Source organism: Staurois parvus, unplaced genomic scaffold (assembly GCF_062004578.1).
Source record: "Staurois parvus isolate SC_StPar_1 unplaced genomic scaffold, SC_StPar_1.0 ptg000151l, whole genome shotgun sequence".
Lineage (NCBI taxonomy): Eukaryota > Metazoa > Chordata > Amphibia > Anura > Ranidae > Staurois > Staurois parvus.
In genome coordinates this window covers 5,304,327-5,376,415 of record NW_028317947.1, presented here as the reverse complement: position 1 = coordinate 5,376,415, position 72,089 = coordinate 5,304,327, and the positions used below count along the sequence as shown (strand labels likewise).

The following is a 72,089-nucleotide window of genomic DNA, read 5'->3' as shown; positions in this document are numbered from 1 at the left end:
AGCAGCATGAGGAGGCGGTATATAGGGGCCCATGGCAGATTAGGGGCCTGGCAGCAGCTATGTGAGGCCCGTAATCTGCCTGCACCCTATGTCAAAAAATTAAACACACCAGCAGTGTGAAGAGACCTGAAAGTGGCACATGGCAGCAGAGTGTGGCGATGGAGACAGCAGCAATGGGAGGCCGTACAGGGACCCATGACAGACTCTAGACTTGGCAGCAGCATGAGGAGGCGGTATATAGGGGCCCATGGCAGATTAGGGGCCTGGCAGCAGCTATGTGAGGCCCGTAATCTGCCTGCACCCTATGTCAAAAAATTTAACACACCAGCAGTGTGAAGAGACCTGAAAGTGGCACATGGCAGCAGAGTGTGGCGATGGAGACAGCAGCAATGGGAGGCCGTACAGGGACCCATGAGAGACTCTGGACTTGGCAGCAGCATGAGGAGGCGGTATATAGGGGCCCATGGCAGATTAGGGGCCTGGCAGCAGCTATGTGAGGCCCGTAATCTGCCTGCACCCTATGTCAAAAAATTTAACACACCAGCAGTGTGAAGAGACCTGAAAGTGGCACATGGCAGCAGAGTGTGGCGATGGAGACAGCAGCAATGGGAGGCCGTACAGGGACCCATGAGAGACTCTGGACTTGGCAGCAGCATGAGGAGGCGGTATATAGGGGCCCATGGCAGATTAGGGGCCTGGCAGCAGCTATGTGAGGCCCGTAATCTGCCTGCACCCTATGTCAAAAAATTAAACACACCAGCAGTGTGAAGAGACCTGAAAGTGGCACATGGCAGCAGAGTGTGGCGATGGAGACAGCAGCAATGGGAGGCCGTACAGGGACCCATGACAGACTCTAGACTTGGCAGCAGCATGAGGAGGCGGTATATAGGGGCCCATGGCAGATTAGGGGCCTGGCAGCAGCTATGTGAGGCCCGTAATCTGCCTGCACCCTATGTCAAAAAATTTAACACACCAGCAGTGTGAAGAGACCTGAAAGTGGCACATGGCAGCAGAGTGTGGCGATGGAGACAGCAGCAATGGGAGGCCGTACAGGGACCCATGAGAGACTCTGGACTTGGCAGCAGCATGAGGAGGCGGTATATAGGGGCCCATGGCAGATTAGGGGCCTGGCAGCAGCTATGTGAGGCCCGTAATCTGCCTGCACCCTATGTCAAAAAATTTAACACACCAGCAGTGTGAAGAGACCTGAAAGTGGCACATGGCAGCAGAGTGTGGCGATGGAGACAGCAGCAATGGGAGGCCGTACAGGGACCCATGACAGACTCTAGACTTGGCAGCAGCATGAGGAGGCGGTATATAGGGGCCCATGGCAGATTAGGGGCCTGGCAGCAGCTATGTGAGGCCCGTAATCTGCCTGCACCCTATGTCAAAAAATTTAACACACCAGCAGTGTGAAGAGACCTGAAAGTGGCACATGGCAGCAGAGTGTGGCGATGGAGACAGCAGCAATGGGAGGCCGTACAGGGACCCATGAGAGACTCTGGACTTGGCAGCAGCATGAGGAGGCGGTATATAGGGGCCCATGGCAGATTAGGGGCCTGGCAGCAGCTATGTGAGGCCCGTAATCTGCCTGCACCCTATGTCAAAAAATTTAACACACCAGCAGTGTGAAGAGACCTGAAAGTGGCACATGGCAGCAGAGTGTGGCGATGGAGACAGCAGCAATGGGAGGCCGTACAGGGACCCATGACAGACTCTAGACTTGGCAGCAGCATGAGGAGGCGGTATATAGGGGCCCATGGCAGATTAGGGGCCTGGCAGCAGCTATGTGAGGCCCGTAATCTGCCTGCACCCTATGTCAAAAAATTTAACACACCAGCAGTGTGAAGAGACCTGAAAGTGGCACATGGCAGCAGAGTGTGGCGATGGAGACAGCAGCAATGGGAGGCCGTACAGGGACCCATGACAGACTCTAGACTTGGCAGCAGCATGAGGAGGCGGTATATAGGGGCCCATGGCAGATTAGGGGCCTGGCAGCAGCTATGTGAGGCCCGTAATCTGCCTGCACCCTATGTCAAAAAATTTAACACACCAGCAGTGTGAAGAGACCTGAAAGTGGCACATGGCAGCAGAGTGTGGCGATGGAGACAGCAGCAATGGGAGGCCGTACAGGGACCCATGAGAGACTCTGGACTTGGCAGCAGCATGAGGAGGCGGTATATAGGGGCCCATGGCAGATTAGGGGCCTGGCAGCAGCTATGTGAGGCCCGTAATCTGCCTGCACCCTATGTCAAAAAATTAAACACACCAGCAGTGTGAAGAGACCTGAAAGTGGCACATGGCAGCAGAGTGTGGCGATGGAGACAGCAGCAATGGGAGGCCGTACAGGGACCCATGAGAGACTCTGGACCTAGCAGCAGCATGAGGAGGCGGTATATAGGGGCCTATGGCAGATTAGGGGCCTGGCAGCAGCTATAGGAGGCCCGTAATCTGCCAGCACCCTATGTCAAAAAATTAAACACACCAGCAGTGTGAGGAGACCTGAAAGTGGCACATGTTTGAGGCATGATTCATGGCGGATTTAGTCAGTTGTGTCAGGAACTGGTGGTTTGAAATCCAGACTAATCCACGCCTGATTCATTTTCACAAACGTGAGTCTCTCCACACTTTGGGTGGACAGTCGTGTCCTCCGCGGAGTTACAATACCTCCTGCCGCACTAAACACGCGCTCCGATGCCACGCTACTGGCCGGGCATGACAGCCTTTCAAGGGCAAATTCAGCTAGTTGGGGCCAAAGGTCAAGTTTCGTTGCCCAGTAGTCAAGGGGATTGTCTACCTCGGTTGGCAGGGTGCTGTCCAAGTAGGCCCAAGCCTGTTGTTTGAGCTCCTGCTCCAGGTCCACCTGATGCTGCTGCTGCTGCTGCGGCTGGTTAGTAGTTTCCTCACTGCGCTGGTGAAGAAAGCTACTCATCATCGACTGCAGACTGAGGCAGCCACTGCTGGTGGAGCTGCCACTGCTCCTACCACCCCACCCCTCCCCTGCTGCCATGCCAGCGGAACGCGAGCGCACAGGGCCCACAGTGTCTGAGGATGGACGTTGGCGCACAAAGGCAGAGACCAACTGACTACATAGGTGGTTTTTATAGTACGTAATTTTGGCCTCCCTCTCAGCAGGTGTGAAAAAGGCCACCATTTTGGACCGGTAGCGAGGGTCCAACAAGGTGGACAGCCAAAAGTCATCCCTCTGTCTGATGGTTATTATTCGGCTGTCGCTACGCAAGCAACCGAGCATGCTATGGGCCATTTGTGCCAAGGAATGCGAGGGACTCCCTGCCTCCATCTCCACAGCATACTGCCACGGTGCGTCTGGGTCCTCTGTCTCCTCCTCCTCCTCCTCTACCAGATGCTCCTGCTCCTCCACTCCTGTCCGCTGAGTGGAAAAACCACCCATTTCACTCAATAATTCCTGAGCACAAATGTCCTCCTCTACCTCCTCCTCTTCTTCCTGTCCTGCCCCCACAGGGGTCATGTGGCGTTGAGATCTGTGCGCCACGTCTACCGCACCCTGACCAGCCATTGTTAACAGCATTTGTTCCAGGACGTGCAACAGAGGAATGACGTCGTTCATCCCATAGTCCTGCCGACTCACGAATAGCGTGGCCTCCTCAAAGGGCCTGAGCAAGCGGCAGGTGTCACGCATGAGCTGCCAATGGCTGACATCTAAGTTACACAGGGGAGTACCTTTATCCGCTTGTAACATCAGGAAATCGGTGATGGCCTTTCGCTGCTCGTAAAGGCGGTCTAACATGTGTAGGGTTGAATTCCACCTTGTTGCAACGTCGCAGATCAGGCGATGCTGTGGAATTCCGTTCTGCCGCTGCAGCTCAATGAGGGTGTTCTTTGCGGTGTAGGAATGGCTGAAATGCATGCACAGTTTACGTGACATTTTAAGGATGTCTTGCAGTGGGATGGTGGATTTTAGGAACCGCTTGACAACCAGATTGAACACGTGAGCCATGCATGGCGCATGGCACAACCTTCCTTGACGCAGAGCAGACACCATGTTCTTTCCGTTGTCAGTCAACATGGTTCCGATTTTTAGTTTGCGCGGAGACAGCCATCTGTCGATTTCTCTGTTCATTACACTCAGCAGTTCCTCCCCTGTGTGACTACGTTCGCCAAGGCATACCAGGTGCAGCACAGCGTGACACCGTTGCGCCCTGCACATGTGATATGCCGGTCGGGTAATGGGACTTGGCACGGGGGTGGCGGCTGAGGACACGGCGGAAAAAGAGGTGGTAGAGGCGGACATGCTTGCTGGACCAAGGACGTGCAAACGTGGAGGCAAAAGCGTCGTGACCTGTCCAAGTTGCTGGTGCGGCTGTGCCGGCACCACGTTCACCCAGTGGGCCGTAAATGACATGTACTGTCCCTGACCGTAGTTACAGCTCCACACGTCGGCGCTGCCGTGCACTTTGGCAGAGACCGACATGCTCAAAGACTGGCCCACCATCTCTTCTACATGTGAATGCAGGGCTGGCACTGCCTTTTGGGCAAAGAAATGACGGCTTGGCACTCTCCACCGCGGCGCGGCACAAGCCATCATTTCTCGGAAAGGTGCTGAGTCCACCAGTTGGAAAGGGAGGGACTGCAGCACCAGCAACTTGGACAGGAGGACGTTCAGCTTTTGCACCGTCGGGTGCGTGCTCGCAAACTGTTGTCTCTTGGATACGGATTCCAAGAAAGACTGTTGACGGAATCCGAGAAGAGGAGTAGCAGGAGAAGGAGCATCTGAACGAGCGGAAGATGCCAATGAGCGACAACTCCCCTCAGCAGAGGTGTTGGAGCCTTGACTGGCTGATAGAGGGCGATTGACGACGTCGGGTGACGGAGCAAGTAACGGAGCGGGTGATGGAGCGGGGGCTGGGGCAGGCAGAACCGCCGTATGTTTATCACGGTTTTCCCAGGCCACCGAATGGTGACGCTGCATATGCTGACGCAACGCTGTAGTCCCAACATGGGCCCCCTGGCCACGCTTGCATTTCTGGCCACATAGTCGACATACGGCTACGTTTACTTCCTCGGGCGGCTTGAGGAAAAATTGCCACACCGCCGAGTAGGAAACTTTGCCCCCGCTACTCTTCACTGGCTGACTGCTACTTCCTCCGTGCGCACCGGCACCACTACTGGCCGTGGTGGTAGGCTGCAGTGGAGCTGGTGCTCTACTCCGTGGACGTTTGGCTCCACTGACACTGATGCGACCCTGCTGCTGTCTCCTGGGCAACCCACCGACTGTTTTGCTCGCTGCCAAGCTGCCACCCTCTTCTCCTGATGATGCGGAAGAAATTGCCTGATGACGACGAGGCTGCCAAGTGCGATCAACCTCCTCATCATCAAGTAGGGTCTCCGCCTCACTACTAGCCCCCTCGGCTGCGTCTGGGTCAGGAGACAGACCTGTCTCTAGACCGGCTACCGAGCCACTCTCCTCGCCAGTACTTGTTCGCTTGGCTGCTGAAAAGGCCGATGTCTCCCCCCGTTCCTGACCGCCCTCTGTTAGCTCTTCCTCACTGTACAGTGGGGCTGAGCCCACAGCATGCGATACTTCGCTTGGTGAGGGAACAGCAAAGGACAGGGGCAGGTAGAGGACACGTGATTTCAGTGGGCTTGGTCCCGGGCCATGCCAACTAACGGTTGTGTCTGACGTACCCACCGACCGTTGGCTGTAGGTGTCAGAGGTGACCTGGGAAGAGGAAGACGACCGAGCCAACCAATCAATGACGGCAGGGTTGTCGGTGGAGACACGACCGCTGGATGACACCGGGAGCACTGGCCTCTGGCTGCGAATACTGCTGCCTCGACCCCTTCCTCTGCTGCCACGTCTGCTCGCTCCTAAAACATTGCCTCCTCTGCCACTCCTCTGCATGTTGTCTGACATACTATTTAATTCAACGATTAGGTGTCCCTGAGTAACAATTCTCTGGCACTCAGTAACAATTCTGTCTGTCCCTGAGTATGAATTCTGTGGCCCTGAGTAACAATTCTGTGTCTGTGCGAGTAACAATTCTGTGTCTGTGCGAGTAACAATTCTGTGTCTGTGCAAGTAACAATTTTGTGTCTGTGCGAGTAACAATTCTCTGGCACTCAGTAACAATTCTGTCTGTCCCTGAGTAACAATTCTCTGGCACTCAGTAACAATTCTGTCTGTCCCTGAGTAACAATTCTCTGGCACTCAGTAACAATTCTGTCTGTCCCTGAGTATGAATTCTGTGGCCCTGAGTAACAATTCTGTGTCTGTGCGAGTAACAATTCTGTGTCTGTGCAAGTAACAATTTTGTGTCTGTGCGAGTAACAATTCTCTGGCACTCAGTAACAATTCTGTCTGTCCCTGAGTAACAATTCTCTGGCACTCAGTAACAATTCTGTCTGTCCCTAAGTAACAATTCTCTGGCACTCAGTAACAATTCTGTCTGTCCCTGAGTATGAATTCTGTGGCCCTGAGTAACAATTCTGTGTCTGTGCGAGTAACAATTCTGTGTCTGTGCAAGTAACAATTTTGTGTCTGTGCGAGTAACAATTCTCTGGCACTCAGTAACAATTCTGTCTGTCCCTGAGTAACAATTCTCTGGCACTCAGTAACAATTCTGTCTGTCCCTGAGTAACAATTCTCTGGCACTCAGTAACAATTCTGTCTGTCCCTGAGTATGAATTCTGTGGCCCTGAGTAACAATTCTGTGTCTGTGCGAGTAACAATTCTGTGTCTGTGCAAGTAACAATTTTGTGTCTGTGCGAGTAACAATTCTCTGGCACTCAGTAACAATTCTGTCTGTCCCTGAGTAACAATTCTCTGGCACTCAGTAACAATTCTGTCTGTCCCTGAGTAACAATTCTCTGGCACTCAGTAACAATTCTGTCTGTCCCTGAGTATGAATTCTGTGGCCCTGAGTAACAATTCTGTGTCTGTGCGAGTAACAATTCTGTGTCTGTGCAAGTAACAATTTTGTGTCTGTGCGAGTAACAATTCTCTGGCACTCAGTAACAATTCTGTCTGTCCCTGAGTAACAATTCTCTGGCACTCAGTAACAATTCTGTCTGTCCCTGAGTAACAATTCTCTGGCACTCAGTAACAATTCTGTCTGTCCCTGAGTATGAATTCTGTGGCCCTGAGTAACAATTCTGTGTCTGTGCGAGTAACAATTCTGTGTCTGTGCAAGTAACAATTTTGTGTCTGTGCGAGTAACAATTCTCTGGCACTCAGTAACAATTCTGTCTGTCCCTGAGTAACAATTCTCTGGCACTCAGTAACAATTCTGTCTGTCCCTAAGTAACAATTCTCTGGCACTCAGTAACAATTCTGTCTGTCCCTGAGTATGAATTCTGTGGCCCTGAGTAACAATTCTGTGTCTGTGCGAGTAACAATTCTGTGTCTGTGCAAGTAACAATTTTGTGTCTGTGCGAGTAACAATTCTCTGGCACTCAGTAACAATTCTGTCTGTCCCTGAGTAACAATTCTCTGGCACTCAGTAACAATTCTGTCTGTCCCTGAGTAACAATTCTCTGGCACTCAGTAACAATTCTGTCTGTCCCTGAGTATGAATTCTGTGGCCCTGAGTAACAATTCTGTGTCTGTGCGAGTAACAATTCTGTGTCTGTGCAAGTAACAATTTTGTGTCTGTGCGAGTAACAATTCTCTGGCACTCAGTAACAATTCTGTCTGTCCCTGAGTAACAATTCTCTGGCACTCAGTAACAATTCTGTCTGTCCCTAAGTAACAATTCTCTGGCACTCAGTAACAATTCTGTCTGTCCCTGAGTATGAATTCTGTGGCCCTGAGTAACAATTCTGTGTCTGTGCGAGTAACAATTCTGTGTCTGTGCAAGTAACAATTTTGTGTCTGTGCGAGTAACAATTCTCTGGCACTCAGTAACAATTCTGTCTGTCCCTGAGTAACAATTCTCTGGCACTCAGTAACAATTCTGTCTGTCCCTGAGTAACAATTCTCTGGCACTCAGTAACAATTCTGTCTGTCCCTGAGTATGAATTCTGTGGCCCTGAGTAACAATTCTGTGTCTGTGCGAGTAACAATTCTGTGTCTGTGCAAGTAACAATTTTGTGTCTGTGCGAGTAACAATTCTCTGGCACTCAGTAACAATTCTGTCTGTCCCTGAGTAACAATTCTCTGGCACTCAGTAACAATTCTGTCTGTCCCTGAGTAACAATTCTCTGGCACTCAGTAACAATTCTGTCTGTCCCTGAGTAACAATTCTCTGGCACTCAGTAACAATTCTGTCTGTCCCTGAGTAACAATTCTCTGGCACTCAGTAACAATTCTGTCTGTCCCTGAGTAACAATTCTCTGGCACTCAGTAACAATTCTGTCTGTCCCTGAGTAACAATTCTGTCTGTCCCTGAGTATGAATTCTGTGGCCCTGAGTAAGAATTCTCTGGCACTCAGTAACAATTCTGTCTGTCCCTGAGTAACAATTCTCTGGCACTCAGTAACAATTCTGTCTGTCCCTGAGTAAAAATTCTGTGGCCCTAATAACGTTTCTGTGGCCCTAAGTAACAATTCTCTGGCACTGAGTGAAAATTCTGTCTGTCCCTGAGTATGAATTCTGTGGCCCTAACTAGCGTTTCTTTGTCCCTAAATAACGATTCTGTGGCCCTCATTAACAAGTCTGTGTCCCTGAGTAATGGTTCTCTGTCCCTAAGTAACTTCTCTCTGTCCCCAATTCTCGTTTCTGTGGCCCTAACTCTGTCCCTGTCCCTAGTACAGAGCGGTCTGCCTCTGTTCAATGACTGCAGGCAAATGAAGATTTCCAAAATGGCCGCTATATATACCTCGACCATTACACAGTGCTGGCTGGCTGGCTGCTGATTGGCTGATGCGATCACATGTCGTTGAGGAATGCATTATGGGGCAGCGCGCCTTCTCTGCGCGCCTTCCCCGACATCCCCGCTCCGTCGCCGCACATGTCAGCCGCCATTTTCGGAAAAATTTCGATTCGCGCGTCCGAATTAGGCTGTTTTTCGGATTCGGCACGAATCGAAATTTTTCCGATATTCGACTCGAATTCCACTTCGGATACTTCGATTCGCTCATCTCTAGTTATAACTGTCACTTAAACCAATTAATTTACATGTATTGGGATTTTTTTAACCAAAATACATGTTGGCCTACATTTATGACGAAATTTGATTTTTGAAATTTTTTTACTGGATATGTTTTGTAGCAAAAAGTCAAAAATATAGTTTTTGTTTCAAAATTGTCAGCCTTTTTTAGTTTATATCGCAAAAAATAAAAAACGCAGAGGTGATCAAATACCACTGAAGGAAAACTCTATTTGTGGGAAAAAAGGACGTAAATTTCATTTGGGTGCAGCGTTGCATGACCGCGCAATTGTCAGTAACGCAGCGCCGTATTGCAAAAAAATAGTCTGGTCAAGAAGGGGGGTAAATCCTGCGGATGGTAAGCGGTTAATCACTTAATATCCGAATAATGGCTACAGTGCAGTGGTCCAGTCCTGGGAGGGTGTCTTATGATGTATGGAATACCTGTGCTTTCACTAGAAAGGATTCCTTTGTACTTGTTGCCACTGAAAAAATACCACGATGACACAAAGATAAAATGCTGAAGATAATTCCAGTTTCCAGTCGTATTGTTTGAAGCTTCCTGTTGTGCTCTGAACAATATGTTCCCGGTACTCAGACTGCTTATTCAGCTCAATACATGGCGGGCCTGCCTACTCCCAACTGCTGGTACAGAAAACATATCTGCAAACGCAGGGCCGCCTGCTGGAAGCAGGATCTATCTTTAGAGAGGGGAACCCGTCATACTGACATTTCTGTCTAGGCGGCAGGTTTAGTGAAGATGCAAATTTACTGCCTCCCGGACACTGTCTCCCCCTTCCTGTCAGCTTTCAGCGCTGTCGCACCCAAACAAAATTTAGAGACAGAGCTTTCTTTTGAGAGTATTTAATCACCACTGAGGGGTTTATTATTTTTTGCTAAACAAACACAAAAAGAAAAAAAATTAAAAAAATACATTTTTTCCTTAGTTTCTGTTCAAAAATGTTACACATAGGTCATTTTACTCCTTTGCTGATGTGTGCTGATGAGGCTGCACTGATAGGTGGTACTGATAGGTGGTACTGACAAGAAGGCACTGATGAGGCTGCACTGATAGGTGGTACTGACAAGAAGACACTGATGAGGCTGCACTGATAGGTGGTACTGACAAGAAGACACTGATGAGGCTGCACTGATAGGTGGTACTGACAAGAAGACACTGATGAGGCTGCACTGATAGGCAGTACTGATAGGTGGTACTGATAGGTGGTACTGACAAGAAGGCGCTGATGAGGCTGCACTGATAGGCGGTACTGATAGGTGGTACTGACAAAAAGGCGCTGATGAGGCTGCACTGATAGGCGGTACTGATAGGTGGTACTGATAGGTGGTACTGACAAGAAGGCGCTGATGAGGGTGCACTGATAGGCGGTACGGATAGGTGGTTCTGACAAGAAGGCGCTGATGAGGCTGCACTGATAGGCGGTACTGATAGGTGGTACTGACAAAAAGGCGCTGATGAGGCTGCACTGATAGGCGGTACTGATAGGTGGTACTGATAGGTGGTACTGACAAGAAGGCGCTGATGAGGCTGCACTGATAGGCGGTACTGATAGGTGGTTCTGACAAGAAGGCGCTGATGAGGCTGCACTGATAGGCGGTACGGATAGGTGGTTCTGACAAGAAGGCGCTGATGAGGCTGCACTGATAGGCGGTACTGATAGGTGGTACTGACAAGAAGGCACTGATGAGGCTGCACTGATAGGTGGTACTGACAAGAAGGCGCTGATGAGGCTGCACTGATAGGCGGTTCTGATAGGTGGTACTGACAAGAAGGCACTGATGAGGCTGCACTGATAGGTGGTACTGACAAGAAGGTACTGATGAGGCTGCACTGATAGGCGGTACTAATAGGTGGTACTGACAAGAAGGCACTGATGATGCTGCACTGATAGGCGGTACTGACAAGAAGGTACTGATGAGGCTGCACTGATAGGCGGTACTGATAGGTGGTACTGACAAGAAGGCGCTGATGGGGCTGCACTGATAGGTGGTACTGATAGGTGGTACTGACAAGAAGGCGCTGATGAGGCTGCACTGATAGGCGGTTCTGATAGGTGGTACTGACAAGAAGGCACTGATGAGGCTGCACTGATAGGTGGTACTGACAAGAAGGCACTGATGAGGCTGCACTGATATGTGGTACTGACAAGAAGGTACTGATGAGGCTGCACTGATAGGCAGTACTGATAGGTGGTACTGACAAGAAGGCACTGATGATGCTGCACTGATAGGCGGTACTTATAGGTGGTACTGACAAGAAGGTGCTGATGAGGCTGCACTGATAGGCGGTACTGATAGGTGGTACTGACAAGAAGGCGCTGATGAGGCTGCACTGATAGGCGGTACTGATAGGTGGTACTGACAAGAAGGTGCTGATGAGGCTGCACTGATAGGCGGTACTGATAGGTGGTACTGACAAGAAGGCACTGATGAGGCTGCACTGATAGGTGGTACTGACAAGAAGGCACTGATGAGGCTGCACTGATAGGTGGTACTGACAAGAAGGCACTGATGAGGCTGCACTGATAGGTGGTACTGACAAGAAGGCACTGATGAGGCTGCACTGATAGGTGGTACTGACAAGAAGGCACTGATGAGGCTGCACTGATAGGTGGTACTGACAAGAAGGCACTGATGAGGCTGCACTGATAGGCGGTACTTATAGGTGGTACTGACAAGAAGGCACTGATGAGGCTGCACTGATAGGCGGTACTGACAAGAAGGTACAGATGAGGCTGCACTGATAGGCAGTACTGATAAGCAGTACTGATAGGTGATACTGACAAGAAGGCACTGATGAGGCTGCACTGATAGGCAGTAATGATAGGTGGTACTGAAAAGAGGGCACTGATGAGGCTGCACTGATATGTAATTACCCACCACTGCCCGGTGATTACCGAGCATCACCAACGGGGAGGAAGACTGTTTTGTTTACTAACAGTTCTCCTCCCTGTCAGCTCGGGCACATTGCTCTGGATGGCTGTGCACAGTACAGCCACCCAGAGCAGTGTGCTTACAGTGATGCACCCCCCCCGCCCTCTAGTAAAATACTCCCAGCACACAGTTAACCCTTTGATCACATCTCATGTTAACCCCTTCCTGCCCAGTGCCATTAATACAGTCAGTGCTTTTTTTAGCTGTATTATGCCAGCCATACATGGGTTGAAATTCGACCAATTTTTATTCCGGAAATCAGAGTTAAGAATAACCGGCCAATTTTCGCTCTGTTAGTGGATTAATGGCACCGGCCGATTTTCGTGGTTCCTCCCCTTTTTGGTGATCGGGCATGTTGGAAAATTTATGAAAAACAACCGATTTTCGACTCAATGATGGTCAAATCGTACAATAGTTTTTCCAAAAAGAATATGCACATGAGCCGTGATCTGGAAGGAACAGAAGTATCGCCTGTTGTATGGGGTGAACTTTATGACTTGTCGGCGGAGTTTCTAAATCATTGATGGCACCATCGGATTACAGAGCGAACAACGTTTTCGGTTTTCGGATGGAAAATCGTTCAGAATTCGACCCATGTATGGCCTGCATAAGTGTCAGAGAGGATGTCAGTGACACCAAGTCAGTTCCCCCCAGTGTCAGAATATCCGCCGCAGTCCCGCTAAAAGTCACTGATCGCCGCCATTACTAGTAGAAAAAAAAAATCCCATTATATATACCGCCATTTGTAAACGCTAGAACTTTCACATCAACCAATTCATTTACATGTATTGAGATTTTTTTTTTTTTACCAAAGACATGTCGCAGAATACATTTTGGCCGAAAATTATGACATTTGATCTTTAAAAATTTTTTTTACTGGACATGTTTAACCACTTCCCGTCCGGCCGTTGTATATAAACGGCCAGACGGTGGCAGTGCAGGGTTGGGTGGCCGTTTATAAACGGCCTCCCCGCCCCCTGCTTGTGTGCGCTCCCCGGGAGTGCGCAGCACCGCAATCCGGTGCCCGCTGTGTCCTCCGGACACAGTGGAACACCGATTGTCGTATGGTCCTCTGTGCGAGGTCCCGATCATGTGATCACTGATTGGCCAATCAGTGATCACATGAAGAGTGGTAAGCAAGATGTCACTTCTGACATCATTGCTTACTATGTGTGAAATCTGTGAATGATCACAGAGGTCACATGGTACAAGGCTATTCACAACAGCCTTGTACCATGTGACAAGCTGTGACTAATCACAGCTCACTCAGTATTTCTAAATGGCTGCAAGAATGCAGCCAGAGAGAAGGAGAAATGATTGCTTTTACAGCCTTTATGGGTATAAAAGCAATCATTGTACAAAAAAAAAAAAAAAAAAAAAAATCTTCATCACCCCCCACAAATAGTGCAGTGTCACCATGGTGACACAGTACAGCTAGAGTGATAGTATGTAAAAAATAATAATAATAATATAAAAAAATAAAAATGTAACTTTTTTTTAATTATAATTTTTGGTTGTAAACTAATTTGGGTTTTTTTTTTACTAAAAAGATAACTGAATACATTTTGGCCAAGATTTAGGATGAAATATTATTTATTTGCAAAATTGTATAAGAAAAACACTTTTTTTCAACATTTTTGGACATTTTCATTTATACAGCAAAAAAAAAAAAAAAAAATCCCAGTGGTGAATAAATACCACCAAAACAAAGTTTTATCTGTCTCAAAAAAATGCTAAAATATTCATATGAATACAGTGTTGCATGACCGTGCAATTGTCATTCAAAGTGTGATAGAGCTGAAAGCTGAAAATTGGCCTGGACAGGAAGGGGGTGAAAGTGAAAGTGAAATTTAATAGCAAAAAGTCCAAAATATTGTTTTTTTTTCTCAAAATTGTCAGTCTTTTTTTTTTTATAGTGCAAAAAATTAAAAATGCACAGGTGATCAAATACCATCGAAAGAAAGTTCAATTTGTGGGGAAAAAAGGACGTAAATTTAATTTGGGTGCAGCGTTGCAAGACCGCGCAATTGTCAGTTAAAATAACGCAAAAAATAGTCCTGGTCAGGAAGGGGGGTAAATCCTCCGGAGGGTGAGTGGGTAATAAATGTCATTTTATAGCCAATTCATGTTCTGTTTCTTAGCGCAGTGCCTTAAAAGTCCCTATTTTTGGAGGTTATGCAGGCCATAGATGGGGAGAAAACCGGCCGATTTTTCTTTAAAAAAATGAAAAATCGGTCGTTCAAGCGGCCGACGTTACCAGGAACGGTAAAAAAAAAAAAAAACGGCGATTTTCATCCCGTCTACAGCCGGCAAAAAGTGTCCCTGCAGAGAGCTCCGCTATTTCTTTGACAGTTCTTTGACATTTATAGCGGTTGCAACAATGTATCTATTTGTATCCATTTTGGATACAGATGTTTTTATTCAGAAACAGATACATTGTTGCAGCCGCTATAAATGTCAAAGAACTGTCAAAGAAATAGCGGAGCTCTCTGCAGGGACACTTTTTGCCGGACTGGAATTCCTCTTCTTCTTCTTCATCCTCTTCTTCATCTTCTTCATCCTCTTCTTCATCCTCTTCTTCTTCTTCTTCTTCATCCTCCTCTTCTTCTTCATCCTCTTCTTCATCCTCTTCTTCTTCTTCATCCTCCTCTTCTTCTTCATCCTCCTCTTCTTCTTCTTCCTCTTCTTCATCCTCCTCTTCTTCATCATCCTCCTCTTCATCATCCTCCTCTTCATCATCCTCCTCTTCATCATCCTCTTCCTCTTTTTCTTCTTCTTTTTGTCTTCCTCTTGCAGGTCACTGCTCATGCGCAGATTTTTTTATCGGTAAAAAGATCGGCCGATTTGCCCATAATTGGCGCGAAAATCGGCTGATTTTTTTCCAACTTTACCGATAAAAAAAAATCTGCCAAAATACCAAAAAACGGCCGAAGAATTAGCCCACTAACGATCCGAAAATCGGCCGATTTTATTTTCGGCCGAAAAATCGGCCGATTTTCGACCCATCTATGGCCTGCATTACTCCTTTTTTTGGATTTATAAATGCATTGAGTTGTTGCCATGTGATTGGCTGATTAGCGAGTTGTGTGTGGTCAGTCTCTGACCTCATATCGGCCATATCTGGACAAGCAGACACATTTTGTGAAATCAATCCTTCCAAAGAACAAAACATCAGAACTGTTCTGGAAGATAGACGGGTGATGTGCACCAGCCCAGCAGAAGAGTCCCATGAAAGGGTTAATGCTGATGATGAGCAGTTCATTTCTTGAAGCACAGCCCCCTCTACTGGTCACCTCAATGTTAGAAAGAAATCATAAGAGCGAAGACATTGATCAGACCCGAATTCAAACCAGCTGATCTGATTAGCCCCAGATACCCATAGATAAGAAATGGATATAGGCCGGCCATACATGGGTTGATTTTCGAACGATTTTTCATTCGAAAATCGGACCCAAGAATAATCGGCTGATTTTCGCTCTGTTAGTGGGGCAATGGCACCAGCCGATTTTTGTGGTTCCTCCAAATTTTGCTTATCAGGCACGCTGGAAATTTCCTGAAAAATGACTGATTTTCAAAATCATTGGTGACACCATCAGATTACAGAACGAACAATGTTTTCAATTGAAAAATCATTCGGAATTCGACCCATGTATGGCCTGTATGCTCGATGTTTTTGATTTTTGATCAAAAAATCGTTTGGAATTCGACCCATGTATGTCCTGCATAAGTGGCATGCTAAGCCCGGCCATACATGGGTCAATTTCAGAACGATTTTTCTTTCCAAAATCGGACCTAAGAATAATCGGGCGATTTTCGCTCTGTTAGTGGAGGAATGACACCGGCCAATTTTCGTGGTTCCTCCAAATTTTGCTTATCGGGCATGCTGGAAAATTCGTGAAAAACTACCGATTTTCAAAATCATTGGATTACAGAACTAACGATGTTTTCGATCAAAAAATCGTTCAGAATTCGACCCATGTATGGCCTGCTTAAGTGGCATGCTAAGTCCGGCTATACATGGGTCGATTTTCAAACAACTTTTAATTCGAAAATGGGACCTAAGAATAATCGGCCGATTTTTGCGTTCTTAATGGGGATTGCACCGGCAGCTTTTCGTGGTTCCTCTCCATTTCATTTATCGGGCATGCTGGAAGATTTGCGAAATCATTGGTGGCACCATCGGATTACAGAACGAATTATGTTTTTGATTTTCGATCAAAAAATCGTTCAGAATTCGACCCATGTATGTCCTGCTTAAGTGGCATGCTAAGGCCGGCCATACATGGGTCGATTTCAGAACGATTTTTTTTTCTCAAAAATTGGCCCTAAGAATAATCGGGCGATTTTCACTCTGTTAGTGGGGCAATGGCACCGAACGATTTTCATGGTTCATCCCCATTTCATTTATTGGGCATGCTGGAAAATTCGTGAAAAACGATCAGTTTTCAAAATCATTGGTGGCACCATCGGATTACAGAATGAACGATGTTTTCGATCGAAAAATCATTCGGAATTCGACCCATGTATGGCCTGCTTAAGTGGCACGCTAAGGCTAATGGGTCAATTTCCGAACGATTTTTCATTCAAAAACTAAGAATAATCTGCCAATTTTCGCTCTGTTATGCTGGTTATAGACGGTTCGAAAATCGGATGATTTTTGCACTGTTAGTGGGTTAATTGGTCGACCATTTTTAGGGTTTTTTGCACATTTTTTTCGGTCATGTTGGAAAATTCATGGCCGATTTTGACGATCGGCCGATTTTCCCGGCAATGATGGACAAATCGGCCGATGGTTTTACTGATAAAAAATCTGCGCATGAGCCGTGACCTGCAAGGGACAGACGTTATGGGGTGAACTCTATGATTTTGTCAGCTGATTTTTGTTACCGTTGGTGGTAACGTCGGTCGACCGAACGACCGATTTTTTTTCAAAAAATCAACCAATGTTCGACCCGTCTATGGCCTGCATAAGTGGGGACGTTGGTTAGACCCAAATTAAAACCAGATGATCTGATTAGCCCCAGATACCCATAGATACGAAATGTATTAATGCCCCGTACACACTATAAGAAAATCGTACGAAAATCCGATCGTCCGATAATTGGATTGTTAGTACACAGCTTTCGAGAGCCGATCACGACAATTCGTATGACAATATCCGAAGGGACAAGCACAAACATTTTTCTCGTACGATACCAGACCGTATGATTTTTGTTTAATCAGCACAGTAGTCGTCTGAAAATACAATACAAATACAACAAAATACATGACATCACTTTCCAAATTCTGTTCTTTCATAGGAGAATTTTCGTATCTTCAGTAACCTTTTCACTTTCGATGTGAGACTAGCAGGTGAAAAAAAAATGGGCGATCGTTCATCCGATATTCTCATCGTGTGTATGGGGCTTTAGGCCGGCCATACATGGGTCGATTTTCAAACAATTTTTCATTTGAAAATCAGACCTAAGAATAATCGGGCGATGTTCGCTCTGTTAGTGGGGCAATGGCTCCGGACGATTTTCGTGGTTCCTCCCCATTTAGTTTATCAGGCATGCTGGAAGATTTTTGCGAAATCATTGGTGGCACCATTGGATTACAGAACGAATGATGTTTTTGGTTTTTGATCGAAAAAATCATTTGGAATTCGACCCATGTATGGCCTGCTTAAGTGACATGCTAAGGCCGGCCATACATGGGTCAATTTTCAAACAATTTTTTGTTCAAAAATCGGACCTAAGAATAATTGGCCGAATTTCGCTCTGTTAGTGGGGCAATGGCTCCGGCCGATTTTCATGGTTCCTCCCTATTTCATTTATCAGGCATGCTGGAAAATTCTTGAAAAATGACCAAATTTTCAAAATCATTGGTGGCACCATCGGATTACAGAACAAATGATGTTTTTGATTTTTGATCGAAAAATCGCTAGGAATTCAACCCATGTATGGCCTTCTAAAGCTGTTGTTTTACCTTTTAACCACCTCCCGCCCACCATATGGTAATATGACGGACGCAAGGCGGTTCTCTCGTTCTGGGAGGACGTCATATGATGTCCTCCCATTCTCACTGCGCATGCGTGGCTCCCGGAGCACGGCCCTCGTACACAGCGGATCACCGATCCACGGAAAGTGCCGAAGATCTCGGCTCGGTCATGTAATAAGAAGAAGATGATTTTTTTCCAACTTCACCGATAAAAAAAATGTGCCAAAATCCTGAAAAATTAACCCACTAATGGTGCGAAAATCGGCCGATTTTTTTCGGCCGAAAAGTCGGCCGATTTTCGACCCGTCTATGGCCTGCATTAGAGTCAGGTGTATGATTCACCAATTATACCAAGCCAGGTGCTAATGATCATCAATTTCATCTGCAGGTTGAAACACGGCCATTAACTGAAATAGAAACAGCTGTGTAACGGCTACACGGGTCAAATTCCAAACAAATTTTCTTTAGAAAATCGGAAATTTCATGTGTTTTGTAATCCGATGGCGCCACCATTGATTTTGAAATTCGACCAACTAAGCCTTCAATTTATCTTCATGTTGCTACAGAAAAGAATTTTCATGGCCAAGAATTTTCTTTTCTTTCCATGCTCATTTCATTTTCAGTTAAATTTCTCATACAATTTTCCCATCATTGATTAGAAATTTGTTCATTTTTCAAAAAATTTTCAACATTTTTGATCACTCAAATTCGATGGTCACTCGAAAAGCAGCCCACTAATGGTGTGAAATTCAAATGAAAATTCTTAGAACAGATTTTTGAACGAAAACTGTTTTTTTGAAATTCGACCCATGCTTAATGCAGGCCATCTATGGGTCTAATTCTGAACAAATTTTCTTTAGAAAATTAGAAATTTTGTGCATTTTGGTATCTGATGGTGCCAGCATTGATTTTGAAATTCGACCAACCAAGCCTTCAGTTTCACCTCATGTTGTTAAAGGAAAGAATTTTAGTGGCTGGGAATCTTTTCTTTCCAGGTCACATCTCATGCTTTTTTATTTTTCAATTATATTTTTTGCACGATTCTCCCATCATTGATAAGAAATTAGTTGGTTTTTCAAAAAATTTCCAACATGCCCGATCGCTCAAATTCGATGGCCGCATGAAAATTGGCCAATGCTGCGGCCCCACTAATGGTGCAAAATTTGAACGAAAATTCTTAGTTACGATTTTGTAAAGAAAATTCTTTGGGCGTTTGACCCATGTATGGCCTGCATAAGTTCACCCAAAAAAAATAAATAAATAAAAACACATCTTTTTGCAGGTAAAAAAAAAAAACAACCTGCATTTATTTTTTTATTGTGACCCTGTACAGCATTGCACCTGCAATCAGCAGATCGTGGGTGCAATGCAGAGCTCTTGTGGATTGTCAGTGTCAGCCGCTCGTATCTCGTACAGACAGGCAGTTATTCAAGAAGAATCAATGAACTACAGTGGATATGAAAAGTCTACACACCCCTGTTAAAATGTCAGGTTTCTGTGATGTAAAAAAATGAGACAAAGATAAATCATTTTAGAACTTTTTCCACCTTTAACCACTTGCCCTCCAGAGGATTTACCCCCAGGCTATTTGTTGTGTTATGGTGCTGCATTACTTTAACTGACAATTCGGCGGTCATGCAACGCTGCACCCAAAAGGGGTCCAACCCAATACTAGCAAGGAGCACCTAATAAAGTAGCCAGAGAGAGTGTGTGTGTATATATATATAAAATGTTTCTAGCAAAAACAAAATGCTTGTAAAAAAATAATTTTTACATGGATGAGAGAAATGTCAGGATTGCCCTAGGGATCAAGTGACTATTATTATTAATAATAATAATAACAATAATGCTAATAACTACATAATAATAACAATAATGCTATTAATAAATACTTTTTTTATTATTATTAATAATAATAATGCTATTAATAAATACTTTTTTTATTATTAATAATAATAATGCTATTAATAAATACATTGGTTTTTATTATTATTATTATTATTATTATTATGTTACACCTCACTGGTTCTTATTTCTGCATCTAAGTGGAGAAATTCAGTAGGGAGGGGTGATAGAGAAACATGTCTAAAGCATATGTCAGCTAATAAGTCAGCTGCTAAAATGGAATGTGAAGTTGGCAAAGTATGACTTTACTAACTGGTGTCTGAATTCCTGAAGAACCTTAACAGGATTTCTAGTTGGTGAATTATATCTGATTTTCACCTTAATGGGCTTTGGTGGGAGATTAAAAAATGTTGAATTTTTGCCAACATCTGGTTTATTCTTTAGGAGTAAAAATGCTTGTTTGAAAATTTTTTTTCTCTAGCTCCGTCTAACAGAGGTTACACCTAATTTTTCAGTGAAAATATATATATTTTTTTTTCAATAAATAAAGAGAACACACAAAACAACATAATAAAGTGCAGGGGTCAAGATAAGTAACATACAAAACAATATAATAGAGTGCACGGGTCAGGATAAATAACATACAAAACAACATAATAGAGTGCAGGGGTCAGGAAAGGTAACACACAAAACAACATAATAGAGTGCAGGGGTCAGGATAAATAACATACAAAACAACATAATAGAGTGCAGGGGTCAGGAAATGTAACACACAAAACAATATAATAGAGTGCACGGGTCAGGATAAATAACATACAAAACAATATAATAGAGTGCACGGGTCAGGAAAGGTAACACACAAAACAATATAATAGAGTGCACGGGTCAGGAAAGGTAACACACAAAACAATATAATAGAGTGCACGGGTCAGGAAATGTAACACACAAAACAATATAATAGAGTGCACGGGTCAGGATAAATAACATACAAAACAATATAATAGAGTGCACGGGTCAGGAAAGGTAACACACAAAACAATATAATAGAGTGCACGGGTCAGGATAAATAACATACAAAACAACATAATAGAGTGCACGGGTCAGGAAAGGTAACACACAAAACAATATAATAGAGTGCACGGGTCAGGAAAGGTAACACACAAAACAATATAATAGAGTGCACGGGTCAGGAAAGGTAACACACAAAACAATATAATAGAGTGCACGGGTCAGGAAAGGTAACACACAAAACAATATAATAGAGTGCACGGGTCAGGAAAGGTAACACACAAAACAATGTAATAGAGTGCACGGGTCAGGATAAATAACATACAAAACAACATAATAGAGTGCAGGGGTCAGGAAAGGTAACACACAAAACAACATAATAGAGTGCAGGGGTCAGGAAAGGTAACACACAAAACAACATAATAGAGTGCACGGGCCAGGATAACATACAAAACAACATAATGTACAGTATATAGTGCAGGGGTCAGGATACCCTTTAAGGAGCTTACAATCTAAGGTCCCTAACTCACATTCATACACACACTAGGGCCAATTTAGACAGGAGCCAATTAACCTACCAGCATGTCTTTGGAGTGTGGGAGGAAATCGGAGTACCCGGAGGAACCCCACGCAGGCACAGGGAGAACATGGAAACTCCAGGTAGGTAGTGCCGTGGTTGGGATTCCAAACAACGGCCCTAGTACTGCCAAGTGGAATTGCTAACCATTTAACCACTGTGCTGCCCATTAACCCTTTGATTGCCCCAGGTGTTAACCCCTTCCTGCCCAGTGTCATTAGTACAGTGTCAGTGCTTTTTATTAGCACTATTCACTGTATTGGTGTCATTGGGATGTCAGTGACAGTTAGTCAGTTCCCACCCAGTGTCAGAATGCCCGCCGCAGTCCCACAATAAGTTGCTGATCGCCGCCATTACTAGTATAAAAAAATAATCACTGTATAAGTGTCATTGGGTTGTCAGTGACACCAAATCAGTTCCCCCCAGTGTCAGACTGCCCACTGCAGTCCCACTATAAGTCGATGATTGCCGCCATTACTAGTAAAAATTAAAAACAATCCCAGTATCTATACCGCCATTTGTAAACGCTATAACTTTCACGTAAACCAATTAATTTACACGTATTGGGATTTTTTTTTAGCAAAGACATGTCGCAGAAATTTTGGCCTAAATTTATGACGGAATTTGTTTCTTTAAACATTTTTTACTGGACATGTTTAACAGCAAAAAGTCCAAAATACTGTTTTTCTTTTTCAAAATTGTCGGTCTTTTTTTGCTTACAGCGCAAAAATAAAAAATGCAGAGGTGATAAAATATGACTGAAAGAAAGCTCTATTTGTGGGGAAAAAAAGGTCATAAATTTAAATTGTGTACAGTGTTGCATGACTGCGCAACTGTCAGTTAAAGAAACGCAGCGCTGAATCGCAAAAAAAATGGCCTGGTCAGGAAGGGGGGGAAATCCTCTGCAGGGTAACAGAAACTTTCTAGTAGATACGTATGTCAGTATATCACAACAGATCTATTATATCCTGATTAACTCTTTAACCTTTCTGGCGGCAGTATTCATAATAGAAACTAAAGGAACATGATATTATAGGGTGGATATCCAGGGCTGTTCAGCACGTACGGCTCAGTGAATCTTGCTGTTCTGTGCGGGGCCTTTAGGTGTCACTTCCATGACAGTAAAGGGAAGCAGGAAGAGGAAAGGAGTCACATACACGGCCTACGCTGGGCGTGCTGGTGAGTGAAATCCACAAACAAGGCCGTGCAGCATGATTAGAGGAAAGAGCAGACATTGCACTTGATTCGTGTCCTTCCTGAACAATCCCATTGAGGAAGGCTCGGTGGACAAAGACACATTTCAAATGCTGAGTAGGTCTTCCATTCACACCGACTTGCATGGGGAAGATCAGCAAGCATATCCCCTGTACATAAACCCTGGATTGAGCACTTATTATTATTATTCAGGATTTATATAGTGCCAACAGTTTGCTCAGCACTTTACAATATAAAGGGAGACAATACAGCAACAATACAGTTCAATACAAGAGGGTTAGGAGGGCCCTGATCCTTGGAGCTTACAATCTAAAAGGGAGGGGCAAGTGATACAAAAGGTAGTAACTGTGGGGGATGAACTGATAGGAGAAACAAAAGATTTGGTTATTAGCTGAAGGCGGGATAGGCTTCCCTGAAGAGATAGGTTTTCAGAGATCTCCTAAAAATTAGTAGGCTATAGTCAGATAGATTGGAGTAGAGAGTTCCAGAGGATGGGTTAGGCTCCTGGAGAAGTCCTGGAGACAAGTATGGAAGGAGGAGACAAGGGAGGTAGAGAACAGAAGGCCATGGGAGGAGCGGAGAGTACGGTTTGGGTGTTATTTGGAGACAAGATTGGTGATGTAATTTGGAGAAATGTTATAAATGGTTTTATATGTTATTGTTAATGTTTTGAATTTTATCCGTTGGGCAATGGGAAGCCAGTGGAGGGATTGGCAGAGAGGGATGGCGGATACGGAACGGTTAGTAAGGTGGATGAGTCTGGCAGCAGCGTTCATGATAGACTGAAGAATTCCTGGAGACGAGCATGGGAGAAGGAGACAATAAATTACTATTATTATACAGGATTTATATAGCGCCGACAGTTTGCTCAGTGCTTTACAATATAACAGGAGACAATACAGCAACAATACAGTTCAATACAAGAGGGATAGGAGGGTCCTAATCCTTGGAGCTTACAATCTAAAAGGGAGGGGATGGTGGTACAAAAGGTAATAACTGTGGGGGATGGACTGGTAGAAGATTTGGTTATTAGCTGAAAGTGGGATAGGCTTCCCAGAAGAGATAGGTTTTCAGAGATCGCCTAAAAGTAGGCTATAGTCAGATAGATTGGAGTAGAGAGTTCCAGAGGATGGGGGAGGCTCTGGAGAAGTCCTGGAGACAAGCATGGGATGAGGAGACAAGAGAGCTAGAGAACAGGAGGCCATGGGAGGAGCGGAGAGTATGGTTCGGGTGATATTTGGAGACAAGATCAGTGATATAATTTGGAGCAGAGTTATAAATGGCTTTATATGTTATTGTTAATGTTTTGAATTTTATCCGTTGGGCAATCAGAAGCCAGTGGAGGGATTGGCAGAGAGGGGTGGCAGATACAGAACAGTTAGTAAGCGGCAGCATTCATGATAGACTGAAGAGGGGATAGCCTGCGATGAGGTAGGCCAATGAGGAGGGAGTTACAATAGTCAAGGCGGGATATAACAAGGAAGTGGATAAGTTGCTTAGTGGTTTCCGAGGTTAGGAACGGTCGTATCTTGGAGATGTTGCGGAGGTGAAGTCTACACGATTTGGACAGTGATTGGATTTGGGGCTGAAAGGATGGATGGGAGTCTAGGATTACACCTAGTACCCTGGCGTGAGGGGAGGGACTGATGGTTGTGTTATTGATCTTGATGGAGAAGTCAGGGGAGGGGGCACAGGCTGGAGGGAATAGTATGAGCTCCATTTTGGAAAGATTGAGTTTGAGGAAGTGGAGTGACATCCATGCCGATATGTCACTTAGTAGGTTAGTAATGCGAGTGGAGACTGAAGGGGTGAGGTGAGGAGTAGAAAGATAGATTTGTTTACATTGGGTACACAAATATGTGGCTCCTTGGTGCCAAGGCCCAGCCACCAAGAGCCCACATATTTACGTGCACTTGGCGCCACATGGTTAAAATTGCAAGTAGGAACACTCGTTCCTGAAATGTGATTTCTGCATGGGGCCTGATAAGTTACTAGACAAGTTGTACGCATCTAAATGCGAGTACCTAGGTGCGTATTTTACGCATGATCTTCTGCTTTTTCTGCCAGAAAAAAACCTGTGTTCCATGCAGAAAATATGCATACGCCCCATGTGAATAAACCCTCATTACAAACAGTCTACAAACAAAAATGTGCATCGCTTTTACAAAAAAAGTAGGACAACGCTGCATCTAAGGCTGTACATACCTGCAGATTTTACACCTGTACCCACATAAAAGAAAAATATATTTGAAATATATTTTAAAAATATTCTTCCCAAATATATTGACATATATTTGAAATGCTACAATTTTGGCCATATTCAATATATTTCAATAACTATATACATATATTCTGCATGTTGAAATGCGTTTTTATTACAAAATATATGACAAATATTTTTAAAAATACGTTTCAAATACACTGTATGTCTTTAAAAATACAAATCTACATTTTTGTAATGCATTTACAAATATATGTAAAAATATATGTTAAAATTACTTTTTTATATGTAAAAAAAAACTGAATATATTTAAAAAAATATATTTTTAACAATATTTTTCGAATATATTGTAATATATAAAAAACGCATTTCAACATGCAGAGTATATATATATATATATTGATATATATTGAATACGGCCAAAATTGTAGCATTTCAAATATAGGTCAATATATTTGGGAAGAATATTTTTTAAATATATTTTAGATATATTTTTCTTCCATATGGGAAAGCACATATACGCATATGCACTAGAAGGATTTTATGCGACATAATTGTACATACTTTAGATGCATATTTTATGCAGGATCTTCTGTTAGCTCTACAAGCAAAAACCTGCACAAAATATACATAGTTTCGTATGATTGAACGCTCATGCATAGATCTGCGTCTAGAAACAAAAATGTGCGCTATGTTCAGCAGTGTACAAAATAGTAGGACACAGCTAAGTCTGGGGTCATACATATGTGCAGATTTTATGCATGTATGTGTCTAAACACGTATGTGCATACACACATCAAATCTTACAAAGAATTATAGCATTCATACGTGTCTAATAATAAGTACTGTAGGTGTGTATTTTAGGCAGGATCTGTCTACAAAAACTGCATTCCATGTAGAAAATACGCATATGCCCGTGTGATTGAGCCCTCGGTGGGACGTCTACTGACTGAAGTGTGCACCGCATTTTGCACCTTATACATACATTGAATCACTTTCTCATCTGACATTTTGATGTTGTAATTCCCTTTTTTTCCATGAGATGGCACATGGAGTTATGGTACAGTATGTGGTTAACATGCGTTTACTAGATATTATGGTTCATTTTAATTCTAAGGATGTGGTTGTTTAAACTGATATATATATTTGATAACCTGTGCAGAAGATACAGATAGACGTGCTATTATATCTTCATATATTTTGTATATTATCTCTTCGTGTGAATTATTGAATAACCTTTACTAGAGGGCATGCTTCAAAAAAGATTAGCCTTAAATCAGATCTGGGAAAATTGCTGCCCTTTGGCCTCATCCGACCCCTTGGCGGTCCCTATTAGGTCCTTGGGCCACATCCAGCCCCTTGACTGTCCATATCCAACCCTTGGGCAACATCCAGCACCTTGGCTGTCCCTATTAGGTCCTTGGGCCACATCCAGCCCTTTGGCTGTTCCTTTCGGGCCCTTGAGCCACATCCGGCCCCTTGGCTGTCCATATCCAGCCCTTGGGCCACATCCAGCACCTTGGCTGTCCCTATTAAGCCCCTGGGCCACATCCAGCCCTTTGACTGTCCCTATCTAGCCTTTGAGCCACATCCGGCCCCTTCGCTGTCCATATCCAGCCCTTGGGCCTCATCCAGCCCCTTGGCTGTCCCTATTAGGTCCTTGGGTCACATCCAGCCCTTTGACTGTCCCTATCTAGCCCTAGAGCTACATCCGGCCCCTTCGTTGTCCATATCCAGCCCTTAGGCCACATCCAGCACCTTGGCTGTCCCTATTAAGCCCTTGGGCCACATCCAGCCCTTTGACTGTCCCTATCTAGCCTTTGAGCCACATCCGGCCCCTTCGCTGTCCATATCCAGCCCTTGGGCCTCATCCGGCCCCTTGGCTGTCCCTATTAGGTCCTTGGGTCACATCCAGCCCTTTGACTGTCCCTATCTAGCCCTTGAGCCACATCCGGCCCCTTCGTTGTCCATATCCAGCCCTTAGGCCACATCCAGCACCTTGGCTGTCCCTATTAAGCCCTTGGGCCACATCCAGCCTTTTGACTGTCCCTATCTAGCCCTAGAGCCACATCCGGTCCCTATATTGGTCGCCACTGTACCCATGCACTTCTCCACTGATCACCACTTCAGTAGAGACTGCCACTTTTCCAACAAGTTTCTCTAGTGCTTGGCCCTTCATCTGGTTTCTTCACTCTACCCCCACACTTCTTCACTGTCTGGCAGTGTCACGTTGTATGCAGAGTACTCTTCCACTGCCTGTATTGTATACTTCACTAACTGCCACCAGGATTTTGATAGGTCAGATCCTATCCATAAGGACAAAGAAGTGGGCTGGGCAGATGTTTGGACCGATACAGCTCTCCTATGTCACACATTTGTCAGTCTTGTCCTCCAAGTGTGGCCTTTGTTGTACTGGCACATAATTTGTGTGCCTATGTCATAAAACAGGGATATAGGCCAGTCATTCACTTCAATCTGATGCTGACGTATAACTGTGAGAACCCAAATACTATAGGATACCATTGGTAGACAGGCCTTAAGTTCTTCAACTTTTCACCAAAGCATTACGGTAGTGCACCGGCCCTTGGTACCTGTTTCCAGACATGCAACAGCAAACTCACTCTGCTCTATACTTAAAGAGTAACTCCACTTTTGTTGAGAAACGAAAAACATTCCCCTCTAGGTAATCAATGTACATTGTAAGGATATGAACAAATTTGTTGCACATTCCTACCTGTTTCTGCTCTGAAGGAATAGTTGTTTATTTCACCATGTCCTTTTCAGACAGATTCTAAATGGGAGAGTCTGGTTCATTATAATCACCTGGTGCACTCTGTGTACTAATGAGGAAAGTTGCAGTGTCTGCATCCCTTTAGAAGTAGTTAACCCTTAGGGAGTATCTCCCCAAAACTGAAATTTCTGTTGCAGAGGATGCCTAAAATCTGACTTGTATTTTAGTGCAGACTTCTGTGAAAATCAATGAGCCAATCACACAAGGAAATTATATTTTTGGAGGCATTCTTTGCATCAGCAGTGTACAAAACGCTTCCAGGTTGCCATATTGCATTCAATTTTTACAGAAAATTACAATGGCTGCAGATTGAAATGGAATGGTAATTTTTAATAACATAACTATATATGGCTTGAGTACAGGGGCGGACCAGGGGCGGACTGACCATTTGGAAACTCAGGCACTACCCGAGGGCCCGGGGTCAGTAGGGGGTCCCATGAGATGCCCTGGTAGCTTTTTCATAGGCTTTTTTGAGGTCTATTTCCACTGGGGTGGACTGACAACTCATGGGGCCCCCGGGCAATTGGGGATCATGGGGCCCCTGTGTCCTTGCACACTCAAAACACACCCAAAAAAGCCTATAAAAAGGTACCAGGGGCATTTTATGGGGCCTGCTAGTAATCCCTGGCCCTCGAGTAGTGCCCGAGTGCTCGAATGGTCAGTCTGCCCCTGCTTGAGTAGCTATTGTATATGCTATATATTTTTTTTTTTTATACAAAAGTAAAGTTACCCCTTAAGTAACAATATACAATCTGAAAAATGAAAGTGATGCAATAGATGTTTGCAGTTTTTGTGATAATTTGGGAGTGTAACCTACTTACAACTGATTGCACGTTGTATATAATTCTTCTACAGATAATGGAAAAAAATAAACATCAGCAAGGCGAAAGCATCCTGAAGGCTGCTGATTATGGATCAAAAGTTGCAACTAAGGAACAAGAGGATTCCCAAGTCCCTCCAAAGTCTGAAGACAGTGCACCCCAACTACAGATGGGGGAAAAGAAAGTGGACGATATGAGATTCATGATCACATGTACAAACTGGTACTGAGGAACCCCATTCTATAAAGAGTTATTGTGGAATATTATTTGTTTAACGTTCTATGGTGAAGCCTGCTATGAAGACTCAAAAGGATCGAGTGTAAAATTGCCAAATGTATATAAAAAGTACTGAATATCATTCTTGCTGTTTGTCTGCTGTCTAAAGGTTCCAAAGAACAAACCTTTTTTGTTTTCTATAGAGTGGGTAAGAGAACCTCTTTCAGTGTGTAGCGCCCCTCCTGCATAAGGTAGAGAAGTGGCAGGGAGAAGGCTAGCATTTACCTCTTGGTGATCCATGGCCACAGTGGAGAGCATCACGTGACAGAGAAGGGCACCAGTCACTTTAGTATTTGCAAGTTTTATTGCTTCAGTTTAACAGGGAGAGAAGGATAGAGCTAGGTCTCCATTAGCATTGAGGGCTTCCAGAATCCTTTAGCACAAGATAGTACCAGGATCCCCGGAGGGCAGTCACCGATCCATTCTAGCAGACCACCATTGGATTCTTCCACCTTAGAAACACCCTTTTCGACCAGGTATGGCAGCTTAAAGAATTCTGTGCTAGGTTCTATAGGACCACACTGCACAACAATTTGCACACATCCTCCCCAGGCTGAAGCCCAGTGGAAATAGACCTCAACAGGTCAGCAGACATCTATAAGGATCTTCTACAATGGAAACACACCCTCCTTGACCATGCAAGGCAGCTTAAAGACGTCTGTGCTAGGCTTCCTAGCACTCAGATCCACACATCACACCTCACAACAATTTGTACATATCCTCCCCAGGCCGAAGCCTAGAGAAAATAGACCTCACCAGGCCAGCAGACATCTATCAGGCTCTTCCACCTTGGAAGCATACCCTCCTCGACTACACAGGGCAACTTAAAGAATTCTGCTCTAGGCTTCCTAGCACTCAGGTCCACACATCACAACAATTTGTACATATCCTCCCCAGGCCAAAGACTCCCCAGGAAATAGACCATTTGTACATATCCTCCCCAGGCCAAAGACTCCCCAGGAAATAGACCTCAACAGGTCAGCAGGCATCTGTAAGGATCTTCCTACCTCAACAGGTCAGCAGACATCTATAAGGATCTTCTACAATGGAAACACACCCTCCATGACCACGCAGGGCAACTTAAAGACGTCTGTGCTAGGCTTCCTAGCACTCAGATCCACACATCACAACAATTTGTACATATACTCCCCAGGCCGAAGCCTGGAGAAAATGGACCTCACCACGCCAGCAGACATCCATCAGGCTCTTCCACCTTGGAAGCATACCCTCCTCGACCACACAGGGCAACTTAAAGAATTCTGTGCTAGGCTTCATAGCACGCAGGCCCACACAGCATAACAATTTGCATATATCCTCCCAGACCAAAGCCCAGGTTATTCTCAAAGCTTTTATAGCCTATCCCAGCTATAAGCACCACTGCAGGAAACTACTAGTGGTAGTCAGAAAGGACATACAGACTCAATAGCACAAAATTTGCTACCATTCCAGAACTATGGTCCTAAAAGCCTGTGATACCTAGTACTGCAGCAATTCTAGAAATGACTGCCCAGGAAAGGTACATTTCCTAAATACAGATATTTTGTGTTTTGTGCCCTTTATAGGGAGATATCCCTGCACTAGCTATCTTGGTGACAAACGATGGTATATATACTGGAATGTTTATTTTTTTTTTTCAATATTAGTAATGGCAGGGATCAGCAATTCATAGCGGGACTGCGATAGTATGTTGGGCAATCTGACACTAACTGACACTTTGTGGGAACCAGTGACACTATAACAGTGATCAGTGCTAAAAATATACACTAATCACTGTACTAATGACACTGGCTGGGAAGGGGTTAAACATCTAGAGCGAGCAAAGGGTTAAATGTGTGCCTAACCAGTGTTTGTATGTGTACTGTGAGGTGCTTTCACTAAAGGATGTGCTGGTTTTTATTCCCTGCTGACAGGGAAGAGCTCTGATCAGCAGATGCCGGCGGTCAATCATTGGCCGGCATCCGCTGATTGGCTTGTGCTGTGACTAATCACTGCACAATGGCGCGTGCCCTACCCGGAAGTGCTGGATTGTGCACTAGATTGACACAGGAGAGCCACTCTACCGCAGTACTCCTACGGGAGGCAGTCGGCAAGCGGTTAATAATAATAATGGGTATTAACTGATAATTGCGCGGTCATGCAACGCTGCACCCAGAATAAATCTACATCCTTTTTTCCATGAATAGAGCTTTCTTTCAGTGGTATTTGATCTCCCGTGCGTTTTTTGTTTTGTTTTCTTTCAATTTTGAGAAAAAAACTATATTTTTGACTTTTTGCTATTGAACATGTCCAATAAAAAAATTTAAAATTTAAATTTCATCATAAATTTAGGCCAAAATGTATTCTGCTCCATGTCTTTGCTAAAAAAAATCCCAATACATATAAATTAATTGGTTTACGTGAAAGTTATAGTATTTACAAATGGTGGTATATACGCTGGAATTTAAAACAAATTTTTTTTTACTAGTAATGGCGGCGATCAGTGACTTATAGCAGGACTGCAGCGGGCATTCTGACACTGGGGCGGGGGGGGGGGGACTGACTTGGTGTCACTGACATCCCCAGTGACACCAATACAGTGATCAGTGCTAATAAAAGGCACTGACACTCAGGGGCGGACTGACAACTCATGGAGTCCCCGGGCAATAGGGGATCATGGGGCCCCTGTGTCCTTGCCCAAACTCAAAAAAGCCTATGAAAAAGGTACCAGGGGCATCTCATGGGGCCCCCTACTGACCCCGGGCCCTCGGGCAGTGCCCAAGTTTCCAAATGGTCAGTCCGCCCCTGCTGACACTGTACTAATGGCACTGGGCAGGAAGGGGTTGACATCTGGGGCGATCAAAGGGTTAACTGTAAGCACACTGCTTTGTATGGCTCTGCTATACCGAGCCATACAAAGCAGCGTGCTGGAGCTGACAGGGGAGAGAACTGTATTGTTTACATACAGTTATCTCCCCCCCCGTTGGTAATACTCGGCGATCACCAGGTGCCAACGAGTAATCACCATCCGGGACCCGGTGCTTGATAGCCAAGGCCGTGAATGGCGGCGTGGGTAACTCGCGCACAACCCCTACCTGGAACTGCAAAATCACGTATATATACACGTGATTTTGCGTACCCGTGCTGCCCTGTAGCAGTATTTCTGCTATAAGGTGGTCAGCAAGCAGTTAAATAAAAAAAAAAAAAAAAAGAGGTTTTTGGATAAAAGGTCCACTGCACTCAGGGCTTTCCAAGAGCTCTACCTCAATAGGAGCAGGACAGAGGTAAGTGCAATTAATAAAATTTCCAAAGAAATTAGGAGAATATCAGTCAGTCACCCTCATGACCATATAGTATCACAGTTGGTAAGTACCTTTTGTTGTGTCTATATTACATAACTAGCTGGAAAGTATTATCATTTTTCGGAAGGAAGGATAGTTCCCATGGTTCAGTTGTGTATTTATTGGTCTGTCTGTGTCTGTACCTACAGTTTGTTTTCTTCTAAAGTGTTTCTATGCATCTATGTGTCAACTTTCCTGATATCTGAATAACAGCTTCCAAAAATCTGTTTGTGGCCAAGCTGAAGGTTGCCTGTGAATCTCATAGAAGACCTCTTCTTCTCTCTTCATGGTAAATGAAGACATCAACTGCTAGGGTCTATTGACATGTAATGGAAGATAATGGAGAGCTAGAGACAAGAGAGATGGATCAATGCTGCAAATTAACTGACCCATTTTGCATTAAATGCTACAGTGTTGCTGTACACTAAAAAATCATAAACAATAATAAATCAAATAAATACTGCTGCATAAAAAATGTGCATAAATTAATTGAAATGATATAAGTCCACATTCATATATTAAATAATTAAAAGGCCCAAAATCCAATAACACAGTGTTGTGTGCTAAAGAAATCCTCCAACGGAAAGTGCATAGGTGTCCACAAATGCTTGACACAAAAGAAAAAAAATCAGCCTCTTACCAGACACTCTGATCTCCAACCAAGAAATCAAACGAGCAGATGGTGTCCAGATCCCACACTGAAACCCTAGTTAGCCGTATCAAGGAGATGAATAGGAGATGAATGTACAACTGCAGGTTCACTTGAACGATTCCATCACATCAGACAACTCTTCACATCATGCAAGTAAAGGTTTAAAACAGAAGAAGAAAACTTCATAGTGAGACCCAATCAGGGGTGGACTGACAACTCATGGGGCCCCTGGGCAATAGGGGATCATGGGCCAAACTCAAAAAAGCCTATGAAAAAGGTACCAGGGACATCTCATGGAGCCCCCTACAGACCCCAGGCCCTCGGGCAGTGCCCAAGCTTCCAAATGGTCAGTCCGCCCCTGGTTACTATACACAGGTGCACCAGCTTTAGTAAATCTTTCTGTAAGAATATTCTTTTTTTGGGGGGGGGGAATTGAGAAAATCGGGGAGACACTTTGGCACAATTAATTGTAGTTAATGTGGAAGGAAAAATCAAAGACCCCGGGCCCACGGGCAGTGCCCGAGTTTCCAAATGGTCAGTCCGCCCCTGGACCCAATAAACCAGCAAAAAATGTATTAAAGTATTGCACTTACATAGATAAGGTGCATAAAGTAAGTGAAAACATTTAATATTCCCGTGGTGTCAGACCACCGGCCAGAACAAGGTAACGTCACAGAAAGCTCCACCCTCCACCTTTTTTTCTGTCCTACATGAAATGTCCTGGCAGGCTGGATTTGGCCCCAGACCTTGTGCTTGACACGTGTGATCTATAAGTATCCGTTTGCAGATTGCTATTATTAACATTTCTAAATGTGCCTTTACTGAAATATTTGTGATAATGGCTCCTCTTTAACCACTTGCCCCCCGCTCACATCATATTTAATACGAGTGGACAGGCGGCAGTTGCAAGCTCGTCAATGTACATGTACATAGCCGCCTACTTCCGGGTTTTCAGGCGTGCATACAGGCACTCCCTGCTGATCTGTGCTGTGATTGGACACAACATGAGTTTGTCAGCAGGTTTTAGACTGAGATTTTGGCTGAAACCTGCTGATCGGCTGTGTCCAATCGCAGCACAGAGTTCTGAGTTTTTTTAACACAACTGTGCAAAACAATTAAAAAAAACTGTGCAAAACAATTATTTTGAACACAACTGTGCTTATTGGGGGGGGGTTACCAAAGACATGAAGCAGAATAAATTTTGGCCTAAACTTATGAAGAAATTAGATTTTTTTTTTTAAATGTTTATTGGACGTTTTATAACAGGAAGTAGAAAATATTTTGACAGGTAGCACGGCTGCAGTGTTTACAGTGCAGCTCTTCTCCCTGTCAGTTCCCAGCACACTGCTCCTGAGAGTGGAGTTTAGCTCTCAGGATCAGTGTGTTCCTGTGAAGTACACACCCCCCGCCCACTAGTAAAACACTCCCCTCACACAGTTAACCCTTTGATTGAATAAAAATGTTAACCCTTTCCTCCCCCAGTGCCATTAGTACAGTGTCAGTGTTTTTTTTTTTTTTCACTGATCACTGTATTGGTGTCACTGGGGATGTCAGTGACCCCAAGTCAGTTCCCCCCCAGTGTCAAAATGTCCACCGCAGTCCCGCAGTCCCTCCATAAGTCGCTGATCGCTGCCATTATTATTATAAAATGGGCAGCACAGTGGCTAAATGGTTAGCACTTCCGCCTGGCAGTACTGGGATTGTTAGTTAGTATCCCAGCTACGGCACCACCTGCCTGGAGTTGGCATGTTCTCCCTGTGCTTGCGTGGGTTTCCTCCGGGTACTCCGGTTTCCTCCTACACTCCAAAGACATGCTGGTAGGTTCATTGGCTCCTGTCTAAATTGGCCCTAGTATGTGTATGTATGAATGTGAGTTAGGGATCTTAATTATACACCCCTTGAGGGTTAGGGACTGATGTGAATGTACAATATATATGTGTAAAGCGCTGCATAAATTGACAGCACTATATAAGTACCTGAAATAAATAAATAAAATAAATTTTAAAAAAATCCCGGTATCTTTCCCGCCATTTGTAAACTCTATAACTTTCACATAAACCAATTAATTTACACGTATTGGGATTTTTTTTAGCAAAGACATGTCGCAGAATACATTTTGGCTTAAATTTATGACAAAATTTGATTTTTAAATTTTTTTACTGGACATGTTTTATAGCAAAAAGTCCAAAATATTGTTTTTTTTCCTCAAAATTGTCAGCCTTTTTTTTATAGCACAAAAAATAAAAACCGCACAGGCGATCAAATACCACCAAAAGAAAGCTCAATTTGTGGGAAAAAAGGACACAAATTTAATTTGGGTGCAGTGTTGCATGACCGCGCAATTGTCAGTTAAAGTAACGCAGCGCAAACCGCTTCTTTAAATTGGCTGGAGAGGTTACTCGCTGTACGAGCTGCGGACAGCACAAGCACTGTATTAAGCCAACTGTGGCAGTTATTAATAATTGAGATTTTTCAGAAATATTACCAGATAGTAAATAGAAGTTTTGGTATATACTATAAATAGGACATTTAATTTTCTGATTAATGAGCATATTTTCTTTCCTTTTTGTTTTTAACTTTATTTTTGAGTATGAGAATGCAGTTGACAGTGATGGTGATCGGAAAATTTGTCCATGAGGTCAATCCAAAGATAACATTGGTCAGTTTGATAGCATGGCATACAGTTAAGTTAATGGGCAGCACGGTGCTGAGCATTTTCGCCTAGCAGTACTTGGGTCGTTGGTTTGAATACCAACCACGGCGCTACCTGCAGGGCATTTGCATGTTCTCCTTGTGCCTGCGTGGGTTTCCTGCCACACTCCAAAGACATGCTGGTAGGTTAATTGGCTCTTGTCTAAATTGTCCCTAGTATGTGTATGTATGAATGTGAGTTGGGGACCTTAGATTGTACGCCCCTTGAGGGTTAGGGACTGATGGGAATGTACAATATATATGTAATGCACTGCATAAATTGCTCTATATAAGTACCTGTAATAAATAAGTTAGTGATAACAGGTTTTCTAATAACCAATAAACAATGTCTGTTAAGCAGACGGTGGTCAGCAGGGGAGGACTGACAACTCATGGGGTCCCTGGGCAATAGGGGATCATGGGGCCCCTGTGTCCTTGCCCAAACTCAAAAAAGCCTATGAAAAAGGTACCAGAGGCATCTCATGGGGCCCCCTACTGACCCCGGGCCCAAGGGCAGTGCCCGAGTTTCCAAATGGTCAGTCTGCCCCTGGTGGTCAGTCTTTTAGCTCACAGCTACAAGAAAGGGGGATGACCCTAACTGTTAGCATATAATATGTGAGTTGTACTGCAAGTAATGCAAAAGTAGACATAACTTTTGTATTAACGTACATAGGTTGTCCAAATTTCATGTTGGTAACTCTTCCTCCATAGTAACTCTTTTTCTTCTTTTACATTGCAGGTAAACAATGGATTCCAGGCAGAAGCAACAACATGCCATCATTGAGGTCTTGACAAAGGTGGGGTGTAGGCTGCAGGACATCTACAGAAGACTACAGAATGTTTACAGAGATGACACCATTAACAAGAGCAATGACTTGTCATTGGTGACTCTTGTCAATGGTGTCATCTCCTATAAACATTCTGTAGTCTTCTGTGGATGTCGGAGAGCCTGCACCCCGCCTTCGTCAAGAACTCAGTGACAGCACATTACTTCTGTGAACCGTAAGAAAAACTTGGTGGCGCCGCACTGAAGCTGGATATGTGGAAGAGTCACCCCGTTGGCAAAGGAAGAGGATGGAGAAGGGTCCCAAAGTCATTCCAGTAATTTAAATGGGATGGGAGAAACGGACGGCACTCAGAACCAACCCTGGGAGTCACACATATGAGGTATATGGGATGGCCGCAGCCAATGTTCTAGACACGATTTCTGACGCGTTTTGCCCCACCCATCGGATTTGGCCTTTGTGACCTCTGTGGCCTTTCATCCCAGCATGTTACTTCTGTTTGAAGTCCATTATTTACCTGCAATGAAAACTAAGAAGAAGAAGACCATAGAGGAATTTACCAGACTAACGTGAAATTTGAGGGACCTGTTATGTAAGTTAATAAAACTTTTGCATTACTTTCGGTAACATCCTTGCATTTAGCAGTTATATTTGTCTGAACACTTCTGATAGTTGTAGTCATGTGTACAATATGTGACTGTGACTCAAAAGGGTGTAGTTGTTTTCTCAAGATATTGATTATCCAGTGCGAAAAAACACAGGTCACTGCACATAATGTGAGAGAGCCCTGTAATTGCAAATCTCTGTTCCAGAAAATCTAGACGTTTTACACGGAGGACTTCTAAACAAATGGGATTTCCAGTTTTCTCTGGAAACTCCCTTTAAAATCCAACAAAGATTTTTTTTTTTTGCAGAATTTCACCCAGTCAAAAAGCAGTGAGCGTTCTGCTCCTCTCCAATCAAGAGGTTAACTGCTCAGCCTTGTTTAAATTTACAAAAGAAGAGCGCAGACTTGGAGCTGCCTGGAAGTGCATACAGTACATCAATATTTAAGTAACCAGATCTAACTACAAGCCTACGAACGTTGAAGGGAGACTAAGACGACAAAAGCATTGCTCTTTAAGTGGCTCCTTAACACATCATCTTCAAACCTTTCTTCTTTTGCTAAAAGTCACGACCATTCACTCTCACAGCCTCCTGCTCCTAACAAATATTGGATTTTAACTTATTTTTCTAAGCTGGATTTAGTAAAAAGTGCCTGCAAATCCTATATACTGTTTGATGTTCCATGAAGAAGAAGCTGCTCAAAGAATTCTGGATTCTATGTATGGGTAAGTGAAAATGCGATCTGTTTTGCTGATTATTAACCACATGCCAGATACAACTATAGTAATTAGGGTTTGATCAAGGGAAAATGATATTGTGTGTGTGCTATAGAGATGGCTTGTTAGTATAGATAAGAACTTATATTTGCCTTTCTTCATAGCATCGGGATGCTACGTTGAATGATAAACAGATGATGGAATGTTATATGTCATGTTTACCTGAATTTGTGCATTTTCTTAGATGTGCTGCAAGATTTGTTTTCATTTTCAGATCTTATATAACAACCCTACCCATAACGATTTATAATTGGCATATCCAGACACTGGAAGAGGGCACAAGGTGGGGTCCCCAACCAATTTTTAGGGTCCATGGACAATTAAATTAATTTTACTGAGATCAGTTGGAAATGATAAATTTATTGAACTTAGAATAATGGTAACCAAACATTTGGGGCACCAACATAAGAAAACCCATCTATAGGTAAGGATTTATATATTATAGAATATCTACTTTATAATGGTAACCAAACACTTGGGGCACCAATATAGGCAGACCCATCTGTTGGGAAAGATTGATATAATATGTAAAATATACTTTGTAATGGTAACTAAAAACTTTTTGTACCAACATAGACAGACCCATCTGTTGGAAAGGATTGAAATAATATGTAAAATATACTTTGTAATGGTAACCAAACACTTGGGGCACCACTATAGGCAGACCCATCTGTTGGAAAGGATTGATATACTATGGAAAATATACTTTGTAATGGTAACCAAACACTTGGGGCACCAATATAGGCAGACCCATCTGTAGGAAAGGATTTGTATAATACGGGAAATATACTTTGTAATGGTAACTAAACACTTGGGGCACCAATATAGGCAGACCCATCTGTAGGAAAGGATTGATATAATATGGAAAATATATTTTGTAATGGTAACCAAACACTTGGGGCACCAATATAGGCAGACCCATCTGTAGGAAAGGATTTATATAATACAGGAAATATACTTTGTAATGGTAACCAAATACATGGGACACCAATATAGGCAGACCGATCTGTTGGAAAGGATTGATATAATATAGAAAATATACTTTGTAATGGTAACCATATACTTGGGGCACCAATATAGGCAAACCCATCTGTAGGAAAGGATTTATATAATACGGGAAATATACTTTATAATGGTAACCAAATACTTGGGGCACCAACACAGACAGACCCATCTGTAGGAAAGGATTTATATAATACAGGAAATATACTTTATAATGGTAACCAAACACTTGGGGCACCAATATAGGCAGACCCATCTGTTGACAAGGATTGATATAATATAGAAAATATACTTTGTGATGGTAACGAAACACTTAGGGCACCAACATAAGCATACCATCTGTAGGAAAAGATTTATAAATACAGGAAATATACTTTATAACAGCAACCAAACACTTGGGGCACCAACGTAGACAGACCCATCTGTAGGAAAGGATTTATATAATACAGGAAATATACTTTGTAATGGTAACCAAATACTTGGGGCACCAATATAGGCAGACCCATCTGTTGGCAAGGATTGATATAATATGGAAAATATACCTTGTGATGGTAACGAAACACTTAGGGCACCAACATAGGCATACCATCTGTAGGAAAAGATTTATAAATACAGGAAATATACTTTATAACAGCAACCAAACACGGGGCACCAACGTAGACAGACCCATCTGTAGGAAAGGATTTATATAATACAGGAAATATACTTTACAATGGTAACCAAACACTTGGGGCACCAATATAGGCAGACCGATCTGTTGGCAAGGATTGATATAATATGGAAAATATACCTTGTGATGGTAACGAAACACTTGGGGCACCAACATAAAGAGACCCATCTGTAGGAAAGGATTTATATAATACAGGAAATATACTTGATAATGGTAACCAAACACTTGGGGCACCAACGTAGACAGACCCATCTGTAGGAAAGGATTTATATAATACAGGAAATATACTTGATAATGGTAACCAAACACTTGGGGCACCAACGTAGACAGACCCATCTGTAGGAAAGGATTTGTATAATATGAAATGCTATATATAATTTTGAAATGGCAACCAAACACTTGGGGCACTGACATATACAGACCCATCTGTAAAGGAAGATTTACAAAGTAAGGAATATTTACTTTATACTGATAACCAAACACTTGGGGCACCATCATAAGTAGACCCATCTATAGGGAAGGCTTTTTATAATACTGAATATATTTAATAGTTACTGCGTGATGTGCTGTCTTCCAGTTTACGCTACAAATCTTTGTAAATTATTTCTCATTTATTTAGTTTCTTTTTTAAATAATCCAGCTAAATATATATTAGGAGACCTTTATCTAAAAGTAGGAGTTTTGTTAAATTTTTTCCATAATTTTACAAATATAACCTTTTTCTTTCATTGGAATTTTGTCATGTGGCCAAAATGCATTGGAATCAACAGCAAAGGCAAAATATTGTGGGATTTTCTTACAATTAACTTTAAAGTACTCATGGGAGTTAGAGAAGCTCCTTTCAAGTATCCTGAAAATATTGTATTTTTTTCCATTTTATAATTTATTTTAGCTGGGTCTTCTTTAACTCAAAACTCCTGTCAAACAATAGTCTAATAAAAGATAAAGTTAAAAAAAGCTTTTGCATTACTCACCTTTAGTTCAGAGCTGTCCCCTAACCATAAATATTTTCATTCTTTATGGTTGAATGGTAACCAGAATCATTCAACCCACTTCCTTTGAGCCCAGGTAGTCAATGACCGACACTTGGCCTATACACTGGACAGTTAAGTAGAAGCAACACAGGGAAGAACACATCTTTCTGTCACATAGCTTTCTCCTCCTGCTCAGCACAAATGATTTGCTCCTTGTTCTGCTTTTTACGTCCCAGTGTAAACTCTGCTTTACAAGGTCTTTCCACTGCTTGTATTACAAAGAAAAATAAATGTAATGATGTTTTAATGAATACAGAACTATATTAATTTGCATATTTTATATTTGCCTAGAGTTTTGTTTTAGGAAACGTTTTTCTTTATAGCGCATTTGGTGTGAAAAAAATACATTGGTGTTTGTCAGTGACATGGCTTTGTTTATAAACAAAGCTTTGTCACTGACATGACTTAATTTGTAAATAAAGCCCCGTGATCACCATTTCAGTAACACGTTGGTCAGTGTCTCTGTTGATAAACAAAGCTATGTCAATGGCATGTATTCATTGTGTTTGAAGTCATTGACCCAAGGCAAGCATGTAAATCAGGAAAGTCAAAATGAAGTCAGAAAAGCCACTAAACTTGTGGGATATCATTAAAAAATACACTATATTGCTAAAAGTATTGGGGCGCCTGCCCTTACACGCACATGAACTTTAATGGCCTTCCCAGTCTTAGTCTGTAGGGTTCATTATTGAGTTGGCCCCGCCCTTTGTAGCTATAACAGCTTCAACTCTTCTGGGAAGGCTGTCCACAAGGTTTAGGAGTGTGTCTATGGGAATGTTTGACCATTCTTCCAGAAGTGCATTTGTGAGGTCAGGCACTGATGTCAGATGAGAAGGCCTGGCTAGCAGTGTCCCCTCTAATTTATCCCAAAGGTTCTATGGGGTTGAGGTCAGGTTATTCAAGTTCCTCCACCCCAAACTCACTCATTCATGTCTTTAAGGACCTTGCTTTGTGCACTGGTGTGCAGCCATGTTGGAATAGGAAGGGGTCATCCCCAAACTCTTCCCACAAAGTTGGGAGCATGAAATTGTCCAAACTGTCTTGGTATGCTGACACCTTAAGAGTTCCCTTCACTGGAACTAAGGGACCAAGCCCAACCCCTGAAAAACAACCCCACCATAATCCCCCTCCACCAAACTTTACACTTGGCACAATGCAGTCAGGAAAGTACCATTCTCCTGGAAACCGCCAAACCCAGACATGTCCATCGGATTGCCAGACAGAGAAGCGTGATTGTTCACTCCAGAGAACACGTCTCCACTTCTTTAGAGTCCAGTGGCAGTGTGCTTTACACCACTGCATCCAACGCTTTGCATTGCATTTGGTGTTGTAAGGCTTGGATGCAGCTGCTCGGCCATGAAAACCCATTCCATGAAGCTCTCTGTGCACTGTTGTTGTGCTAATATGAAGGCCACATGAAGTTTTGAAGGTCTTTAGTCTGTCTCTTTAGACAGTCTCTTTAGACAGTTGGTGACTTCTGCGCACTGTGCACTTCAACATGCCCTGACCCCACTTTGTCATTTTACGTGGCCTACCACTTCGTGGCTGAGTTGCTGTTGTTCCCAATTGCTTCCACTTTGTTACAATATTTAGCAGTAAGGAAATTTCACGAATGGACTTATTACACAGGTGACAACCTATCACGGTACCACGCTTGGAGTCACTGAGCTCTTGAGAGCGACCCATTCTTTCACAAATGTTTGTAGAAGCAGTCTGCCTGTCTAGGTGCTTGATTTTATACACCTGTGGCCATGGAGGGATTGGAACACCTGAATCCAATGATTTGGAGGGCTGGCCCAATACTTTGGGCAATATAGTGTATATAGGCTGTATTTTCTGGGCTGGAAAAGTAAAGTGAGAATGAACGCTAGGTAGCTGGTATTTTTGAAGGAAAGTTTAGCAATACAGCCTATGTATTTCTCTTAGTACAGATTTCGTTAAAATAATAAAAAAAAAAAAAAAAGCTTAGAACTTCTATTGGGCTGGGTTTAGGATTTAGGTTTTGAATTTTTAGGAATTTTAGAGATGTGTTAGTGCTAGGAAAATGATGTTGCTGTGTGTAACTTATGTAGCAAGAAAAATGTTTGACTATCTATGACCAATGTAATTCATTCTGCAAAGGACAGTATACAAAGCAGTGTCCAATATGGCAAAGTAATCAAGCACAACCCTTTGGCGACTGTTTTTCCTCTAGTGTCAAGTATAAAACAAAGTATATTGCAGCTTTTCTCAGCCTCTTTGCCTAGAAACCAATTTTAATAAAAACCAATTTATTGAAGGGGGGGGGGTCAATGGCAAAAATGCCCCTTACGTTGGAGGTTAATAGAAGGTATGCAACCCTCACAGTTGTGGGTAGAATGCCACCCATACAGACAGCTAAAAAGATAATTGGTGTCCTGATGATGGCTTTGTCAAGTGGCATTGGTTTGGAACTATGTGAGCACAATAAACTGGCCAATCAACCACAGCTCAAGAATGACAGGCAACCTCTGAAGGAACCCTGGTTGAGAATGGCTAGCATATTGTATGGTGACAAGTATACTTTACAGACTTTGGTAATAATACACACAATATATTTTTCTATTGTCATATATGATATACAATCCTATATATAGTGGCTAAGATGGTAGCACTTCCACCAAGCAGCACTAGGGTCATTGGTTCGAATCCCAACGAAGCCACTACCTACCTGCAGTTTGCATGTTTGCACAAGAAATTGAACACTAGTACAATGTACACCTTTAACCCCTTTATGACCACCCAACACACAGGGGTGGGCTTTAATGCCTACATGACTTAAATTTGTGTGGGTAGCACAGTGGCTTAATGGTTAACACTTCCGCCTGGCAGTACTAGGGTTGTTGATTTGAATCCCAACCACATCACCTCCTGCATGTTCTCCCTGTGCCTGTGTGGGTTTCCTCCGGGTACTCCGGTTTCCTTCCACACTCCTAAGATATGCTGGTAGGTTAATTGGTTCCGGCCAAAATCGGCCCTAGTATATGTATGTATGAATGTGAGTTGGAGATCTTAGATTGTACACTTCTTGAGGGCAGGGACTGATGTGAATGTACAATATACATATGGTATGTAAATCGCTGCATAAATTGATGGCGCTTTATACGTAGCTGAAATAAAATATATATATATATTCCTTAGTATAAGTGAGCAATCTATCATTGTTGTACCCCTAAATGTATTCTGAATTTCATCTGCGAGTTTCTCCCAAACAATTGAAAAGGGAGTTTGGTACACCATCCCCCTTTAAAATAAAGAAATAACTGTGACTTTCAAAAGGCAAGCAAGGGACACAGGACTAGTCGCCAGTGTTACTTGTAGGCTCCCTGCAGCTGTTTTTATCCCCAATACTGACTTAGGGCTAGTTCACACTAGATGCAGTTCAATGCGCTTTTTTTCTGCATCAAAAATACATGCACAGTGTTTTCCATGTTTTTCAATGGCCCTAGTTCACTCTAGTGTAGCCAGTTTCAGTCAGTTTCCAGTGCAGAAAAAAAAAAGAACATGTTGAATTTTTTCTGTACAGAACTATATTGGAATATGGCAAACTGCATCAAAACTGCACCGAAATTGCATGTGGTGTGAACTGTAAGCAAAAACGTATCCAGAATGCATCCAGAGTGCATTTTTGTAGTGTGAACTGGCCCTTATTGTATTTATTTATTATTGGTATTTTTATAGCACCAATAATTTTCAGTGCTTTACATATATTTTGTGCATTCACATCAGTCCCTGCCCTCAAGAGGATTCCAGTCTGAGGTTCCTAATTCACATTCTTACATATGTATAATAGGGCTAATTTACCTACCAGCATGTACTGGAGTGTGGGATGAAATCAGGCAATGGAAGGGAAGCTCTTCACCATCACAGGGAGAGCATGCAAACTCCAGGCAGGTCGTGTCACGGTTGGAATTGGAACTGATGACCCCAATGCTGCCAGGCAGACGTACTAACCACTGTGCTGACTTACCTTGCCTAGTTCTGTACTGTGTCCCCGTACAGGAGCGGCCATTAAGATAGAGCTTCCGCCTCGTGATCTTATAACTGGTGGAGGAAATATTCAAGAAGAACTGTAAAAACAGGTCCACAGAAAATCGAAACAGAAGTAGAGCGTTCGATTCTCTGCAGCTTTCTGTCCAACAGTGAGCAGTACAGTAATGTTTATCAACGAACTCATTTGGGCACATTATTGGATGACTGTGCAATTGCCAGTTAAAGTAGCACAGTACTGAATTGCAAAAAATGCTCTGGTCATGAAGGGGGTAAAACCTTCTGGAGGTCAAGTGGTTAAAAAGTGCACCAAAAACGCACCTCCCTATTGAAATGAATGGAATACGCTTTAAAAAAACATGGTGGTTGCATCTTCGGAGTTTTTTTTGAGTCACATCTCCATGTTTCCCAGCTGCATGATTAGCAACAAGAAAACAACCAAAAACGCATCAAAAACACACAGTAGCAGTGTGAAAGGGCCCTTAGATAGCAAAGCTATACATTTTAAGTTCAGATCCACTTTTGTATAACAAAGTGCCATAATTAGGAAGAGGGGGAGTGGCGGCCTGCACCGGATGCCACTACCAAGGCTGCATTCACACCACGTTTCTACCCGTTTTTTCAGGTATGTTGTCACGTGTTTGTATGCGTGTTTTTGAGCACTTTTGTACAGCATTCTCCAAAAAACTTTGGCGTTTTTATATTAACCAATAGAGAAAACTATCATCTGTTACATCATTTCTTGCTATGTGTTTTTGATTTCAGCTGCTTCAAAAATGCACCAATCTGCCCAAATCGAACTGCAAATGTAGCTACAAAAAATGTTTGAGCTGCAGGCCTTTGGCGTCAAACATTTTGGAATGGAGATGTGAAAGACCGCCATAGAGAATCATTGATTTTTTTTCTCTCTGAACATTTTGAGAGTCTTTGAGCTCCAACACATTGGTCAAAATGATATGCTAAGTTCAATATCTCTGCAGAAAGTTGCACCCATACTTACAGCTTCTGCTGTCCACCCTCCACTGGCTAATTCTGCTCCCACCTCCTAGTGTGCATGACATTTAATTTCATGATTGTTTGTTACCAAACATAATTTTGATAAATGAGGGGGTGTGTGAAAAATATGAACCTCTCTGGAGGCCAGAAATGCCATCTACACCACTAAACAAAAACTAAGACCTATAAGAATTAAGCTTGGTAGCCATATAACATTTTTCTTCATTCCTTTTTATGCTTTGTTTTTCAGGAGCACATGGTAAAATAGCTGGTGGTGACCATGGTCCATAAAAGCAAAACATTTTGGATTGGCAACTTTAAAGATCATGCCATTAACATAAATGTTGGAGGAATGAAGAAGCGGATTAGCTCCATCATGCTGTCTCAGTTTCCAGACACCAGGCTGGGACGACTGCTCTTCTGCGATTCTGAAGAATCCATCCTACAGATCTGTGATGACTACGACTTGGTGTCTAAGGAGTTCTACTTTGACCGAAACCCTGGCTTGTTCCCATACGTTCTTTATTTCTATGAGACAGGAAAGCTGCACATGATGGATGACTTATGCGCATTTTCATTCTCACAAGAAATTGAATACTGGGGAATAAGTGAATTTTTTCTAGACTCTTGCTGTAGCTATCGATACCACGAGCGGAAGTTAGAGAGTAGAAGACGGAACTGGGATGAAGAGAGTGAAGTGAGCAGTGTGGATACATCTGTGGATGAAATTTCTGACTTTAACCATGACCTCATGCACTTCAACACATTGCAGTGTGGCAATTTGCGGAAAAGGCTATGGCTGACTATGGAGAATCCCGGCTATTCGATACCGAGCAAAATTTTCAGCTTTATTTCCATCTGTGTAGTTATTCTATCTATATCAACAATGTGTATTAACAGCATGCCAGAATATCAACAATTTGACAAGGATGATGTTCCCATTGATGACCCTGTCCTCCACAATCTAGAGTATTTCTGTATCTCCTGGTTCACATTTGAAGTGTCTTCTAGGCTACTACTTGCTCCCAACCTGAAGAAGTTCTTTAAGCATCCATTAAACCTGATTGATATTGTGTCTGTTCTACCCTTCTACTTCACTCTTTTGGTAGACTTGACCATTGGCAGTGATCATGAGTTAGGAAATTTGGGTAAGGTTGTACAAGTGTTTCGACTTATGAGGATTTTTCGAGTCCTCAAACTGGCACGACATTCAACTGGCCTTCGGTCACTTGGAGCAACGCTTAAGGTAAAATACTATGTAAATTAAGTTTATAATTGTCTTTAATTTTCACAACGACATCATCTAAAAGTATTGAGCAATATGGTAGATTTTAAGTCACAAAATAGAATACCAACTCTGACGGAATACCATCTGACTTGGAAAATATGCACAATTTGTACATTAAATCGTATCTAAATCTAAAAACTATTATGTAATATATTGCAACTTACCAATCCTTACTTAGTTGTGGTGACTGATTTAGTTTTTAGGATATTTTTCTTTTATTTTCATTTAGTGATCTGACCAGTAACACACTTTCTGTCTTAAGTTGGCCATACACTAGTAGAATTTTGCTCAAAATGTTTTAAGTTTGTTCTGTTTTTTAATTGTTAGTGGGGTCAAATCAACGGTGGCTTTCAGCTGTAGTGAAATGAAAATTCGAAGGGGAAGGATAATTTTTCCAGAATTAACAAATTTTTAAGTGAATGTGGTATTCATTCCAGGAAGTCTATTTATTTAAAAAAAAAAAATGTTTAAAGCAAACGAAACTTTGAAATATTTTTGGATGATGTTCATTAAGACATCGAATGTACAAATTTTTATATGAATGTTCCTTCAAAACTCTACTAGTGTATGGCCATCTTTAGGGTGTCTCCCCTATCTACAGAGGATCAGTGGAGACACCCTTGACATCAGCATTGTCTGGAAAGGGTAGTGTTAAATGGACTGTTAGATTTAGATGGACTTTACATAACTAACAAATAAAAGCTGAACTCCAGCTAACTCTTTTTTAAGCAGTTAAAGTTTTTTTCTTTGCTTTTTGGGATAAGGGATTTATATAAATGAATTAAAGCAGACAATTGTAAGCACCCTTGTCAGTGTTAGATGGTTTGTCTCAACTCTCCAACTACCACTTTTGCTGGACAGCTTGGTCTGTTAACGGAAGTTGAAAATAACAGACTTACAGGCTAAAAAAAAAGCTGCATATAAAGTAAAAAAGCCCAAAAAAGAAAACGAACGTAAACACCACATTTAAGGGATAAGGGATTTATATGAATGAATTAAAGCTGACAATTGTAAGCACCCTTGTCAGTGTTAGATGGTTTGTCTCAACTCTCTAACTGCCACTTTTGCTGGACAGCTTGGTCTGTTAAAGGAAGTTGAAAGATAACAGACTTACAGGCTTAAAAAAAGCTGCATATAAAGTAAAAAAGGCCAAAAAAGAAAACTAATGTAAACATCACATTTAAGGGATTTATATAAATGAATTAAAGCTAACAATTGTAAGCACCCTTGTCAGTGTTAGATGGTTTGTCTCAACTCTCTAACTGCCACTTTTGCTGGACAGCTTGGTCTGTTAACGGAAGTTGAAAGAAAACAGACTTACAGGGTTAAAAAAAGCTGCATATAAAGTAAAAAAGCCCAAAAAACCTAATATAAACACCATATTTAAGAATCGGTAAGCTGCAACATATAACATTTTTGCTTTTGGATTTAATTCCACTTTAAGTAGCAGAGGAAAACTAAAATTCATCCATAAAAGTATTGTAACTTCAGACCACGGGGCACCTTATAAAAACATTGCTGTGCCCCTCTCTTCCTCAATGACCTCTCTCAATATCAATGATAACAATATGTGTCACTGATCTTAACATAGGATATCCAAATGAAGGACAAGTAGCAGGAGAGCCATAAATTGCAAAAAAAGAAATGAACAAAAAAATGTAGTAGTAACAAAGTAACAATAATCATCATCATCATCACAATGTCATGCTATATTATAAAATAATTGGTAGCGCTCCTACACACAAATACACTACAACCCTAACGTATACTTTTTTAGAGCCCATTCAGACAATGAATTGGGTAATGCTATGCTTTAATATCACATATTATCTGCAATTCATTTTCAGTTGGGCTGCAATGCACCTTAAAGCACTACAAGGCACACCTGGCATTTTTTTTGCCTAGCACACCACACCACATAATACGTACAATAGCTGCTTCTGTAATAGTCCATTTGGGTACCCTTCAAAATGAATGTTAATGCTCTGTGGTTCCCATGCTTGTGGCATTGGTTTACTGATATAGGTGCAACAATCATTCTGGTGTCTTGGGCTCAAAGGAAGGGGTTTAAATGACACCAATAGGGTGAGTATTGCCACAAAAGTAGTTTACTTTTATTTTTTCAGCCTCTTTCACACACAGGGCCCCATTAGGCTCATCTGTCAGTTTTTCAGGCGGACTGGACCTGACCATCCAATCTGCCCTATGGACTGGGAGGTTTAAACAGACTAGTGTCCATTTACACCCGTCTACCTCCAATCCAAAAAAAAAAAATGAAGGATCTGTCCACCGCCATCTAGGGTGATCTGAGGGCAGCCGGTTGTAAACGGACATCGGAATCTGTTTACTCCCGTCCGCCCATAGAGCACAGTGGGCTGTGTATATGTCCGCTCTGCAGAAACTGAGTGGACGCGGATGTGTCATCTGCCCACTATGCTGTGATAAGCAGGGGATCAGCGGACAGATCCCCCGATGATCATTTTCCTTATCCTTCCTTTACCATTTATTGCGTCAATAAAATGGAACAAGCACATGTCAGGTGTTCTGACAGCTAACATGCATGCAGGAGTGGACTGACAACTTATGGGGCCCCCGGGCAATAGGGGATCATGGGGCCCCTGTGTCCTTGCCCACACTCAAAAAAGCCTATAAAAAAGGTACCAGGGGCATTTCATGGGGCCCCCTACTGACCCCGGGTCCTCGGGCAGTGTCCGAGTGCTCGAATGGTCAGTCCGCCCCTGCATGCATGTATTTGTACCAGGTCACTCCCGAATGATGAAGTTGACTGTCATGCAGCATGCACCTTTAAAAACAATATTATGAATCCTTTCATTGGAAATAATAGTAGAGTAAAATAAGTAATATGGTAGCAGTTGAATGACAAAGAACAACCCCCATATTTTTTTTTGTTTTGTTCTGGGTTTTTTTTCTTTGCTCAAATTGCTATACAGGAAAATGTTATTCACTTGTAGTATAAGCCATTTAAAGCTACTCTGTGGGCTGTCCCCAAAACACCCCAACCTCTCCAAAGAATCACTGCCATAAACAAAGAGTCTTCTCACTCCTTCTTTGTACAGGTGGCAGTGTCCTTCTTTGGATTCCATATATACCCGCAGATATGCTTTAAATTATAAAAGCTCTTTGTAACCATGTACCCACATGGAAGAAAAATATATTTGAATATATTTGAAAAACATTCTTCCCAAATATATTGACATATATTTGAAATACTACAATTTTGGCCATATTCAATATATTTTAAAATATATATCAATACATATGTATATATATCTATCTATATTATATATATATATATATATATATATATATATATATATATATATATATATATATATATATATATATATATATATACACTGCATGCTGAAATGCATTTTTTATATATTACAAAATATATGAAAAATATTTTTACATTTTTTTTAACACATAAAAAAGTCATTTTAACATATATTTTTACATATATTTGTAAATGCATTCCAAAAATGTAGATTAAATGTATTTTTAAAGACATACAGCATATTTCAAAAAACAAAATTTTTAAATATTTTTCATATATTTTTTAATAAAAATGCATTTTAACATACCGTATATATATATATATATATATATATATATATATTGAATACGGCCAAAATTGTAGTATTTCAAATATATGTCAATATATTTTTTTTCTATGTGGGTACAACTATGATTAGAAAATGTAGTCAAGGACTTTGTGTGGATATATAGAAGACAGTACCATAAAAACGACTTTATTATGTACCATTAAAATCTATTACACAACATTAAAATGATTCTAGACATAGGGGTTCACATCATGCAAAGCTTCTGATTACAGTTTACATGTGGACGTGCGTTTTGGGAATCTTTCTTCAGGAACACATGTGAACGAATCAGTACACTGGAACCCACTTCTAATCTTTAATATCTGTCAGTAGGTTAGACTGGAATTCATAGCATGTGCATGGTGCCCATAGAGGTGAATATGAGTAAGCCAAGGTGAAGCCACTGCCTCTCAGGTGGGAAATTCAGGTACATTCAGTAAACAGCCAATGGTTTTGTACACATAATCTTCAAATAGAAGGACGAGCTTCCCAATGAGGAATCATCTAGACCCAATTTAAGTAAGTCACCATAAAGACAGCATGGTAGTCCAGGTAGTCAAGGCACATATATTCAAGGCGGCTCTTGATAAGTACCTTAGAAATAAACTCAGATCACATCAATCCAGCCTATGTGAACTGAGTTTGTTTCTAAGATACTTATTAAGAGTGTCTCTTTGGAATATATGTGCCTTGGCTATCTTAACTACCATGCTGTCTTTATGGTGACATTGGGTCTGGATGGTTCCCCATTGGGAAGTTGGTCCTTCTATTTTAAGATTATGCATACAAGACCATTGGCTGTTTACTGAATGTACCTGAATTTCCCACCTGATAGACAGTGGCTTCACCTTGGTTTACTCATATGCACCTCTATGGGCAACGTGCACATGCTATGAATTCCAGTCTACCCTACTGGTTGATATTACTAAAGATTAGGAGTGGATTCCAGTGTACTGATTCTCTCACATGTTCTCCTGAAGAAGGATTCCTGAGATGCGTTGAGTCCACATGTGAATTTGCATGTTGTGAACCCCTATGTGGAGAGTAATTTTTAATGTTGTGTAATTGATTTTTAATGGTATATAAAAAAGTTGTTTTTATGGTACTGTGGTATATGTCCACACCAAGTCGTTGACTACATGTTTTAGTCATAGTTGTACATGATTTGCTGAGATGTAGACATATAGCACAAACGATCTTGGTTTCTCTCCCGCTATAGCTCTTTGTAACTAATGTTTTCCCTGGGGTTTTTTAGCTGGTCACTCTGCCTGGCTGCTAACTTCCCCATCACAGTCCTAGGTCTTATTTTGGCTCCATTGTGAGCCGAGGACAATAGCAGAGAGATTTATGATAGGGAGCAGTGACAAATTAGTCAACCATCCTCCCCTGTAATATGTGTCACCGATGGTGCTTGCTTCCCACCATTAACAGTAGAAAAACAATTTTGATCATAAAAACATAATGGTATAAACTAATAAATAAGTGCAAATGATTAAATACAAAATTTCCATATATGAGTGCAAAGTCCTAAATCATAAATATTCCATAGGGTTCAACATAAGATGATAAAATCCATGCCATTGACCTCCTTGTTATACAAGAAAAAGTCATATAGTGTTTTCTGTTACCTAGGGCAGCACAAAACCTAAATACACCACTGGTTAGAGCTATCAAAACACAAGGGACATAGACTCCTTGGAGCAGCTGGAGAGAATCATGTTTTTTCACACCTAGATGAATCGAGTATGGACTGATCTAAATAAGGAAAGAAAGCAACAGGGGAGAAGACTGTAGTTATATGCAGCAAAGAGAGTAGGCCTTTAAGCAAACCTGTTACTTCGCCCTTAGCTGGCCATGTACTAGGCAAAGTGCAGAGGTGCTTCACGGCAGCATTCCAAGGCTTCAAAAGAAGTTTCACCCTATACTAAGCCAGCCTTTCTCAACATTTTACCCAAGAGGAAGCCTTGACTTAGTTTTTCAGGTCTTAGGAAACCCTTGCTAAACCCAATTCATTGTGGGTCAGTGTAAAAAATGCCAATTACATTGATGGCTACTGGAAAAATGCTCAACTTACAGTGGTGGTCAGAATGCCACCCTTAAGACAGCCAGATCATTTTGGTTCATTCAGCTGGCTCAAGTGACATTGACTCCATATACAGGCACTGTACATATGGGAGATCAATCAACAACAGATCAAAGAACCCTTATCAACCTTTGGAGGAACCCTGGTTCCGAATGGCAGGTCTAAGATAATCCACAGACCCTCATTCACTTCAGGGAACGGTAGTGAACTTTTTAGGTTGCATATCATGGCAATACCCTATGACACTGACAAACTCCCAGACGTATTTCAGCCTCTTAGTGGAATACAACGTAATTACCTACAGGCCAAGTGCAAAGAATAATGTCATGTATTGTGAGGAATGCCAGGCCATGCTTAGAAATCCCACACTTGTGCCATAGAAGATGCCAATTATTCTTTGAGGTTTGAGATGTTTAGGGTAATTTTGACATTAGTAAATTTGTGAGAGCATTGTTAGTTAAGTGCAGGCCCCATGATATATTGCATCCCTGGTAGGACAGGTGTTGGGTGTATAAAGTTGGTTATATACAGATTATCTAATGGGATTATAGGTATTAAGGCAATTGGGAAAGTGTTGTTGTACGGCAAGCTGAGAAGTTTGGTTTTCCCCCATGATACACTATATTGGCAAAAGTATTGGGACACCCTTCCAAATCATTGGATTAAGGTGTTCCAATCACCTCCATGGCCACAGGTGTATAAAATCAAGCACCTAGGCATGCAGACTGCTTCTACAAACATTTGTGAAAGAATGGGTCGCTCTCAGGAGCTCAGTGAATGCAAGCGTGGTACCGTGATAGGTTGCCACCTGTGCAAAAAGTCCATCCCTAAAATGTCCTTGCTGCTAAATATTCCACGGTCAACTGTTAGTGGTATTATAACAAAGTGGAAGCAACTGGGAACAACAGCAACTCAGCCACGAAGTGGAAGGCCATGTAAAATGACAGACCGGGGTCAGCGCATGCTGAAACGCACAGTGCACAGAAGTCGCCAACTGTCTGCAGAGTCATTAGCTAAAGACCTCCAAACTTCATGTGGCCTTCAGATTAGCACAACAAAAGTGCGTACAGAGCTTCATGGAATGGGTTTCCATGGCTGAGCAGCTGCGTCCAACCAATACATCACCAAGTGCAATGCAAAGCGTAGGATGCAGTGGTGTAAAGCACGCCGCCACTGGACTCTAGAGCAGTGGAGACGTGTTCTTTAGAGTGACCAATCATGAATCTCTGTCTGGCAATCCGAGAACGGTACTTGCCTTACTGCACTTTGCCAAATGTAAAGTTTGGTGGAGGGGGGGATTATGGTGTGGGGTTGTTTTTCAGGGGTTGGGATTGGCCCCTTAGTTCCAGTTTAGGGAACTCTTAAGGCATCAGCATACCAAGACATTTTGGACAATTTCATGCACCCAACTTTGTGGGAACAGTTTGGGGATGGCCCCTTCCAATTCCAACATGACTGCGCACCAGTGCACAAAGCAAAGTCCATAAAGACATGGATCAGCAAATTTGGGATTGAGGAACTTGACTGGCCTGCACAGAGTCCTGACCACAACCAGATGGGACACCTTTGGGAGGAATTAGAGTGGAGACTTTGAGCCAGGCTTTCTCGTCCGACACCAGTGGTGCCTGACCTCACAAAAGCGCGTCTGGAAGAATGGTCAAACATTCCCATAGACACACTCCTAAACCTTTTGGACAGCTTTCCCTTAGGAGTTGAAGCTGTTATAGCTGCAAAGGGCAGGGCCGACTGAATACTGAACCCTACGGACTAAGACTGGGATGCCAGTAAAGTTAATGCACGTGTAAAGGCAGGCGTCCCAATACTTTGGGCAATATAGTGTATATTGCATATGCAGATGATATAGATCCATGGGGTACGGAAGAACAATTGTTCCTATTCAACCGAAGTGGTTGAAGGTAATTAGAAATTTAGAGGTTAAGCAGAATGATCCTATGGTGTGAGAAAGGGAAGAAGGTGAAATTACATGATGTATGGCACCTATGGATATATGTTCCTATGGTGCATGGTATTGCTCTTCACATTCCAATATAGTAAGTGAAATTAGATGTAATGCAGAAAAGTACCACGCTGTGGGGATGGAAAGATGTAAACGTTGGCATCTTTTCAAACTGTCATAGGGTAGAAAAGGGGAATCTATGAAGTTAATTATGCCCACAAAGATATACGGCATTCCTAGCTGGTATAGGTCCTGGAGATGCATGAGAGCAGTTGAACACATTCACCAAAAGTTGGTAAAAGTAACCAAATGTTTTAGACCACAAGGGGATTGTAGGAAAGGGATAGAATTAAAAGTGAGAAGGTAGTAAACTTTGTCATCCTTCTCATGCTAAATAGCATCTCTGGGTATTGCAGATTCCTGATGTGGTTGGAGCATGTGCTGTGGGTTTCTGTATGGTGACTTGGAGCCCCTGGGGTTCAGAAGGGGAGATTCTATTCATTTCCTGGGATAGAAGGGTAATTTTAGTTATTTGCACTTCTGGTAGACAGAGGGAAGCTTGCAGAATTGTAAAAATCATAAAATTTGGCTTCCTGTGGCACAAATATCCATAAGGTGCTGCAAAGTTGGTCCTGCTCATTCTTCTCATGGGGGAGGTATTCAGAATCGCTTATATACTTAGTTGTGCAGGGTTGCATCTCACAGTGGGAGAAGGCATGGACTTTACCATTCCTTCTATGATTAATGATATTTCTGTGTGTTCCAGGCCCTGGAGTGCAGGAGAAGTAATCCTGTGCATCTCCATGCTGGCAGAACAAGAGAACAGAAGCCTCTTGCATCCTCTCCATGATATATACAGTAGCATCCAAGGATCCTGCAGGTGTCGGAGGATATTTTTCTCTGGTGGGAGGTGTTAAATGGAGTTGAATCCCCTGGAGGATTAAAGAAAAATCTCAGAATTGGGTAATGGAAGGCTGGGAAATGGCATTTTATTAATGATATGTTGCATCCCTGATGTGGCAGGGCCCTGGGGTCTTAATGCATGGGCATCTGGCAGAGAGAATATGACAGAAGAGCCAATGAAATCAGCATCCCTTTCTCATGATATATTGTTCTCTTGGATGTCAGAGGTCCCTGGAGTGCGTTTTTTTTTAAACCAAAAGACTGTGGGTTCTCTGAAGTACATGAAGGTAATTTAATTTATTTTTACATATATGGCAGACTAAAGAAGTTAAATAGGAGAATTTAAATGGGAAGGCAATTAAATCTAACATCAACTCATGTCATACCCAAGTCTTGCCGGTTGCAGGAAAGGGCCCTGTGGGATCTCACGAGGAAGTCATCTGAGCTGCTGGCATTCCAAGAACAGCAAGGGAAGCGTTCAGAATGGGAAACGGGAAAGCCACAAAGCCTGGAATCCCCTCCAGGATACAGTATATGGCATCCCCAAAGTTTTTCCAAGTCTCTAGAGCAGGGTTTCTCAACCAGGGTTCCTCCAGAGGTTGCCAAGGGTTCCTTGAGCAATGGGCAATTTTTGCCTCTCGTGTAAGTTCCCATTGACACCATTGATCTTTTTAGCAATCTGTAAGGGAGTAATTCTTCCCAATGACCACAAGTGTAAGGAGCATTCTTACCTCTGACTATCACACTAATGTATCATGAGTTGTAGATAAAGCCATTTTTAGCAGGGGTTCCCTGAGACCAGAAAGTTATGTCAAGGGTTCCTCTGCATTAAAGAGGTTGAGAAAGGCTGGCCTAGAGTGTTGGAAAGGGGTCAGAATCACTTGCTTACACATTAAGCCCTGGTTCACATATATGAACACGTGGGCACAAGAGCCCATTCATTTGAATGGACTTCCATGCCTTGGGACACGCAGGGAAGAAGTCTCCTTTGGAAACCACAGCCCGCACAGGAACCTCGGATCCCACTGCGGTTGCGATTTCCAGTGCGGGCGGCGTGCCATTAGAACTAATGGCACCTGCCCGCGGGTCCGCATTCTTCTGTGTGGGTGGTGCGGGTGCATGGATCTTTGTGCGGATCCGCAGAGGCACCACCCGCACATATGTGAACCTAGCCTAAGAGAGTCCTGCTCATGAGAGCTAACAATCAAATATATGTCAATGGTCTTTTTTACAAAATATAGATGTTCTATAAGTGACCACCTTGAAATAATTATCCAAATGTCACTATATTGCGACTGATGCAAAAAATATTTTTAGCATCTAAACAAAAAATATAAAAAACATATATATATGTAACCCACCCACAAAATATGTCTGCAAGGGTTTTCCCCTTGTCCTCTGACTTTCTGGGTACACAGCCTGACTCTACAGATGCTTCACAAAAAAAAAATATATATTCTCATATTTCCCCTGTTTCAGGCAAAGAAAATCCTGCAAAATGCAGCAGCACTTTGAAATGGATGTCCATGATTTTATCTTCCATTTAAATGGACAATTTCTTTAAATGGAATGGTAACCAGTTTTTTTTTGTTTTAGTGTTTTCTGCATGGGTGTTCACTGCCCAAGAGGAATTTCAATATCTAGGAAGTGATTTGATGACATTTCGACTTTAAATGTGAGCAGGGAACAGCTACTTATTAGAGATGCGCACTAAACAATTCAGCTCTGAATTAAGCTCATGAAATAAAGATAAGCAAAGCTTTTATGGTGCTTTCACCCCAGCCACGACTTACTTTAAAAAGAGTGTGATTATATTATTGGAAACATTCCCTATGAAATAAAAGGCAAAGGATATTTTAGCATCAATAAAACAGCCTGGCGTATCATCTAACGCATTCCGCAATAGGTTACCTGAAATAACTTTGGTAATTAAAGCTACGCTCCAGGCAAACCACTAAATGCGCAGATGAAATGAATATAAGGAAGCTGTTTTGTATTTGTATTTTTGTCAGTCTAGTTCTCCGATTTACACAGCTCTGCCACACTACAATGCTGTGTCTGGCATGGATGGAGAACTGAGTTTTCTCTGCTGCAAGTGTAATGCAGGCCATACATGGTTCGAATTCCGAACGATTTTTAGTCAGAAAATCGGAAACGTTCGCTCAGTAATCCGATGGTGCCATCATTGATTTCGAATATCAGCCGACCAAGTCATAACGTTCACCCCAGATAACAGGCAAAACTTCTGTTCCTTCCAGGTCACAGCTCATGTGCATATTCTTTTCGGAAAAATGATCGTATGATTTGATCATCATTGAGTCGAAAATCAGTTGATTTTCACAAATTTTCCAACATGCCCGATCACCGAAAAGGGGAGGGACCATGAAAATCGGCCAGTGCCATTGACCTACTAACAGAGCAAAAATCGGTCGATTTTCAACCCATGTATGGCCAGACCAGGGGTGGACTGACAACTCATGGGGCCCCCGGGCAATAGGGGATCATGGGGCCCCTGTGTCCTTGCCCAAACTCAAAAAATCCTATGAAAAAGGTACCAGGGGCATCTCATGGGGCCCCCTACTGACCCCGGGGCCCTCGGGCCGTACCCGAGTTTCCAAATGGTCAGTCCGCCCCTGGGCTGGACTTAAGTAACTCTTACAGGTCTCCTACTCATCCTGTGATTGGACAGTGAAAGGAGACACGTGAGACAGTGGGGTACATGTACTAAAACTGAAGCACTCAGAATCTGGTGCAGTTGTGCATGGTAGCCAATCAGCTTCTAACCTCAGCTTGTACAATTAAGCTTTGATAATAATGCCCCGTACACATAAAAAAAACATCTGAAAAATTTTGTGGAACCGCTGATCGAACAATTTTCTCTTCGTTGATGAGCAGGAGGTTTTAACCGATAACTACTGTATATTGTGAACGAAAAAAATCCGGTTGAAGAACAGTGAAAAATGTTGTTGTTTCGCATACGAACGACTGATTTTCTATGTGGTTGTACAAAAAAAATCTATCAAGCGCTATCACGCATGAGCGGAAACAGAAGATGACCCGGATGTTTTGTTTTATTATATATTAATATTTGGTGTGCCCATTTTTGAACACCTAAGGGGTACTGCTCTCTTTCCCGTTGAATATATTTATGGTATTTATTTACATACCCACATGGAAGAAAAATATATTTGAAATATATTTTTAAAATATTTTTCCCAAATATATTGACATATATTTGAAATACTACAATTTTGCCCATATTCATATATTTCAAAATATATTTATATATATACAGTTGTGCTCAAACGTTTGCATCCCCTGGCAGAAATTGTGAAAATTTGGCATTGATATTGAAAATATGACTGATCATGCCAAAAAATGCTCTTTTATTGAAGGATGATGATCATATGAAGCCATTTATTATCACACATTTGTTTGCCTCTTTTTTAAATCATAATGATAACAGAAATCACCCAAATGGTCATGATCAAAAGTTTACATACCCTGGAATGTTTGACCTTCATACAAACACACAAGGTCACACACAGGTTAAAACTTTATAAAGATGGAAAAGGACAGAAAAAGATGTCCAAAGCCTTGAATATGCTAATCAGTACTGTTAAATCACCTATTAAGAAGTGGAAAGTTCAGGGATCTCTTGATACCAAGCCAAGGTCAGGTAGACCAAGAAAGATTACAGCCACAACTGCCAGAAGCATCGTCCGGGATTCAAAGAAAAACCCACAGGCAACCTCAAAAGAAATACAGGCTGCTCCATCTTTATAAAGTTCCATTACCTTGTTATGCAGGACTTTTGACAGTTCTTTTCTGATCCCCATGGCTCAGTATCAAGCCTAGTCAGTGCTTCCAGGTAAGAGCTAACAAACTCATTGACTATTTATACACTGACACTAATTGCAATTTAAAAAGCCACAGATGTGGAACATTAACCTCTAATTGGATTTTAACCTATCAAGGCCAAACATTCCAGGGGATGGAAACTTTTAATCATAGCCATTTGGGTGATTTATTTTACCATTATGATTTAAAATGGAGCCAAACAACTATCTGATGAGGGCGCATGCGCGGCTGGGAACATTGATGGCCGCATTCCTGTGAGCTCTGTACATCCCCCGACCTAAGAGACTCACCCACGGCGCACCGCTGCTCCATATTCGTCCCTGGGTGAGTCACAGTAGCAGGGCACCCAGCGCGCCAGACCTCAGTCCTATAATGGGGAAGATAGGGCGCTGGAAGCCCCCCTCCCCTCCGCCACGTGAGCCGCGGCCGTCACCGCTGCAGCGGTTCCTTCACAGGCCACAATCCTCGACCTCAATTACAACAGGGATCCCACAGACGAGCTCCGACGGGCCCCCAGTGGCGGTCGGCGGTACTGCACCAGCTGCCTCTAGCTTCCTCCACAATGCCTCCACAATACAGCCAACATCCTCACTCCCAGGGATGAGCTGACGGGCCCCCAGTGGCGGCAGGAGGTACTACACCTGCTGCCTCCACAATGCAGCTAATCTCCTCACTCTCTCAGCACCAACATATAGATGAATCTGAATCCCAAATCCCTATAGAGGGGACAGCAGAGCATCCTTTGATGAGCCTTTCCTCATCCGCTCTCACTAATCTCCATGTCTCACCTGCCCTCACGATATCTATGCTAGAAGAAAAATTGCAGGTATTCTTGCGCAATATTACCGCCACTATTGCCGCTGAAGTGGGCAAATTAGCCTTGGATCTTCATGGAGAAATAGCGCAGATTGGGGAGCGTGCAGATCAACTGGAGAATAAATTTGATGAATTGGTGCAATACGTTCATGTCTTGGAGGAAGACAATGCGTACCTGAAACACACCATGTCCCAAATTCAGCTCCAGCAAGAAGATTTGGAAAACAGGGAACGCCGGCAAAACGTCCGTATTCGAGGTATATCTGAATCCATTGCCGATTCCCAACTTCGTCGACACCTCCTGTCTTTCTTCACCTCAACCGCGCCCTTGGTCCCAGAAGCAGAGTGGCGCATGGATAGGGCTCATCGTTCTTTAGGTCCCAGACCTGCTGACGGCACCAGACCACGTGATGTCATCGTTCGCTTCCATTTTTTTGAGAGCAAGGAAGCCTTGTTGGCCTCTGTACGCAACGTTCCCTCCCTGGAATTTAAAGGGGACCGGCTTCAGCTCTTTTGTGATCTTTCTCCTATTACCCTGGCTAAACGGCGAGCGCTGAAACCACTCACCACGCATCTTCAACACCTTCGTATCCCTTACCGCTGGGGTTTTCCCTTCAAGCTGGTCGTCTCCAAAGATAACGCCCAAGTTATTCTACGTGATCTTTTTGAAGCGGACTCCTTCCTGAAGCAACTGGGATTACCCCCCCTGCCGGACGACAATGCCTCACTACCATCTACGCCATCTCGTCCTTCCGCCACCCCCAGCAAGATCTGGACACCAGTTCGTAGGGGCCGGAAGCGTCCTTCCCGTACTCCACAACGCCCTCGCCCTGCTCGTTGTAGTGATGATCCTGCTTGATGTTTTTTTTTTTTTTTTTTTTTGAGGTGTTCTTCAAGGTTGTATCCCTATCTCCTCCCCTCTCCCCTTTCCATCCCCCCTCCTTTTCTTCCCCCCCTTTCCCCCTCTCCCTTCTTTTCCCCACCCTCCCTTCTTCCTCCCTTTTTTTCCGTTTTATTTTTGCGCTGGGTGCCTTTTTATGCTGTATCTTTTTGGCCGGGTTTGCCGATTTCTATGTTCCGGTTGTCATGTTGCCCCCGATCACGTCCAGACATTTGCCTGGACGACTTGGGAGCTGATGTCTTTCCCAAGTTCATATCCATACGGATATCTATGTTCTTTATTGTAATTTTTTGGGTTTGTCCATTAATGTTATTAGTTCTAATGTTTCATGTCCCTACTGTTCTTAGATTTGCCTCATCGATGCTATCTCCATTACTCTTTATCTGGGTTCATTTGCTATTTGTATGTTTATCTAATGATGGCTTTACGGTTATTATCGTACAATGTCAAAGGTCTTAACTCCATCCAAAAACGGTGGATGGCTTTGAGGGAATTTCGATCCTCAGGAGCAGATATTATTTTTGTCCAGGAGACCCATTTCAAGTCGACTGGCTCATTTCGTTTTGCCTCAAGGTTTTTCTCCCACTCCTACTCAGCTTTTGATCCCACTGGGAAAGCCGGAGTGGCTATTTTGATTCGGACACACTGCTCCCTTCGGGTCATTTCCTCCAAAGTCGACCCACCGTGTCGTTATATCATTTTGGAATGTATGTTTGCTGGTTCTCCCCTTATCCTGTTAAACTTGTATGCCCCGAACGCAGGTCAATTACATTTCCTCTCCCAAACCCTTGCTAGACTGAATGCCTTTACCACACCACATATGATCATTGGAGGTGATTTTAATTTAATCATGTCCCCCCACAAGGATAGGAAAGTACTATTTGAATCCGCCCCCTCGAAGCGGCAGTGTTCCTCTTCAAAATCTTTTCGCAAATTGATAAGGGAACATCGTCTCTTTGATGCTTGGCGGATCAAACATCCCCTTCATAAACAGTATACTTTCTACTCCATCCCTCATCGGAGTTTCTCCCGCTTGGACCACTTTTTTATCTCTTCCCCCTTACTCCCTCTCTTGGTTTCATCCGAAATCAATCCCAGTACATGGTCCGATCACGCCTCTTTGTCTCTGAATCTTTTCTTCCCTGATTCTTTACCGAAAGCTTGTCATTGGCGTCTCAATGAGACCTTTCTCACTACTGCCCGTTTCCGTGAAGAACTCTCTCGGGGATTGGATATGTACTTCCAAGACAACGTTGGCTCGGTGACTTCTTCCTCGACACTTTGGGAAGCCCACAAGGCCATTTTCCGGGGAATATGTATCTCTATAGGCTCCCGTTTGAAAAAGTCCTCAGCCAGTGCCAAGGCTTCTCTCATCCACCAATTATCCTCGGCTGAGCGTCAACTGCTAATCAAGCCGTCCATAACCCGTCTTCGTAGGGTTACTTCTCTACGCGACCAAATCAAAGCTCTTGACTCACATAGAGCTGTGCAATCACTTCTTTGGGTCAAACAGAAATTTTATGAATTTTCCAATAAGCCCCACCGTATGCTAGTCAACAGGCTTAAAACGCAATTTTCTTCCTCGTTACCAGACCATCTTCTTCAATCAGATGGTACACCTACATATGACCCTCATGTAATGGCCTCACTTTTTGGATCATATTATAAGACTCTCTACAACTGTTTAACCCCAGATCTCCATCCTCCTTTTTGTAAAACGTCATTCGATGCCTTCTTTGAGTCATTCTCTTTGCCGCAGATATCACCTTCTGACCTTTTGGCCCTTAATGCCGATATCTCATCTGAGGAGCTGTATGATACGATTAAGCAGCTCCCTTCTCACAAATCACCAGGACCCGATGGCTTGCCTTATTCTTATTACAAGACGTTCATAGGCATTTTGGCCCCCCATCTTCTCTCTTTGTTTCAGGATCTCTTAAGAGGTGTCCCCCCTCAGGCTGATTTTTCACGTGCATATATTTCCGTTATCCCCAAGCCTGATAAGGATCCTTCTATTCTGGACAATTATCGCCCCATTGCCCTGTTAAACTCTGATTATAAAATATTTACTAAGATTTTGGCCAATAGGCTTTCCCGATTCCTCTCCAAGCTCATACACAGGGACCAAGTGGGCTTTGTGCCCACCAGACACGCAGCGGACAATACCAGGAGGTCTATTGACCTGATCGACCTGATTAACAGAACTTCATCCCCTGCTATATTGCTGAGTTTGGATGCTCAAAAAGCTTTTGATCGCCTTAGCTGGCCCTATATGTTTATGATCTTGGAGAGATATGGTTTCCGGGGCCCGTTTGTGATGGCCCTGAAGGTCCTTTACTCCTCCCCGTCCTCAGAGGTCAGATTGTCTTCATTTCTTTCACCTTCTTTCAGGATGTCGAACGGTACAAGGCAGGGGTGCCCACTTTCCCCTTTACTGTTTATCCTCTGCCTAGAGCCGCTGGCCACTGCCATTCGATCTAACCCTGACATACGAGGGATACATTCCCATGGGCGTGAATATAAATTGTCCCTATTTGCAGACGATATCCTTCTTACTCTAACTAGTCCTTGCACCTCTCTTCCGGTTCTTCATAAAACCTTACAATTATTTGGGACCCTGTCAGGCTACAAGGTAAATACATCCAAAACCGAAGCACTCCCACTTCATATCCCACCCGACATGTTAACCTCTCTCCAAGCATCTTACCAATATCGTTGGTGTACCCACTCGCTGAAGTATTTGGGTACCAACCTTACTTCCTCCTACCATTCCATATATGAGGCTAATTTTCCCCCCCTATTTGTTGCTATTTCCCGTTCCTTAAAAGTTTGGGACACCCTACCTATTTCCTTTCTTGGACGTATAAATGTTATAAAAATGACCGTACTGCCCAAACTTTTGTATCTATTTGCAACTCTCCCCGTCCCCATCCCTATGTCCAAGCTAAATTCTATCCAAAAATCTCTCTTACGTTTTATTTGGCACAACAAACAACATAGAATTGCACGTTCTATACTCCTTTCTTTACGCTCTAGAGGAGGCTTGGGAGTACCGGATATTGTGACCTATTACTATGCCACCCACCTTCGTTTTTTAATCTCCTGGTCCACCAGACGCCCTTCTAACAAATGGACTGAGATTGAAACCTTACAACTTACTCCGACCCATTTATGCTCTCTGCTTTGGGATATGTCAGCGGTGGCCATCGCTTCTCACCGACACCTTTTACTTGGACCCATGCAATTCTCCTTGTCTATCTGGAAGAGATGCAGGGCTAAATTCGCTTTGTCCTCCGAGTGCTCCCCTCTGACTAATGTTCTCTTTAATCCCTCCCTTCCAGATAGTTTGTCCTTACACCGAATGCTCCCATGGGCCTCAGCCGATCTTTTCCAACTGCGTCATCTGGTCCATCCCGTGACTCGGAAATTTAAATCATTTTCCGACATCCAAAAAAATACCCAAATACCTCCTCAGCACTTCTATGTTTATTTGCAGATACGCCATTTTTTCTCCACCCTGTCACCCTCATTGACTCTGCAGAAGCCTACACCCTTTGAGCGCCTGTGTATTCAGGGCCCACATCAAAAGGGCACAGTCTCCAAAACATATAAGCTCCTGCTAGATGTCCCTCCCTTAACTATTGATACCCATCGCTATATGCGTAAGTGGTCCCAATTTCTCCGCTTTGACATTGACTTGTTGCAGTGGAAGAAAATATGGGAGAACGCATCCAAATCCTCTATGTGTGTAGTTTATAAGGAAAATGCTTACAAAATCATAATGTTGTGGTATCGAACCCCTGATGTGCTCCATTCTTGTAACTTGAGTGCTTCTCCTGCTTGCTGGCGCTGCGGGAGGGAAACCGGCTCCCTTTTTCACATTTTTTGGGATTGTAGGCTTATCACTCCCTTTTGGGAAGAGGTTTTGGCCTTATTACAACTGGTATTACATTCCTCTCTCCCTTTTGAGCCTCTTTATTTTTTATTGGGCCTGCCCTTTCCAGGTCTCTCTAGACCATCGAGGAGACTCTCTGTGCATATTTTGACGGCGGCCAGGAGAAGCATTCCAATGAGCTGGCTCTCCCCTACACCTCCCTCAATGTTGACATTATTTAAGAATATTGCAGATATTAGGAAAATGGAATATCTTACCGCTTCACATGCCGATTCTATAATCTTATTTGAAGCTGTGTGGAACCCGTGGGATGTTTACACCTCTGGTCAACCTGCTTGACTTGTGCGGACTTGATCATCCTTCCAATGTTGCCCTATTGTCATTGCATACTGTTATTTTTCTACCCATGTTACTAGCATCGATGATCCCTTTGTTTTTCTTTCTCTCTATTTCTTTTTAAAATGTCATGTATGTATATACATGTGGAAAATTTAATAAAATGTTATTCATAAACAACTATCTGATAAAAAATGGCTTCATATGATCATCATCCTTCAATAAAAGAGCATTTTTTGGCGTGATCAGTCATATTTTCAATATCAATGCCAAAATTTCACAATTTCTGCCAGGGTATGCAAACTTTTTAGCACAACTGTGTATATATACATATATATATACACTCACACACACACACACACACATCGCATGTTGAAATGCATTTTTTATATGTTGCAAAGTATATGAAAATTATATTTTAACATATATTTTTACATATATTCTTCAGATTTTTTTTTAACACATAAAAAAGTCATTTGAACATATATTTTTACATATATTTGTAAATGCATTCCAAAAATGTAGCTTAAATGTATATTTAAAGGCATACAGTATATTTGAAAATGTATTTTTAAATTTTTTTTTTATATATTTTGGAATAAAAATGCATTTCAACATATAACATATAATATATATATATATATATATATATTTATTGCAATATATTTTGAAATATATTGAATACGGCCAAAATTTTTAAAATATATTTTTCTTCCATGTGGGTATTATTGGTTTAAATTGTAACCCGTGGTGGCCTCTATACCATACTATCCCACAGGAAGGCTCTGCAAGATAAATATGCTTACACGTATGTCTTCCAGCAGCTATTAGCATGTTGCAACATAATTGTGTTTCGCTCTTATTTTTCAGCACAGCTATAGAGAAGTTGGCATCTTACTACTGTACTTGGCTGTTGGAGTCTCCGTCTTTTCTGGAATGGCATACACAGCAGAGAAGGATGAAGACACAGGGTTTGACACCATCCCATCTTGTTGGTGGTGGGGAACAGTAAGCATGACAACCGTAGGCTATGGAGATGTTGTCCCAGCCACCGTAGCTGGAAAACTAGCCGCTTCAGGCTGTATCCTGGGTGGGATATTAGTGGTGGCACTGCCGATAACTATAATATTCAACAAGTTCTCGCATTTCTACCGGAGACAGAAAGCCCTGGAGAATGCAGTGAGGAACAGCGACAGAAAACCAAGCAACGAACCCAATACCGACAGAATATCAGAAAGCCTTACAGAACTATAACCAGCAAATAAATACCTACGTCTGAAAAGCTGTGCAGCAAATGAGTAAATGGTTAAAGTAGAGACAACACACACCCTACATATGTTTATAAAAATGTGAGAAGTCAAAGAATAATTCCAGGGCTATGACCATTAACAGTGAGGGAACTCAATGTTAACTTCTCATATTTTTCCATAAACTACTGTAGGGTAAATTATCCAATATTATACATATATACAGTTGCAAGAAAAAGTATGTGAACCCCTTGGGATTACATGAAGTTTTGCATGAATTGGGCATAAAATGTGCTCTGAACGTCATCTAAGTCACAACAATAGAAGAACACAGTCTGCTGAACATAATACTACACAAACATTAGATGTTGCCATGGTTTAATTGCACATAACATGTAAACATTCACAGTGCAGGGAGGAAACAGCATGTGAACCTTTGGACTTAATAACTGGTTGACCCTCCTTTGGCAGCAATAACCTCAATCAAACGTTTCCTGTAGTTGCAGATCAGACCTGCACAACGATCTGGAGTAATTTTGGACCACTCCTCTTCACAAAACTGTTTCAGTGTAGCAATATTCTTGGGATGTCTGGTGAGAATCGCTCTCTTAAGGTCATGCCACAGCATTTCAATCAGGTTGAGGTCAGGACTCTGACTGGGCCACTCCAGAAGCGTATTCTGTGCTGTTGCAGCCATTGTTTTGTTGAATTACTTGTATGGTTTGGGTCATTGTCCTGTTGCATCACCCATCCTCTGCGGAGCTTCAGTTGGCGGACAGATGGTCGTACGTTTTCCTGCAAAATGTCTTGATAAACTCTGGAATTCATTTTCCCATCAATGACAACAATCCATCCAGGCCCTGAGGCAGCAAAACAGCCCCAAAACATGATGCTCCCTCCGCCATGTTTTACAGTGGGGATGAGGTTTTGATGTTGGTGTGCTGTGCCTTTTTTTCTCCACACATAGTGTTGTGTGTTCTTCCCAAACAACTCAATCTTGGTTTCATCTGTCCACAGTATATTTTGCCAGTAGTGCTGTGTAACATCCAGGTGCTCTTTTGCAAACTTCAAACGTGCTGCAATATTATTTTTGGACAGCAATGGCTTCCTCCGTGGTGTCCTCCCATGTACTCCATTCTTGTTTAATGTTTTCCTTATTGTAGATGTGTCAACAAAAATGTTAGCATGTGCCAGAGATTTCTGTAGGTCTTTAGCTGACACTCTGGGATTCTTCTTTACCTCATGCAGCATTCTGTGCTGTGCTCTTGCAGTCATTTTTACAGGACGACCACGCCTAGGGAGAGTAGCAACAGTGCTAAACTTTCTCCATTTGTAGACAGTCTGTCTTACCGTGGACACATGAACATCAAGGCTTTTGGAGATACTTTTGTAACCCTTTCCAGCTTCATGCAAGTCAACAATTCTTGATCGTAGGTCTTCTGAGAGCTCTTTTCTGCGAGACATGGTTCACATCAGACAGTGCTTCTTGAAACCAGTAAACCCAAAACAGGTGTGTGTTTTTTAAGGGCAGGACAGCTGTCAGCAACACATCCAATATCATCACACTGATTGGAATCAAGGTTGGCTCACTCCTGGCTCCAATTAGCTCTGGGAGAAGTCATTGAGCTAGGGCCTCACATACTTTTTCCTCCCTGCACTGTGAATGTTTACATGTTATGTGCAATTAAACCATGGCAACATCTAGTGTTTGTGTAGTATTATGTTCAGCAGACTGTGTTCTCCTATTGTTGTGACTTAGATGACGTTCAGAGCTTATTTTATGCCCAATTCATGCAAAACTCCACGTAATCCCAAGGGGTTCACATACTTATTCTTGCAACTGTATGTTGTATATATGCGAACTCCATTGTGCATTGTTGAGGTGTGTCACTTATATACAGGGGTTGGCCAAAAATATTGAAATATTACAGGATTTTCAGGTGTGAAAGCGACAACATGTTTCACTTTGAAAGCGGAAGTGATGTAACATTCTTTTGCTTCCTAGCTAACAAGTTGGAAGCCTCATTTTCATCATTCACTGCGTGTGATGCTAGTAATACGAAGTCATGTTAGAGCTTACTGAGCTTCAAAGAGGGCAAATTGTTAGTACCTGCTTAGCTGGTGCCTCTGTCAATTTATTTGACGTGTCGCGAGGTAGAGTATCAAAGATTATACCGTTTCCGGGAAAACATTGTTGGTTGACATGGTCAACTGACTGAAAGAGACAAAATTACATTATGCAGGATTGTGACCCAGAATAAGAAAACAACTGCTGCAAAAGTGCTCAATCTCAGTCTTTCAAAGCCCGTGTCCACAAAAACTGCAGAGGAAACTCAATAAGCAAGACATTCATAGGTGAGCTGCAATTGCCAAACCAGTAGTGACTGATATCAATGCTCAGAAGAGGAGAGAGTGGTGCAACATCCATAGGTCGTGGACTATCGATCAATGGAAGACTGTAATATGGTCAGATGAATCAAGCTTCACACTGTTCCCACCAAGCATACATGTGGAGAACACTGTCCCAAGTTTACGACCAAGACTGTCTTTTACCAATGAAAAGGAATGGTGGCGGTGCAATCATGGTTTGGACAGTCATATCTTGGTATTCTACAGGCCCCATCATCACCTTGAATGGTAGAGTAACTGCCAGCAACAAATACAAATTTTGGCCAACCTTGTGCACCCCATGGTGTAGACATTGTTTCCCAAAGACAGCCCATTTACCAAGACAATAATGCTCCGATTCACACAGCTGGTGTTGTCAAATTGTGGTTTGAGGAGCATGCAGAGGAAGTCTCACTCCTTCCTTGAGCACAGCAGTCGCTGGAACCTCAACATCATAGAGCCACTATGGTCAATTTTGGAGAATAAGGTTCGCACTCATTTTTTGCCTCTGGCGTCTCTGTGAGAACTGAAAAGATTTTTGCATAAAGAGTGGTATCAGATTCCATTATCCACCATCCAAGACTATTTGTCAATTCCCATAAGAATGTTGGTCATCTTGGATGCCAAAGGTGGTATATAGGTAACGATTTTGTCCTTTTACTTGGTGTTTCCATATATTGTCCAACCCTTGTAAATTCCCTTAGTTATAACTGTGAGCAGCAGAGGGAATTAAAACTGTAAAGTAAAACTGAAGGCAAAACTTTTTTTCATTTTGGACAGAGTAAGGGAGGGTTACAAACCCGGCCAGTTTCTGTTTTCCATTTGTATCCCATTGGTAAAATTTTCCTTCAGTTCCTGTGCCAAAGCAGCAACATGAAGTGAAAGGAAATCCCTCCAAAGTGAGGGAAATCCCTGGTAGTCACTAAAACTTCCCATGGAAAGATTTCCACACACCCACCCCTTGCAAGCTATTTATCTTTGTAGGTGCCGAAGTTTGGGTCCTGGCCCCAGTGTCTTTAACGTTCTCCATTGTCCTCTTTCTTCTCCTCTCCCTTTTCTAATACCTCTTTTTACCTCTGTGAAATGGAAACGTCTTTACTTTTTCTGACCTATAGATTCAGTCTGCTTCATTGAGAGGGACCAAACAGCAAACCTGGCCAGTGTTTTGCCAGTCACCTTACTCCTCTCGGACATCTATAGAACACCCTTGCAGTACTGGCTCAATGCCCTGCATTACTATGTACTCTTGATATATTTAAACCTGTCTAAATGTTATCAGTGGCTGAAATAAAAGTAAGGGGTTGGTTTCTTGGAATCCCCCTATTTATTATACAATTATGTACTACTTGTCTATTCCTGTAATTAATTAGTAACTATGTAACATTTGACAATATTGAAGCCGTAATACAATGCAATATTAGCTATAATAACAAACACAATGCTCAAAGAAGCAAAGTCTTATTTATTTACAAAGAAAGAAAACCCTAACGGAGAAATCTAAGCCAATATTACAGAGTATATAGGAATATTAGTAAAGATGATACGTTATGTACGCTCGTCCTCAAAGCGGAGCATCTTTTAGCTGGTACCAGGTAGGAAATGGTCAAAAAGAGACAGAGCCTGGCCAAAACGGTGTTTAAAATTTAAAAGCACTTTCAAACACCACCCACACACCCTTGACCCGCCTGGTGTAGTTCTCATCCAATGAGCAAACATCCATAGCTCATAAGGGGCTGCCCTCCTTATTCATTAGGAAGTGTAGGATTACTTCTGGAAGTAGGTTGTCTCCACCAGGGGGCATTGCTGTATTGCCAATAACGCTCCACCAGGGGGCACCGTTGCATTGCCAACCATGCTTGGACCCCGGCCAATCACATCTGGCTCCTTCCTTCTGGCTAATCTGTCCTTTTATTATGCATGGAACCCAGGCATCTGGGCTGAGGCTCTCTTATCTCCATGTCCCACCGCTAGGGGGTATGTGTAAACTCCCAGGAGGAATGGTATGCAGCCTTTTGTTACACATCCTGTCCTAAATACTTGCTTTTCTTGACACTCCAAGATAACATTCAATGGGCCAAATAGTTCTTTGACAACCAGGCAGTGAGATTTCATAAATGTCCAATATAGAAACATGTTGCCTTCCAACAGTGGCCATATCTTCAACATGTAAAAATACATCGGTCACATTCTCCTGCTTCTTTATATTATTGCTTGAACTTTGTAAAAACGTTAATAAAAACCTATTGTAAGTGAGATTCCCCTCTATTCCTGTTTTAGTGACCACATACAATCTGGGATTTTCTTTTACTTTTGATGATAGTAGTCAACGGGGCAAAGAGATCCCCCATCACCCTATCCAAAACTAACAAAAAAGATTTGCCTTCAGTTATACTTTAAATAGCATAACAAAATGTCCAAACTATTTTTTTTACGAACACTTCTTTGTATTTATATTTATTAAACTGGACCTGAACTCCAAAAAATGAGAATTTGCTATCTTACATGAAAAATCTAAACATCGCTAAATGGCAGATCGTGGTCCGCAAATGGATTGAATGACAGTCCTGTATGGACCGCGGCTCAGCCTGGATGCCCTCTGATATCCTCCATCCCCCCCAACGCAGAACATGCATCCTTATAGCAGGTAGAAGGCAGTAGACAATGACATGTCCAGCCAGAGGGCGGGAGCTACCCTGCTTTTCAAGTTAACAAGCTGACGATTGGTTGCTAGGCGTTCCTAGGAACCAATCACCTGCCTGTTAACATGAAAAGCATGTCGCACATGTCCCGCCCTCTGTCCAGACATGCCGTGCCTTTTACCTGCTGGGTAAGGTAGGATCAAAAAGGTTAGAGGAGGGAATGTAAGGGAGGGAGTATTCATATTAAGGGGACTGGGCTGCAAGGAAAGAAGGGGGGCTGTGAAGGGGACCAGTATACAAAAAAAGGGAGGTTGTGAAGGAGACTGGGGTGCAAGGGGGGGGTGGAGATGCAAGTAGGGCGGACTGTAAAATGGACTGGGGTATAAAAAAAAAAAAGAGGGCTGTAAAGGGTACTGGGGGGCAAGAAAGAGGGGCTGTGAAGTGAACTGGGGTGAAAGTAAGGGGAGTTGTAAAGGGGAATGGGGTGCAAATATGGGGGGTGCTGTGAAGGGGACTGGGGCGCGAGGAAGGGGAGTTGTAAAGGGGAATGGGGTGCAAATATGGGGGGGTGCTGTGAAGGGGACTGGGGTGCAAGGAAGGAGAGTTGTAAAGGGGAATGGGGTGCAAATATGGGGTTGCTGTGAAGGGGACTGGGGTGTGAGGAAGGGGAGTTGTAAAGGGGAATGGGGTGCAAATATGGGGGGGTGCTGTGAAGGGGACTGGGGTGCAAGGAAGGGGAGTTGTAAAGGGGAATGGGGTGCAAATATGGGGGGCGCTGTGAAGGGGACTGGGGTTTAAGGAAGGGGAGTTGTAAAGGGGAATGGGGTGCAAATATGGGGGGTGCAGTGAAGGGGAC

At 42.8% G+C, this 72,089-nt stretch overlaps 1 protein-coding gene and 1 long non-coding RNA gene across 2 annotated transcripts; both read left to right on the top strand.

The window, feature by feature from the left end:
- The first annotated feature begins 22,603 nt into the window (after positions 1-22,603).
- LOC149463867 (uncharacterized) lies at positions 22,604-28,838 on the top strand. The gene is made up of 2 exons (XR_016312374.1): positions 22,604-22,743; positions 28,515-28,838. It is a non-coding gene; the product is annotated as an uncharacterized LOC149463867 (long non-coding RNA).
- An 8,104-nt stretch (positions 28,839-36,942) lies between these two features.
- On the top strand, positions 36,943-66,386 carry LOC149463866 (delayed-rectifier potassium channel regulatory subunit KCNS1-like). Its single transcript, XM_089674714.1, has 3 exons — positions 36,943-37,532; positions 45,544-46,539; positions 65,830-66,386. The coding sequence occupies exons 2-3, from the start codon at positions 45,574-45,576 to the stop codon at positions 66,211-66,213; spliced, it is 1,350 nt and encodes a 449-aa protein (XP_089530840.1). The 5' UTR covers positions 36,943-37,532; positions 45,544-45,573; the 3' UTR covers positions 66,214-66,386.
- The last annotated feature ends 5,703 nt before the right edge of the window (positions 66,387-72,089 follow it).

Excerpts from the sequence above, each read along its gene's own strand:
- LOC149463866 (XM_089674714.1), top strand. The coding sequence starts at position 45,574 with ATGGTCCATAAAAGCAAAACATTTTGGATTGGCAACTTTAAAGATCAT. Across the intron at positions 46,540-65,829 it reads CACTTGGAGCAACGCTTAAG|CACAGCTATAGAGAAGTTGG; the intron begins GTAAAATACTAT and ends CTTATTTTTCAG.